A 72,089-nucleotide genomic window follows, 5' to 3' on the forward strand; every position below is an offset into this window, starting at 1 on the left:
AGAGGTCTTGGATGTGATTGCTGCATGCCTGTGTGACTATTTGATGGAACCTAATGAGGGAGTGCTGCAAAAACAATAATAGAAAGGAAAGAACTGTCCCCGCTTCACTAGGGCACGGCCCTCGCTGTAGCTGGGAAAGCGCACGTGCCACATTCTGCCCTTCTCAGCATGGTGGGCATTGAAATGAAACTGTGGGGATTATCCAATCAGGTGTCAAGGGTGTGCTTCACTGGAAGGGGCGGTACTATTTTTTTCCCAATACTCTGTGTAGTGAGGTTGGCAGAGATGGAGAGACGCAGAGTGCTGATCGTGGGTATACCCTTGTGCAAGATCTGCACAGGTAGGCTGTGCAAAGAGGCATTGCTGTTAATTTTGAGTTGTAAGGAGTGGAGGCTTTCTGGGGCACTCTTGAGTGCAGTTTCGGCGGTATGGTTGACCTTTGCAGAAATGGTTGGCCTCTGTCGGTACTGTTGATGTTGTTGTGGTGCATTATGGAGGTCAACATTTGGAGTACATGTCGTGTGGACGTTTGCTCCATCACCTAAAGAAGTTGATGAAAGCATTGATGCAGATTTTTCCCACTGCCAATGTGGTTTTCTCAAGCATACCACCAAGAGGAGCATGGGACCATGCTGGTGTAATTTGTCCCCAGCCAGAGGTCAGAAGGTGTCTTATAAATAGAAGCATGTGTCTGTTTATGTGCAGTGCTGGGATGTTCTCCACTGACTATGACATCATTAATGTGCGACATTTGCACTGGTTCCATGCAAATGGAATTTCTTTGACCGCCATTGGCAATGCTGTGTTGTTTTACACTGTGCAAGAAGCGTTGAAGAGAATCCTGTCAAATGTAAGGAGGAAAAGGAAACAGAAACTGAGATAAAGAGAAAAAACAAACATGGTTCTGTGCAAGCACGTAAATAAAAGGCTCTTTTCAGAGCCACCACTACAGACGAAATCCCCTACCCTGGTTGAAATGTATTCCCCCACTCCCGGCGATGTGGATGAATCTGGATGCAGAAGTGTTGGATAGTTTTACTGAACTTTGTACTGGAGGTGCTTTCGATTCACATGACACTTGCAGTCTGAATGTGTAACGGTACATATAAAGTGTTGTACAGAACTGACAGTGTTAAATGCTGACATCTTGCCTGTGATTGGTGGACTATTTAACCGTACCCAGTGAGGTAGTGCTGGACAAAAAATAGTGTAAAGGGAAGGAGGACTGCTCCTGCTTTACAGGGGCACAGCCCTCGCGGGACTTGGAGAAGCACACGTGCCACATTCTGCACTTCTGAGCATGCTGGAGAATGGGAACTGTTTTGATTATCCAATCAGGTGCTGAGGGTGCTTAGTGGAGGCATTGTGGTGCGATCTCAATGTCCACAGTTTCAGCGCTATCCTTGCACTTTGCAGAGAAGTGGGCAGTTTTGCTTCTGTTCATGTTATCGTTGCGCATTATGGCGGCATGCATTTGGGTTACATGGCTTGTTCATGTTTTTTTCCATCAACTGAAGAGGTTGATGAATGCATTGAAGAGGCGTTTTTCCACTGCCCAGGTGGTTTTCTCAGCCATACCACCAAGAATAGTATGGGACTATCCTAATGTATGTTGTTCCCAGTCAAGGGCTGGAAAAGGGTCTCATCAACAGAATCATGGTTTTTTTTTTTTTTTTTTTTTTTTTTGGTCCGCTCATGGATTTTCTTCTGCAACAATGACATAATTAATTCTCGAAATGCTGAGTTTTTCCAGGCAAATGGCATTTATTTGTCCAGCATTGATGATGTTGTTTTGTTTGCCCATCTACAGGAGGCGTTGAAGGGTTTGCTGTAAGAATGTGAGGAGAAGAAAACGGAAAACTCTACAAAAACTGAAAATAAAGGTGTTTCTCTGGAAGCAACAAAAAAAAGGCTCTTTTCAGAGCCACCACTAAATACAAAATCCCCTACCCTCTTTAAATGTATTCCCCCATGCCTGCACACAGCACGAAAGTCACATCCAGATGTCTGGGTGTGTTTCTACGCAGAGGAATCTTGTACAGACCTGATAGTGTTACATTGAGAGCTCTTTAATGTGATTGGTGGATGCGTGTTTGACTATTTAACAGTACCCAATGAGGGCATGCTGGAAAGAAGATAGTGGAAAGGGAAGGACTGTTCCTACTTTACTGGGTCGTGGCCCTCGCGGTACTTAGGGAAGTGCATGTGCCACATACTACCGGTTTCAGCATGCTGCCCATCGGAATGGGATAGTGGGGATTATCGGTACTGAGGGGGTGGTTCACAGGAAGGGGAATTAATACTTTTCTCCATTACTGTGCGTAGTGAGCCGGCCTGACATGGTTGCCATTACTTGCAAAGGCAATGTAGCATAGCAGAAGTGGTCCGAAATCAATTACAGCTCAAAGTTATATGGCCCGCTACTCTGTTCTGAAAAATTACAAACGGAATGCAGTGCAGCTCTGTGGTATGGCCTTTTTCAGGGCTGCTGTGGAGTCCTTGCAACCGGGAAAGAGACCTACATCGTTAAACCAAATGCATACATGTGCATTGGCACATTGTGGGGTGTTTATAAGCATGTACTTTCCCATGAACACTCCGTACATTGCAGAACATTACACTTTTCTGCTGTCGGAGGGTCCGAAATAAGGGCCCACACGCACTCTGCGTGTGGTCGCATGGTGACGTCGCAAATGTTCTCGATTGGGGTGGCTGTCTGCAGGATGTGTTTTGGGCGGAATAGTTGGTGCGAATGTGCATAGGTGTCCTATGCACACCGTTGGGATCTCTGGACTGATTAATAGTGCAGCACGTGTGCACCGACCATATTGGGACAAGCTGGGTGTTTGTAGAGTATAGCAGGTGGGATGTTTGTGTAGAGCTACCTCTAGGACGTGGGTGGGCGCCTCGAGCTACTTAAAGTCTGTCACAAGTTTCTTTGCATATGCTGGACAAGGGCATTGTTACCAGGTGACAGAGGAAGAGATTTGCACGCACTTACTTCTGCAACGGACAAACATCCGCTCCCACAACTAATTAAAGATGGTTCACAAAATGCGGACATGCTGTTCGTACTGGCGTCGTACGCATGCCTCCATTGTGATGGCGAATAGGCCGGGCAGGTGTGGTGTCCATAGGACACCGCCCTTTTGCTTAATTGCGGTCATTCCCACCAGTACTGTGCGCCGCTGAGACATAACAGGATTTTAAAAACAAAGGAAAAGCCACATATACACTCAGCCACAATTTACATATCAACCTTTATTTCCACACATTCATAGATACTATTAGGAAAGGCAAGGAGTAGCTGAAGTGGATAAATATTGTGGGGAATTGGGGATTTGCACAAGTTGGTCGTGAGGGGAGGAAGGGATTGGAGTATCATCGTAACCTCTTACACAGATTTTGAGGGGATGGCGGGCTGTGAAATGGGGAAGGGGTACACGTGCAGGTCGGGCAGTGGTATTTTATTTTGTCCATAATATGTCCTTGTACGTAATCTTTTAAGACAGCAACATTCTTCACTAATTGCTCCATTTTGGCTTCCAGACTGTCCACTTTGCCATTTACAGAGGTTTTTTTCCTTTCCTGTGCGTGTATGCTGTTGTGGAAGGGGTGCCGCTTGTGCTGCATTCATTTCCTTTCCAATATGTTCTCTTAAAGAAAAATATCTGTTGGGTGTACATGAAGCAATATATATTAAATATTTTACGTTTTAGACTGCAGTGCGTACCAATGGGGTTACTATCGTTGGTCATTTCGTCATGAGGGAAATTCTCTTCCAGGCACTCTAATGGTTATCTACCATTGTATACTGCACCACCTGTGCAATTATCAGACAAACTTCAGTGTCCTTACTACGTTGTAGTGACGTTCTGGTGTTGGTTCTTTACAGTCCTTACTGTAGCCGTTAGTTCTTTGTTCCTATGTAAAGCAGCAGTGCGGTAAGATTGTTGAAGGCAGACGTCACTTCTCTTGTTGGTGCAGTCCGTTATGCTGTACTCCCTATGCCATTGTTGCGATTCTTTCCTAAGTACACTGTTTGTAGACCTACTCTAGTTTCCCTCGCAATTCACGTATATGGTGCTGTTTGTAAATGTTCTTTGCGTTTGCTGAATGGTACCACTATGTATGTGAACCTCTGCCTTTCTGAGCAAGTTCGATGCCATCAATGACATTTGTGATGTCATCTTTGATATCCTGTGTGTTACTCTCAGCAGTGCACAGTGGTGGCGTGAGTTATGGTTGCTTAGCTTACCATAACTGGCGAACTTTTGAGATTTTCTGGTTTTACCTGTAACCACGTTTTTCCATTGAATTTCATAGGTTTTTGCTAGTGCAACTTAACAATAACGTCCCTTTTAACAATGATTTTTCAGTGAATGTTTCTTGTATATACACCAGAATCACTTTAAATACTGTAGACGTTTACACTAGAATGGAATATTTGAGAATACACTTCCAAGGGCACTTTCACTTTTGTGTTTGTTCACGGTTACATTTGTAGCAACGTAGGAAAGGGAAAGTTATGCTGTTATCAGTTCATACGTGCACCTGCAGATTCTAGCAGTTCATACGGTAATAATTTACTCTGCAAACATATTGTAAAGTCTCATAAAGGGAGGAAAATGGTTAGTGTAACATTGGGCTGGTTCAAGGTTCTAGAGAGGGTTTCTTCACCCAGTAAGTCATTTAAATTAGAGTTCCTGTGGATTTCTTCCAGTCTCTAGTGTTCTAGAAGTAGCAAGTTAACAGCTAACAAGGGAGACCTGTTAAGGACTCGATGTAGGGACACAAGCAGCGACTTCTTTGAATTAGGTATGCAATACCTTTTCCCCATAGTACCCCTCACAGTACGTTAGGTTAGAAGAAAATATTTGTGCTGGATGCTGCACAATTTTTCAGCTCTGGACCCGACTTCTGGATTCCTTCATCTGATGACTGAAGACAGGACAATGAACAGGGTCTCTCAGCAGCAGTCTCCAGAGAGGACCTGTGGTACGACTTTCAACAACTTCTTGGTTCAGGTATTGGCACCTTTTTTGCAGCCCCAACAAATCGACACGGATCACCCAGTCAATCTTCTTCGCTTCTTGCAGTTCCACACTCTGATTAGGGGGTCTGGGCGAGTTGGATTTGATCTCCGGAGTGTCCTTGCGGGTTCAGCAAAGATTTGGACGGATTCGGCCTTTCCACAATGAGGCACTTGAAATGGGCAGCAGGTCTCCTGGTATTGGGGTTCCGCAGCTCTGGAAATTCCTAGGACCTGGGGAGATGGCTAAAGTTAATCTTGGGAGTTGTTCCCACAATCCAAAGGGAAGGAGTCATCCTCTTCGGCGCTCCTCTGTCACACAGAAAACGGGGTCAGGACAGTAGGCGACCCTTTAGTGTTGCAAAGCGGCTTACAAGCGTCTGTGGTCATAGTCTTCTTCTGTTGCTTCAGCTTCCAGTAGTCGACTTAATTTTCACTCCAGAAGCCTCACCTTTTATACATTTCCAGCCCATACTCCTCTGAAATCTCTCAGCATTTTACAGAAAGGGGCGTTTGGCTAACCAATCAGGACAGCCAGACCCCCTGCGGGAGCTGGTCCTATTCAGGCACTCGAGCAGACAAAAGGACAAGGGGATGGAGGACTGCTCCCCCACTTCCTGCCTACCCAGACACTCTGGAGACTAGGCAGGGATATACAAGGGTTCCCGCCAAAAGGCAAAACACACACACTGACCTCCCCCTCCCAGAATGATAGAAGGGCTAACAAAGAACAACCACTGTAGTAATGGCGAAAAAAAGAAAGGAGGCCCCAAGTTGGAACTTTGGTGCCCCGATTGTGCACTACCGAGGCTATGGACATAGCCTGCAGTATAAAAACTACACAATAGTTGGTCGAACACATCCACTGCCACCAGCCATAACTAGGAGATTGTCTGTGACTAAAAAGTCACAGGAGCAGAGAGAAGGGGGGATAGTAGATATCCTTTTGGCACTCCACTGAAGGTGGTGTGTGCCAATCTCTCAGACTATAGAGTTTTGGGAGAGTTGCTAAGCATCTCTCTGCCCTGGAGAACTGTAGTTTCGAAGGAATTGGTTCCTCCGACGTATTCCACATCTATGACCGGTAATCACCACAGCTGTGCTGCTTCGGAAAATTTTTGGCATCTACGTCCTGCGTCGATGACGTCGATAGGCTGTCCTTGAGGGCCTCCGTCGAGCGGACGTCACCGGATGTTATAAGTAGGACGCACGACGCCCGTAGCCTCAGTTCCGTTTTTTCCGCGAATGTGTTCGCTTCGTAGATCTCGGCGTGTTTGTTTTATTATTTATAATGCGCGAGCGTTCCCGAGGGTATCAGGGCGCAGCTTTTACAAGAATTTGCGAAGCTTGCTTACAAGTCATAGGGTATACAAAGAGACAGTAAGGTACACCGATATTATATACATATCAACAATGAGGTACTATTATAGGATATTATATACCTATAAACAAGAGGGCACATGTGGTTACATTGTGTGCGGGTAGCATGAGAGGGTTCTTCGGTTCTTGCATGCCTCGGTTCTTCTGTTACTCCTATCGGTTCTTCGAACTTGGTGTTTTGTGAAGATATCATGTCTTCGTCTTCTACCCCACGGTCGGTATTCAAGGAGTGTCGGGACTGCGGTTCCAAGATGTCATTTACGGACCCACACGACGTCTGCCTCTGGTGCGAGGACCACGCCACCGATGACTGTGACGATTACCAGTCGTTAACGTCAAAGGCCTTGCCGGACCGTTAGAAGCTTACTGTAGGTAGGGTTTCCAAACCCCGAAAGTCGAAATCCGCTGGGCTTTTGACCGACGATTCGAGGGGCGACTCTCCGCATCGGCGTAAGTCCAGGGGGTCTCGGAATGGTTCCCACCATACCTCTGCCTCCTCGAGGCACTCGTGGAAGTGGCGCCACCCGTCGCCTTCCTCATCCGAGGACTCTGCCAGATGGCAGGTTGCTTGTCCCAACAAGCATTCCACTCCTGCGGAATGGGATGCATTTCGTATATAGATGATGGTGATTTTCCAATCGCAGGGCTCCGTTCCGTCCGCGCCTTCGAAAGAAGCCGGCAGGGAACATGCTACGGCCACCGCTCGCACGCCTTTGGGCTCGGGCAGTCGGCGCGATCATCGGGAGCCTTCAAGGTCCCGATCGGACAAGGTGGATCGCTTTAGCCATGCCCGCTTCAGGTCCCGGTTCTCGACACACTGGAGACCGGCTGAACCTGTGAGGTCTTCTAAGAAGACGTCGACGTAATCGGCGCCATGTCTGTCAAGGGACTCTATCAAGGCTCCGCTTCCGAGGAAGTCATCGATGCCATCGGCGCCGTGGCCGTCCAAGGACCCGCTCGGGGCACCGCCCTCGAGGCCTGTGTCAATGCCATCGGTGCCACCGGCGATGCAGATTCCGTCAAAGCCCTGAACGCCTTTTGTGGAGGCTTTACTGGAGGTACCCCGTGCACCGGTGGAAACTCTGAGGAAGGCCCTGAAGAAGTCAGCGAGGCCTGTATTTGAACCTTTTTCTGTGCCCTCATCCACGGATTTATTCCAGCCTCTGTATTATATCTCTGAGGTGGATGAAGGGTCTGAGGAAGGTTTGGTACCTGGTGAGGTTCCTGAGGACCTGTTATCTGGTCCTAGCCAGTTGGAAGACCTGTGTGAGTCTTTGCACGATGCCAGTGGTCTTGATTTCTCCCCGGAGGTCGAGTTTGGCAGGCCTGAGCCTGGTATGCATGCTGAATCTTCGTACAGGCGCCTCATGTCGAGGGTGACTGAGTACTTGGGGTGGTCTGCGCCACCAGTGGATTTTCTGTAGGATGACCTGACAGATATCCTTGACCAAGGTCCACCCACTGACCCGGTGTTGCCATTTCATATGGCTTTACAGAGCAGGGTGGTTCGGCTTGGACTGCTCTGGAGAGTCTCCTGGCAGTGAGCAAGTCGTTGCCAAAAAAATACTGTCTAGCCAGTAGCGGACCCTGCTACTTGACGACGCACCCCACTCCGGAGACTTTGGTGGTGCAGGCGGCTACGGCCCCGGCAAAGCAGGCGTCGTACCCTACCATCCCTCCTGATAGGGACGACAAACGTTTTGATGGCTGGGCGAAGAAAGTGTTTTCTTTAGGGGGTATGGCTTTACAGGCAGCCATCTCTGTGTGTGCGCCTTAGTACGTTTCACTCACACTCTGTGGAATTGTGTCTCTTTGGCGGCTGAACATATTCCCGAAGGGGAGGAATGGGATAGTTTTCTTGCCCTCATTCAGGATAGCAAAGATGCCATGTGTGAATCTGTTCAGTCTGGTCTGGACAGGGCAGACTGTGTCAGCCGGTCCATGGCGGCGAGCATCGTGATGCGCAGATTGCATGGTTGCGGAAGCCAGGGTTTGCTCCTGACGTACAAGCCCGGCTTCTCAACGTGCCCTTTGATGGTGTACATATTTTTGGCAGCAAGGCTGACGAGAGCATTGAGAGGTTGCAGACCTCAAAGGCTGCAGCGAAGTCGTTGAGCACTGCAGTCCGCCAACCTCCGCCTTTTCGTCCTAGGGGACGGCAATGGAGGGGAGGTTCGTTTCGATACTACTAGTCTTTTGGTAGCTCGAGGGGAGCGGCCAGTCAAAGGGACCAACGTAGGAGTACCAGAGGTGGAAAACAGGGTACTCAAGGTCCCAAGGCCGCTCGTGCAGTTGCCTCTTTGCCCTCAGGCACTGCCGCAGCCGCTTCAGATCAGTCAAGAGGCCATGTCCCATGGTTCGCCAGTTGGGGGAAGGCTGGCGCAGCATCTTGTAGAATGGTGTGCCATTACTTCAGATGTGTGGGTTCTGGAGATCATAGCCCACGGCTACTGTCTTCCTTTCCGGCAGAGGCCTCACGACAATCCACCAGGGAATATCTCTTTGAAGTGTCCGGATCCACTCCTTGCACAGGAAATCAAATCCCTTCTGGAGAAAGTCACCATAGAACTGGTGCCTGTAGCGGAGAGGAACAAACAATGGTATTCCCCATATTTTTTGATCCCGAAAAAAGACTGGGGATTGAGACCCATCATGGACTTGCGCGGTTTGAACAAACTCCTCAGGCAGGACAAGTTCAAGATGGTTTCTCTCTCTCAAGTCCTCCAGGCCCTTCAACTTCAGGACTGGTTGGTGTCTCTCGACCTCAAGGACGCTTACTTTCATGTGCCGATTCATCCCAAGCACAAGAAGTACCTGAGGTTCACGGTTGGCGACTCGCACTATCAGTTTCGGGTCCTGCCGTTCGGATTGACCTCCGCCCCGAAGGTCTTCATCAAGCTCATGGTGGTGGTGGCAGCGTATCTCAGAAAAGTGGGGGATTCATGTATACCCCTACCTGGACGATTGGTTGATCAGGGCGCGCTCTCCCGAGCAAGTCCTGGATCATCTGTCCGTCACCTGCCACTCCCTTCACAAGATGGGCTTCTCCCTCAACTTGAAGTCCCACTTGACACCTACCCAGCGGCTCCAGTACATTGGAGCAGTGCTTGACACATCCCCGGGGCTGTGCTTTCCTCCCCAGGTAAGGGCTCATCACATTCTGCAGATGGTGAACAAGTTTCAACATGCCCAGAGTCTCCCGGCGTTCGAGTTCTTGGGGTTGCCTGCCCTCATGGCATCCTGCATTCTCCTGGTGCCAGAGGCCAGGCTGCGGATAAGATCTCTGCAGTGGGCTCTCAAGATGCAGTGGTCACAGTCCTCTAGCAGGATGTCGGATCCCGTTCAGGTGCCACCCTCGGTCGCCCAGAATCTTCTGTGGTGGGCCGTCAAAGGCAATCTGATGAAGGGGGCTCCATTTTGGCTACCCTGGCCGTAGGTGACGATCGTGACGGACGCATCCCTCACGGGATGGGTCATGCCAACGAGTTGACAGTCCACGGTCGTTGGTTTCCTTCAGAGTCCAGACTCCATATCAATCTGTTGGAGCTGAGGGCCGTCAGACTAGCCCTGAAGGCTTTTCTGAAGTCTGTGCAGGGGAAGAATGTCCTGATTCTGACAGACAATAGTGGCCATGCACTACCTCAACAAAAAAGAGGGGGCAGGGTCTCTCCCTCTGTGCAGAGAGGCGATGCAGCTCTGGTTCTGGGCCATGCAGCAGGAAATTTCGATCTCGGCAGTTCATCTGGCCGGAGACAAAAACGTGGCGGCGGACGCTCTGAGCAGGCAGAGCACAGTCTCTCACGAGTGGGAGCTGGCTCAGGAGATTCTCCTGGAGATCTTCGCCCTTTGGGGGACCCCACAATTGGATCTCTTTGCCACCAGTGTCAACCGGAAGTGCAAAAGATTCTGCTTGCGGGAAATTTCCTCCAAGAGGAGCCTTAGGGGATGCTTTCGTAGTGGAGTGGTCCTTCCCACTGCTGTACCCATTTCCTCCAGTCTCCGTCATTCCGCAGGTGCTGCAGAGTTTACGGAGGTTTGGTTCCCGAATGATCCTCATTGCTCCGGCATGGGCCAGGAGAACGTGGTACCCAGACCTTCTCGACATGTCCATCTGCCCTCCGCGCCGTCTTCCCTACCGAGACGACCTGCTCTCACGGGAGGGGCTGTCAGGTTCTCCATCCAGAGGTCAAGTCCCTCAACCTTCAAGCGTGGCTTCTGAAAGGTTGAGGTATAAGGATTGGGACCTCCCTGAAGACGTGATGGAGGTGTTGCTTTCGGCCAGAAGGCCTGCAAGGGTATCCCTGTACCGTTGCCGTTGGATAAAGTTCTGCGACTGGTGCAGGGTTAAGAATGTGGATCCTTTTTGGTGTCCCATTCCTGTGGTTCTGTCTTTTTTTGCTTTCGTTGTCCCACAAGGGCCTGCAAGTGGTACCATTAAAGGTTACCTGGAGGCGCTGTCCATACTTAAGCGCTCATCTGAGGAGTGTTCTTATTTTAAAATTCCTTTGATTTCTCAGTTTCTGAAAGGGCTCACTAATGTGTTCCCACTGTTACCTTTCCAGGTGCCCGGTTGGGATTTGAACCTGGTTCTAAAATTCCTAATGGGAGCTCCGTTTGAGCCTTTACATTCTTGTCCTTTGAGACTGTGGACCTTGAAAACTGCATTTTTAGTTGCGGTCACTTCTGCTCGCAGAGTGAGTGAGTTGCAGTCACTTTCCGTTAAGCCACCCTTCAGTGTTCCATAAGGACAGGGTTGTCCTTAGGGTTCGTCCTCCTTTTCTTCCGAAAGTTGTCGGAATTTCATTTAAGCCGGAAGGTCATTCTTCCGGCGTTTCATCCTTCTCCGCATCCTGGTAAGGAAGAGGATAGGCTCCATAGGTTGGATCCTAGGAGAGCTTTAAGTTTCTACAGCTCACTCATTTCCCGGGTCAGAGTGGATGATCAGCTCTTTGTAGGATACGCTCGAAGGTGTTTGGGATAAGCTGTTACTAAACAGACTTTGTCTAAATGGATTATCTCGACAATTTCTGAATGTTACCGCTTGGTGGGTAAGGACCCTCCGGTAGGCTTACCGGCCCATTCTACTAGGGGGTGTGGCTGCATCTACTGTCTGCAGAAGGGTGTTCCCATTCATAACATTTGTGAAGCAGCCACATGGGCCTCTGTCCATACTTTTGTCAAACACTACTCCTTGGATTCTATCCATGGGCAAGATTTGGCCTTTGGCAAGGCGGTCATCTATTCTGCAATTTAATTGGGCATTCTAAAATTCTAAACTCTTTTCCCACCTCCTTAGGTTGGTACTACTTTTGGAGTCTGTCATAGATGTGGAATACGTCAGAGGAACCAATCCCTTCGAGGAACAAGTTACTTTCTTACCTGGTAAAGTTCTTTCATGGGGATGTTCCGACAACGTATTCCACATTGTACCCTCCCAGCCTACCCCTCTCTAGAATTTCTTATGCGATTGCAGCTTCCGTTTCCGCAAGGCTTTCTGTAGTCATACTGGCAGAATATTGGTGCCACAGGTTCTGGGAAATAACTACAACTGAGGCTGCGGGCGTCATACGTCCTACTTATAACATCTGGTGACGTCGGCTCGACGGAGGAGGCAGACGCCGAAAATGTACCGAAGCAACACAGCTGTGGTGATTACCTGTCATAGATGTGGAATACGTCGTCGGAACATCCCATCTAAAGAAAGTTACCAGGTAAGAAAGTAACTTGTTCTACTTGAGGATATAGAAAAATAATCTTAAAGTAGGACCTTAAGGGTCCCCAGTGACGCTGACCATAAGGAGCTGTGTGCTGCAGTAGTAAAAACACAGATTCCTTTAAGAGCTATGGAGTAGATAGACTCCATAGTACAGTTAGAGTGCACAAAATAGAGTTCCTAAAAACTAAGCCCACAAGAATGAATGAGTGGAAAAATGCTCCACTCGTTCAGGATTGAAAGAAAAAGGTCCATAAATCCAGCAAAAAGTGCCGGGGGTCTCACTAGGAGAGGGGATGAAGCATAAACAAGATGCATCTCCGTAACAAGCCTTACGCCTGGGCACCCAGACCAAGCCCCTAGAGGCTTATGAATTAACAGACATCCTAGATAAAGGGCCAAAGACTGAGAGGGCATTACCATTTCCAGGAGGATAGCTCAGGGGCAACGTGCTCACCTTGGAAGCAAGCCGACACAAAGCACCACAGGTTCGATCCCCAGGTATGCGCTTAGAAACCTCTGGGTATTAAGTGCATTATAAATAACCTATGATATAATTCAATGTTGCTATTTTAGATCCCATTGTCACACTGTGGCAGAGACCATGTTCTACACCAGCTGTGGATGCCGACCTCACCAAAAAGTACAAGGGGAGATTTCCCTTTCCTATCATCTCACTCTACGCCAGAAAGTACAGTGGTACAAGCTGCTACAGTAATCTCTAGGCTGGCCACATCTACCTCCCTTCTACCCACAGACAGGGAATCTTAAAAAAAACAGACGCCCTGGCCAAGAAGATTTTGTTACCGTGAGCTTGGCCCTGAAGGTTGGAGAGGTGAGATATGGATTTTTGTGTGTCTTTGACGATGTCAAGGAGGTGACATGTGAAGCACTGCAGCCAGGCATTGACTCTGCAGATTGTGTGGGCATGCCGTGTGCATGTCCACAGTACTGTGAATGTGGGCTTACCTCCACAGTTCAGGGTTCTCACATAATGTCCAAGACAAACATCTGGACATAGCATTTGATGGTGAGCACTTATTCAGCCCGAAAGCCGACAAGTCTTAGGAAAAATTCAGGGATTTCAAATGAGCTGCCAAGTCACTAGGTCTAGCTGTGCGACAACCTGCCAAGCAACCATTGAACTTTTCCTCTGGAGGTAGAGGTTACAAACGTTATGTCCCATTTGGTAGAAAGGCACAGCTCTCGCAGGCAAGGGAAGAAGCATTTCTTGCGTCCCGAAAATGTCAGAGGGGCCTCTAGGTGTCAGCAGACTGCAGTGGTAGGAGCGGCGCCACACGCAAAGCTTCTTTCAGTTCTCCCCATATGTTTCTCCAGTTGGAAGAAGAATCTCTGAGCACTTGGACAGGTGGAAGGAGATGACTTCCGACGCCTGGGCCTTGCAGCTTGTCAGATTGGAGTACTGTCTACTGTCGGGGAGAAGCTGGATCCCCCCCCCAGGGCAGTGGGGGGCCAGCAGCCATACCCTCACCAGCTATGGGAGGCCCCAACACCTCCCATATGGCCCCCAGAAATGCAACAGAGTCCCAAGCAGGCAGCAGCATGTTTCAAATTGCATTTATTTCTAGGCAAAAGCAAAGAGAAAAAAAAGCCAAAGAAAAGCACAGAGCTTCGTGCATCGCGAGTTCAGGCGCAGTCTCCCCCGGGGCTGTCTTGCAAGTAAGTTTTATAATCACACTGCAGGCTGACCTCACAGAATTGGATCAGCTCCCAGAAACCTATCTCCTCCTGTTATTGGCTGCAAAGTGGTGGGTTACATATGTAGCCCTTATAGAGAGCCTGATAATTGGATATTAACCTCCTGCGTCAGTGGGTTGATTTAGCTGTGCCAGCCCCCATTACCTAATTCTAATCTTGTTGCAATGTGACTTTGTTCCCATAACTTTTAGCTGAACAAGCAGTTCGCACCTGGGCTCTGGCTTGTTACAAGTTATGTTTCAATGTTGTGCGTGTCCTTGAGAAAATGTCTTTCTTTCCCAGAAAGAAAAAAAACACACTGGGTTGCCGTGATTTATTCGCATTTGTGGATAATTAAAAAATGTCTGTCTGCAGAAAGCAATTTTATCTTGAATTTGCGGCCTTGGCAGTTCGAATGTTTTGCGAGGAATGTTGATAAGGCTCCCGCAGCCAGTGTTCAGTGAGTGAAATGAACTTAGCTGTAATTTTCCTGAAACATAGCTTTACACTGTGCATTTAGACCATGTTAATTCATATAGGCATTTGCAAGCCTTTAAACAGGGATTTTTGTGTTTGTAGATTCTGATATTGCAGCATTGATTCTAATGTAGCATAGAAGTTACACTGTTGGTGAAGTGGGTGTGTTTCAGCATATTTGTCATCCATGGGTGCGCTGGGGCCTGGTTCAAATGATAAGTGCGCTCCTTGTTCTTCCTGGTGTTCTTCTATGTATGCGCTTGGGGTGCGGGGGCATGGATTTGGTCTCGATTTTCCCTCTTCACTACCATTCCTTGGGCAACCACCAGACAGACAAACATCCCCTCCACAACCAGAACAGGAGCTCCAGGAGGGCCGTGTTATTGAAGGATGCCATGAAAGATGTGCCACCTGAGCAGAGAGGATTGCTACTTTCTGGTACCCAAGAAAGGAGGAGGACTCTCTCATCCTGGACCTCAGTGCCATGAACAAGTTCCTGAGGAGGGATAAATTCTGGATGTTAACGTTGAAAGAAATTCTGCAGGCTCTACAACCCAAGGACTGGCTGTTGTTGCTGGACCTTCAGGACCCTTATTTTCATGTGCTGATTCATCGGAAGCTCAGACTTATCCTGAGATTTGTCATTGAGGATGCTCACTATCAGTTGAATGTGCTCCCCTTTGTCTTAACTCTGTGCCCAGGGTTTTCACCTTTCTGATGGCAGTCGTGGCGACGCACATCAGGAGATCTGGTTTTCACATATTTCCATACATGGATGACTGGTTGATCTGTGGAAGGTTTCCGGAGAAGGTAGTCACTCAGCTCGAGAAAACCTGCTCTCTGCTGCATGGTTTGGGCTTCTCCCTGAATTTCCAGAAGTCCCTCATAACACCAAAGCTTCAATTAATTTGAGCAGTCCTGGACACACAGGTGGGAAGGCTTTTCCCCCCATGAAGAAAGAGTCTCCAGGCAAATGGTTGAGCTTTTCCAGAGCTATGACGGTCTATCCATGACTACCTCCCTCGCCTCTTAGGTCTCATGGTTCCTGCATTTTCTGGTGCCAGAGGCCAGACTGCAGATGTGACCTCTGCAGTCATTGCTGAGCGGCCAGTGGTCCCAGTACTTCGATCCCATGAAGGACTCTCTCAAGGTGACTAGGTCAGTGGCCAATGACCTTTCTTGATGGACCAGCAGGGAGACCATGATGGCGGGCGAACCGTTTTGGCCTCAGGCCCTCGTGGTCATGGATGCATCCCTGAAGCGTTGCAGCACTCACTTTGGGGGATCTATAGGTGAGTGGCCTTTGGTCAGCAATGGAATGCCGGTAGCATATCAACAGACTGGAGTTGCAGCGATGATGTTGGCCCTGATCACCTTTGAGCCTTCCCTCAAGGGGAAACCCGTCCTCGTGCTGACGGAACACATGGTGGCCATGCACTACCTCAACAAGCAAGAGGGTGTGCGGTCCCGGCCGCTGTGCAGGGAGGCACTACAGCTATGAATCTGGTTGCTGGGGAACCGGATCTCTGCTTGGCTACCCATCTGGCAGGAGCCAAGTATGGGCTGGCGGATGCTCTGAGCAGGCAGAGCATGGTCTCACGTGGACTGGATGGCTTTCACAGGGGAAAACCTAGCACTTGGGCCTGATGCATGTAGGACATTGCCCCCGTCTAGGTGCGAGATGGCCAGGGCTTGGACAACGGTTCTGAAAGTCAAGACAGGGATGAAAGGCTTGCCTTTGTGAAGGAGTGCAAGCTGATACCTTGCTGTTTGTTATTCTTGGTGGGGTGCATTTTGAATGAAAGGTCACAGTTGATGCAAAGGCCAAGAGACTTTGTACTGTGTGAGAGTTGAAGTCTAAATCTATCATGCTTCATATCCCTCGGCCAATTCTGGACTTGGACATGGTTGGTGGGTTTTCTTGAAGAATTAATGGAGTCTTTTTTTCAGATTGAGTTTCAGGTAGTTGCTAGATATCCAGATTTGTATGCAGGACAGACAGTGCTTGAGCCATTGGATGTTAGGGATGCAATTGATTTTGAGATAAAGCAGTTTTTCATCTGCACAGTGCTAATTAGATAACACACTGCTAACTTCTTTCTTTGTGTTTATTTTGAAATGTATATCTCAAAAATAATGACATACAAGTGGTAACAATAATTTATGCCCAAATACAACCATGATCATGACACAAATAATCTTTATCTCTGGTTATTGGACGAGTGGTGCAGGGCAGGTTTCCTATGTTTTTTCTTTTACATTTTTATTAGCATTTATATCAAACAAAGTCCCCCATAAAAAAAATGAATAACGTCCCCAACCCCCCCGTGACTAACCCCCCTACTAGGTCTTAGGTCTTGAGTGTTCTTTGGGCCCCAGCCTGTGTACCAGGCCCAACCCCCTTATTCCCTCGCCTCCTGAACATCCCACTCCTTTCTTTTCACTGTTCTTGCCCTGTTTCCTGTCTTTCTTTGCCTTGATGTTTCCTTTCCTATTCCCCCTACTTTCGTCTTGATAACGTCTCTGTGATCCCTGTGATGGAGGTATCCTAGATAAGTCCCAGAAGTTTCATCTTCCCTGGACACCATGCGCTCCTGGAGTCTCATCAGGAACTGCATCACTAGGTCTCAGTCCATGAGGAATTTTTGGTGTTCTCCCCTGATTGCAGCTATGGAAAGGGTAACATATACAAGGTTCCATATTTTCCCCACTCATTCGTGGTCCTGTGGCACTTCTTTTGATTTCCAATTGCGAGCTACTAGCAGGGCCCTGGCCATCAACAGGATTACATACCTTTTCTGTTGAGTTTTCGTGGGCAGCTTTTCTAGACTCTCGTCCAGGCACATTGTAAACAGTCCCATGCTTGCCTTTACTTCCAATCCCAGTATTTCCTTTATTGCTCCTTGGATCACCCCCCCAAAATTGATGGATTACTGGGCGTTACCACCATATGTGGTTCCAAGTCCCTTCCACCCGCACCCTCTGCAACATAACTTGGACAAGCCTCATTGAATTTGGACAACCTGCTCGGGGTAAGGTGCCATTGATACATCATTTTTGTCCAGATTTTCAGAATCTGCATTGAGTTTCCCAATTTAGGGATGTTCGCCCAGAGACATTGCCACTGATCGGTGCCGATCTCTTGATCTACTTCCCTGTCCCAGTTGGACATGAACTGTCTCTCCCCAGAGTCTTCCCCTCCTTTAATCAAGCCATATAGCGTGCCCACTAGGTGCTTGTCTCCTGAGTTAGTGGTTACATACTATTTGAATTGGGCTAGATCCCTTGTTGCCACTTACTTTACCTTTACCTTGGGGTCCTGGACCAGTGTCTCAATTGTGCATAATGAAATATTTCCCCTTCATGCACTCCGAAGTTGCTTTTACAATGGGGGAAGGTTTTTATCTCCTCCTCTTCAAACATGTCCGGTAAGCTTCTTACATTCCCCGTCTTGCCATTTGAAAAATCCTGTCCCGCTCCAGCCTGGTGCAATTGTGGGTTCCTAAATATCAGGGTGATGGGTACAATGTGATCTTGGATCGCTTCACCGCCGCGTTCCATGCGTTCCCCACCAAGGATTCAATTTCACTGCAGTACATATGGGGTCTGGCTTCCCTAGGTAGCCATAGGATTTTCTCTAACTGTGGTCCTACTAACGCCCTATCAATGTCCCTCCGCTTTTTCCCTTGGTCGTCCCACGTCCAGTGCCTTATGATTCTAATCTGAGCTGCGCAGTAGTACACTATGGGGTCGGGCACCCCCGTACCTCCCTGTTCTTGGGCATCATCATCATCAACTTGTACAACACTCTTGGTTTCTTCTGTTCCCAGATAAAGGCTTGCGTATGTTTAAGTAATGCTCGGAAGAATGACATGGGGACCTTTGCAGGGATTGCCATGAGCTATAGCACTTTCTAATGGATTGTGTCCTCCAACGTATTCCTCATATTTGACGTGTAATGTCCAGCCCCGGAAAACATTTTCGGCAGAGGGAGCCCTGCCTCAATGGCGTTGAGTCAATGTACCTTGAATGCCTCTGTTGAGGGTGACCTCCTCAGGGGTTATATATAGCAAGCATGGCGCCCGTTAGGCCTCAGTTCCATTTTTCTGTAAACACATTTGCTTCATGAGAAACTCTGCGCACCTCGTACTTGTAAAAGTATATTTCTGTGTTTTCTGGAAAACTTGAGATGTCATCGTCATCTACATCGTTGACTCCTCGGTCCGGTTTAAAAAAATGTAAAGATTACGGATTGAAGATGTCCATAACCGACCTGCATTGAATCTGCCTGTGGTGCCTCGGAGAGGGCCACGATACGATTTTGTGTTGCAAGTGTCAGACCATGATGGGAAAGGCCTTGAGGGAATGAAAGGGGAAGCTTCAGGTAGGCAAAGTTTCCAAACCCCCAAGTCCCGACCTGCTAGGTCTTCGACCAATGAGTCGCAAGACGACTGGCCTCAGAGGAACAAGGCCAAACGTTCTAGGTCTAGGAGTGGTTCCCGCCACTCATTGTCTTCTTCGAGAAGGTCGCGGCGAAGGCGCCGCCGGTTGCCTTCACAGACGTCTTCATTGGACGGTTCCCTCGAGAGGGTGGCATGCCCGTCCAAAAAGTCGACACCTGCACAATGGGAGGCTTTCCGTTTGGCAATGCTGAAAATATTTGAGAAACAGGGTCATGCTCCGACCGAGCCTTCTATGGAAGTCGGGAAGAAGAGGTCTTGGCCGAAAACCTGCACGCCTTTGCACCCAGGTGAATGTCGTGATCCCCATCGAGAGTCCTCGAGGCCTCGATCAGAAAAGAAATTGAAGGATCACTCGAGACGTGGGAAGAGATGGAGGTCGTCCGAGCCCTCGACGCTGTTGGCGCATATGACGCCCATTGGGTCCTCAACCCCTATTAGGCGTCGATGCCATCAACGCCATTGTCGACATTGACACCAAAATTGCTGACCCCAGCGGTGCTGCTTTTGCCAGCTCAGCCACTGGTGCCTTTTGTTCCTCCGAAAAAGGCACTTGCTAAGACCAAGTCGACGTCTTCGACACCGTCGAAGCCTCTGGGCTCTAAACCAGATAAGATGTATACTCCTCTCCTGAAAAAGGATTTTTTCAAGTCTCTGACTTCCATCTTTGAGGAGGAAGAACATTTAGATGAGGAGGATGCCCCTTTTGGACTTCAGTACGGTACACCAAATGTGCCCGAGTGCTTTATTTCAGAGGAGAGTAGGATGCAAGATCTGTGTGACAATTTGCACAATACTAGTGGCATTGACACCTCTCCTGAGTTGAAGTTCGAAAGGCCAGAACCAGTGGAGCATGCAGACTCCTCATGTAGACAACTCATGTCTAAGGTTGTCAAATACTTGGGTTGGTATAGACGTCCAGTTCCCTATGATCAAGATGATCTAACTGACATTCTGGACAAGGCTCTGCCTACTGATCCAGTCTTACTTTTCCACGTGGCACTCAAAAAAGGGTGGTCAGGAATTGGGAGACTCCAGAAACTAATCTGGCAGTTATCAAAAATCTCGCTAAGAAATTACTGCCCCTCCAGTAGAGACCCCAGCTACCAGTCAAAACACCCCACTCTCGAGAGTCTGGTGGTCCAGGCAGCTACGGCTACCTCAAAACAGGCAGCATGCCCTACCATCCCTCCTGATAGGGACGATAAGCACGTAGATGGATGGGCGAGAAAGAGATTTTCTGCAGAGAGCATGGCATTGAAATCTGCTAACTCCAAAATCCCTTGCAAAATTTTCATGCACTCTGTGGGAGTGCATTTCTATGACGGCAGAGCATATTCTCGAAGGGGAGGAAAGGGACGGCTTCCTGGCTATTAAGGACGGCAAGGAAGCCATGTGCGAGTCCCTTCAATCTGGATTGGATTCTGCAGATAGCATCAGCAGGTCCATGGCTCCCATCACCGTGATGCGCAGATTTGCGTGGTTGCGAAAGTCAGGCTTTGCACCTGATGTGCCGGCTAGACTTCTCAACATGCCTTTTGACGGGTCTCATGTTTTTGGGAACAAGGCTGACGAGAGCCTTGAGAAGTTGCAGACCTCGAAGGCGGCAGCCAATTCTTTAGGTGCCGCTGTTATGCTAACCTCAGCCTTTTCGTCCTACCGGACAACCTTGGAGGGGTGGAGCTTTTCGCTACTACTCCTCATTTGAAAGGGTGCGAGGAATGGTCAGTCAAAGAGGCCAAAGAAAATGTCCTCGTGGTGGACAAGGTAAAGGTGCCAAGTCAGCTCAAGCTGCAGCCTCTTTACCATCGGCCTCTGCAACAGCCGCTTCAAAACCACTCTGAGGGCTTGAATCACAACTCACCAGTGGCGGGGCAGGCTGTCTCAGCATCTAGAAGAATTGCGAGACATTACTTCCGATGCTTGGGCTCTGGAAACAAAAGCCCAAGGTTACTGCCTTCCTTTTTTAAACAAGGCCCAGAACAATCCCTCGGGGAAACACTCTTTGAAGATTCTGAATCCGCTCCTTGTGCAGGAAATTTTAACCTTGCTAGTGAAAAAAGGACGGAGGACTGAGACATATCTTGTACTTGCAATATTTGAACAAGTTCCTCAGGAAAGACAAATTCAAGATGGTCACTCTTTCTCAGATCCTTCAGGCCCCCCAACTCCAGGAATGGTTGGTGTCATTGGACCTTCATGATGGTTATTTTCATTTGCCAATCCATCTCAAGCACAGAAAATACCTGAGGTTTGCAGTTGGCGGCTCGCACTTTCAGTTTGGAATCCTGCCATTCGGGTTGACCTCCACACCAAGGGTTTTCACCAAATGGATGGCGGTGGTGGCAGCGAGTCTCAGAGGGGGGGGGGATTCATGTCTACCCCTACCTAGACGATTGACTGATCAGTGCGCTTTCTCTCGAACAAGTCCTGGATCATCTCAGTGCTACCTACCGCTTTCTTCACAGACTGGGCTTCTCCCTCAATTACAAGAAGTCCCATATGACACCTCCCCAAAAGCTCCAGTACATCGTAGCTGTGCTAGATACATCCTTGGGAAAGAATTTGTCACCCGAAGTGAGGGCTTGAGACATTCTTCAGATGGTAACAAAATTTCAGAGTGCCCAGAGTCTTCCAGCCTTCGAATTTTCGAGGTTGCTCGGCCTCATGACATCCTGCATTTTTTTGGTGCCAGAGGCTCGCCTGAGAATGAGACCCCTTCAATGGGCTCTAAGAACACAAGGGTTCCAATTCTCAGGAAAGATGTTGGACCGACTTAAGATTTCGACCATAGTCTCACAGGATTTTCTGTGGTGGGCCTGCGAGGAGAATATTATAAAGGGAGAACCCTTTTGGCAGCCATGGCCAGAGATTACGGTAGTTCCGGACGCCTCACTCACGGGTTGGGGAGCTCACGCCAACAATCTGACCATCAGTGGTCATTGGTATCCATCGGAGTCCAAACTACACATCTTTTGGAGCTGAGGCAATCAGACTAACGCTGAACGCTTTCCTGCCCTCAGTACAGGAGAAGAATGTCCTGATAATGACAGACAACACAGTGGCCATGCACTCCCTCAACAAGAGAAGAGGTGTACAGTCTCTACCTCTATGCAAAGAGGCAATGCAGCTCTGGTACTGGGCTATTCAAGAAGGAATCTCTCTTTCGGCGGTTCACCTGGCCGGACAGGAGAACACCGACAGACACTGAGTAGGCAGAGCACAGTCTCCCACAAGTGGGAACTAGCTCAGGAAGTCTTTCAGGAGATCTTCGCCCTTTGGGGAACCCATCCAGTGGATCTGTTTGCGACCGGTCCCAACTGGAAGTGCGAGCAGTACTGCTCAAGAAAACTTCCTCCAAGAGAAGCTCTAGGAGACGCGTACGTGTTGGATTGGGCGTTCCCAGTGCTGTATGCGCTTCTTCCAGTCCTCGTCCTTCCTCATGTTCTCATGAGATTGCAAAGGTTCAGGAAACGCATGATCCTCCACATGAGGAAAGGCTCCATAGGCCAGACCCTAGGAGAGCGTTATGTTTTTACATCTCCAGAATGTCAAAATTGAGAGCGGACGACCAGCTCTATGTAGGGTACACAGGTCATAAACTAGGACAGGCTGTTACCAAACAGGCCTTGTCTAGATGGATCATTCTAGACATATCTGAATGCTGCAGACTGGCAGGCAATGACCCTTCTGAGGGTTCACATGCTCATTCCATCAGGGGCATGGCTACATAGAAAGCCCCTCAAAGGGGTGTCCCTATTAAGAATATTTCTGATGCTTGTGTAATCTGTTTAGATCACATGCTATGCAGAGGCTGACATCTAGTGGAAGCTGCAGAGTATTACAGTTGCTGTTTTTGAAACTCGAAAATGGACGTCGAAATAGGGCGTGCCAGTAATACTATCCCGAGTGTGACGTCCCCCGTACCCATGATCCCTCACGCATGTAGATCCCTCAGATTTTTTTTTCTGCCATCGTGAGTGGTCACCTATTAGCGGAGTGAATATTTTCGGCTTACACCATTGAAATTACAAAGTATTAAGATTAGTATTTCTTTCTTTCCTTTACCAACGCCCTGCCTCGACGCGATGAAGACCAAGAAAGACTGACCATCGACCAGAGACCTCAACGGCACCACCCAGACGCGGAAGGCCCATCGGCTCTAGGCCTTACAGTAGGGAGAGTGGGGGGTGGTCACAACATAATGTATTTTCCCACTCCTTGAGTCACCTGGCTGCCTGCCCCCGTTATGGAGCGTACTCCCTTTAAATTCTGTCCATCCTGCAATAAAAAATACACGTGGGTGGACAAGCACAAGATGTGTAACCTTTGCTTGCATCGAGACCACAACGAGGTTCATTGTCGGGCCTGTAAATTGCTCCGACCCAAGACCCTCAAGGATAGACGGACAAAACATTGGGCCCATCACACCATGCAGGCTGAGTCTCCATGGACGTAGAAGCGGCATCCAGCGATGGGAGCGACGCCGTCTTCTCGGACGGCAACGGTGACGGGGAACCTCAACGTTCCTCAGTGCCAGTCCCCGACCCTAACACAGGCAGGCGGTCCTGTTATGGGGAAGACAACCAGCGACAAACGCTCATGACAAGCCTGCGAAAACAAAGGACGCCGGACTCAAAACTGCATCGCCCGGCATCGCGACGTCGAAAAACGTTGCGCAAGCTGTTCCTGTAGTCGAGACTCGACCTAATGTCCACCAAACCCCTAATACAGTCCCTAGCTCTAGAACATCTTCTCACAAGAGCAAAGATCATAGGGACAAAAACAGACCCAGTTCCCCTCATAAGGACAGGAACCCAGGGGATAAAAGGGAAAAAAACTAGGGAATAGCCTACTACCCCACAGGAACCTATTCCTGTACAAGACAGTATAGATGAGCCTGATGCTACACATCAGCTTGATCCTATCTATTTGGAGGAAGATGAGTTATATAGTGAGATACCTGCCTTACCCCTGCAACTACCTATCTGGGGATTATCCCCAGTTCAGCTACTTGGTCTGCCCAAGATATAGATAGTTATGCAGCGCCCCAAGGCTCTCCAAAGTCAGGCAAACACGCTTCCCACTACCCAGGCGTCCGGCTCAAAGACAACACCTGTGCTCACTCAGCCAAGCCTGTCTGCCCAGCCAAGTTTGTCTACTCAGCCGTCAGGGAAAAGGTCACACCCCCCAGGCGCTCTGTATGACAAGCCAGTCCACAAGACACCTTGCATATCCTCTGACATTTACGATCTGGATGCAGGAGAGGATGAATACACAGACAAGGATAATCCTTATTATGAGGACATCGGCCTCAACAACGTCAATGCAGAGGATGATCAAGATGACACTGAGTCGTTAGTTTTTTGCCATGGATTCTCCACCCCCGCAAGACCCTACCTTACCCGATTTCCCCAGTGGACAACCAGCCCCTAGTGTTAGGGAGAATTCTCTGTTGAGGCTAATTTCCCAAACCTAGTGAGTCCCCCAGCGGCTTTGCTGGAATTTTGGTGTTTATTTTTTTCTCCTGCTAAGACTGAGACTCTTTTTCTCCCACTCTTAGACATGATTTGAGATATCCTTTGACTTTGTGATGTGTTTTATGGGCTATAGGGTCTTTTACTCCATAGGGCTTCATGTGGTTTTTGGTAAGTGTGTTACACAGCACCATCAGTGCAGTAACACAGGGGTGTCATAGTGACCCCCAAACATAGACCCCATACCCTGTGACTGACTACTGTCTCCCAGGGCATGTAAAGTCACCATTGACTTTACTAGTCTTAAATTGGGAACAAAACCAGTATAAACCATCATATTGTGGAAGTACTGGTAGGGGTAATTAGATCGCCGCTGGGTCTGTTTTTCGAGGGGGCACTGTGCAGTCCCCCCTCGTCGAGTTTCTGGCTGGTGGCAGTGGTTACCACGCAAAATATTCCTTAAGAATATTTACTATGGGATTATCCCATTCATTTTAAACGCACCACTTTTTGGTGCAATGTTAAAGATACTGCCGGGTTATTTATTTAATATTTATTCCCCGGTTGGGTCTTTTCGCCAGGACTCGGTTTTAAAATGGCGTTTGTGTTCTCCTCTGTAACCCCAACCCAAGTCGAGCCCTTTGTTCCACTTTTTGGCGAGCTTCTCCACAGAAGCCTCCAAAAGTGGTACCACTCTGTCTGGGTCTACAGGATGTGTGGGAGGGGGGGTTTAGGCACCCTGGACTGAGTTGCCTCGGCAACTCAAGTCGCACTCTTGTGTGATTGGCCCAGTGGTGAGCCACCCGGCTCACCACTTAGCATGTTTGAGTGACAGCTAGGACTGATGAATGGGGGTTTTCTGCATAAAAGCAGGGCTTTGGGGACTGGGATTTCAGATGTCGCCACAGGACCAAAGAATCCGAAGAGGGAGAAGCTAAGCCGACCTGCAACGACGACACCACCGGTGGAGCCCTGCTAAACCGACTCACCACTTCTTCCAACGACAGAGGAGATCTTCATCCCGAAGAGTCTTCTTCCTTTGACTGGTGGGGATAACCAGTTTGCCCGCCTTTTCACCTTCCCGGATCATCTCGTGGCAGCCTTGCCTGTGCCAAGCACCCCGGCAACCGGGATACCGCGTTTTACCACTACCGCGAATAAAAGGGTAGTACCTTTTAACCAGAGAACTCCGCGGCTGTTTTTTTCCCTGGCAGTGCAACAACCTTCAGCTTTCCTCCACGTCGAGATCTTCTCTTCCTCTGGACGCCGCCGCAACTTGCATCCACTGCCAGGAACAACTGCCCCCGCTGGAGGATTCTCTCCACTTTCAAGGTACTGTGTCCGCCTGGCCTCCCTCGCAACGGTCTGTGTGGGGTGTCTCGTAAACCCTCATTTTACCACTTGGGTTGGCCCTAGGCTGGCTAACTGAACTTTTCTGAGCTGAGCTGATTCCTTTTTAAACTCTCTGCAAGACTTTCCATGCCTTTTAAACTGTGTGATCTTGGGCGCATTGGTGTTCTACTCTCTCCAAGAGGGAGCCTGGCCTCTGAACTTCTTGCTCACAAGTAGACTTTGACTTTCCTGCCTTGCTGAGTGCTTCTAAAGTATTGTGTGCTGTTCCTAATTTCTGCCTTTTCCCCTCCCTTTTTCTTAACTTATTGGAGTGCCATCTTTAGTTAAGCGCTCACCTCTGTCTGGAAATAAGTGGTGTTAACTAAGACTTGTCTAATAAGCAATAAGGGATGTATATATATCAATAGTGACTGTGTTTTTGAACTTGCTTACAATAATAGTTCTAGAGTGTCTCTAAGTGTGCCTTTAAATAAATAATTATATACTTGATACCAAAGCTCTGGTCAGTGTTTGCTTGTGCTACTGTATTTTGGTACCTATCTTGTATACTCTATATACTGTCTAACTCTTCTTGAGAGAAGTCTGGCTGCTCAGCCACAGCTACCAGGTAAATCTGGGTGGTACAGACTGCTACCAATTGGGTTTACTGCCAACTCCTGTAGTCTTAAGCCTTTTGCAGTGGTCCCTAAGGGAACTGCACAGGTTTCTGCCTAACACCTAGTCAATGACATTCTTCTCAGGACTGCTGAACACTTTGGGATTGAAACACAGGAAACCCAACTAGATAAAGATTTCGCAGAAAACATCTTGGGGGGGATAAGAAGTCTACTTTTATACCCCTACTCAAGTCGGTACGAAGACGAATTCAACCATCTCTGGAGATGCCTAATCAGACCAGGGCAGTAAACCCCATAATCGAAAAAAAAATTTCAACCAGCGCCTTTCCGATCCTTTGTACATAAGGATCCACCTTAGACCAGACTCTCTGGTAGTTACTACTACCCGCAAGTAAGCCAGTTCCCCCTTGGCCTCATCCGAAGCTCCTCCGGACAAGGAAAGTAAGAAACTTTATAATATGGGAAGGAAGATGGCCTCTTCAGCAGCATACCAAGCACACATTGCTAATAATTCCACCTTACTAGCAAGGTACGACTGCACAAGGTGGGACAGCCCTTGCTGAATCAGCACCAGAACCACTTAAGGCCAAGCTCTCCTTTGTGGCGGCCAAAGGCAGAGCAACAGCTGGCACCCTACTAAAGAACAACCGACGCAGCAGACAATGCTGGGCACGTTATTGCTGAAGCCACTATCCTGAAACGTCACACCTGGCTTAGACAGTCGGGATTTAAACTAGAAACTCAGGCTACCCTACTAGAGGGGTGGCAATAATTTTTGCCGTTTGCTTGGCCAAAACGCACAAAGAGGCACTGGATAAAATCAGTGCCAGGGTTCCTCATGGAACAATAGTCAACAGGCGTCCCAGGGTTACCCCAGGGGTCAGTGCAGAGGTCATGGAAGAGGGAGAGGCTCCCCCACCAGGTGGAGGAACACCCTCCAAACAATGACGCCCTGCTACAGGTCTCCTCCCATGCTTCCCCAGTCGGGGGGACGAATATCACGTTTCACCCACGCATGGGAGGGGATAACATCAGACAAGTGGGTGTTGTCGACGGTGACAGGAGGTTACTGCATAGAACTCCAAGGAAGACCTTCAAACCTCCCCCCGTGCCAGAAAAGACCATCACCGGAAGAACAACTGATCCTGGTAGAGGAGGTCAAGTCTTTACTCCTCAAAGACTCCATCGAGATCGTGCCGTACAACGAGGTAAACAAGGGTATTTATTCAATGTACTTCCTTGTGCCGAAAAAAAGATCTAACCATGCGCCTGGTACTAGACCTGCGCCCTGCAAACAAGTTTGTCAAACGTCAAAAATTTCGCATGACAACGCTACAAGAAATAATCCCTCTGTTAAAACGGGGGATTACATGGCAACATTGTAAAAGATGCTTATTTTCATATTTCAATGTTCCCAGCACACAGAAGATTATTGCGATTCAAAGTAGCAGACCAGCACTACCAGTTCAAGATGCTGCCCTTCGGGATAGCCTCGGCTCCAAGGGTGTTCACCAAGGTACTGGCCGTGGTGGCAGCGCACCTATGCAGGGAGTCAATCCGAGTGTACCCTTACCTGGACGATTGGCTGATCACGGGAGAAACCTACCAACTTTGCAAGCTAAACGCGTAGAGAACAATAGACCTATTCCAATTGGGCTTCTCGATAAACGAAAAAAAGTCAAATCTGGTACCAAACAGATTCGAACAGTTCCTAGGAGCTGTATTAGATACAAAGACAGGCTTAGCCTTCCCATCCATGGAAAGAGTACAAAACATGCTTCGGCAAATACCCCAGTATCAAGCCAGTCTCCGGATAAGCGTACTCAAAGCAATGCGTCTGCTAGGTATGATGGCATCGTGCATCTACCTGCTCCCCAAAGTACGCCTGCGCATGCAACCAATGCAGGAGTGGTTGGCGAAACAATGGTCTCAGGCAAGTGGTCAGTGGGACGATTTAGTGATTGTTTCGCCTACACTGGTTCAGAACTTATGGTGGTGGTCATGGCGGGAGGCCCACTACCTTCACCACACAGCACACGGCCTGTGGTCACAAGTGACAGCACAAACACATGAATGCACTGGAACTATTGGCAATTTTCAAGGCACTTCAAGCCTTCGAGAACCACCTGACAAACCAGTCGGCGGTACAAGTCCTAACAGACACCTCCACCGCAATGTTCTATGGCAACAAGCAGGGAGGTGCACACTCTCCAAATCTGTCCAAACCGGCTCAGAAAATATGGAAGTGGGCACTCAGACAAGGGATGTCCATGTCCTCCCAACATGTTCCAGGGGTACTCAACACTCTAGCGGACTCTCTCAGCCGAGATCCCTTGCCAGAAGAACACAAGTGGCAGCTACACACGGACGTGGTAGACCACATCTTCTCTCTCTGGGGCTACCCTTCTCTAGACTTGTTCGCTACAGGAGAAAACAAAGTATGCCCAGAATTCGCATCCAGGTTCCCCCAACCAGACTCCACGGGGAACGCCCTATGGATGAACTGGTCAAGGAAATATGCTTACGCTCCCCCCTCCCCGACTCCATTAATCACCAGAATAGTGAACAAGCTACACAGGGATCAGATGACACTCATCCTAGTTGCTCCCATGTGGGCGAGACAAGCGTGGTATCCACATCTGTGCAAACTGGTGATGTGCGATCCCATCAAGCTCCCGTACAAGGTCAACCTGTTGACTCAGTCAGCACGGGGGGACAACCATACACCCACAACCTCACTCTTTGAGCCTAGCAGCATGGCTCCTGAAGTCAGAGTTGGGTCACCTTAATCTTCCACAACGGTTTATGGATATCCTGAAAGAAGCACATAAACCTAACACCAGACACTGCTATTCCCACAAGTGGAAAAGATTCATCATGTGGTGCCAATCTAAGCAAATCAACGCCATAGAATGTACTCCATCACACATTATAACCTACTTGCTCCATTTTCTAGTTTCAGGTTTAGTCTTTAATTCTCTAAAAGTCCACCTAGCAGCTTTATCAGCCTGTACCACCTCTCAAAGTAAAGTCTCATGGTGGAAAGTGCCAGTCATTAAGGCATTCATGGAGGGAGTGAAGAGACTACATCCTCCAATCCCCCACCTGGGTGGGACCTAAATGTGGTACTAGCAAAACTCATGGGACCCCCCTTCGAGCCTTTGCATCAAGCTACCCTTAGACGCATTACCTACAAGACTGTCTTCTTGGTGGCTATTACTTCCATAAGAAGAGTCAAGTGAACTCCAAGCCTTGTCAGTGCAGGACCCTTTCTTTGTCATCCATAAAGACAAATTGGTTTTACAGACTCACCCTAGGTTCTCCCATCAAATTCGTTTCCAAATTTCACGTAACCCAATCAGTTGAGCTTCTGGCTTTTTTTCAGAAACCAACTAGCTCAGCTGAGGTCAAACTCCACACACTAGATGTTAGGAGAGTGGTTCTCTACTATGTAGACAAGACCAAACCGCTTAGGAAGACTGATCAACTGTTTGTCTCCATGGCTACAGGCAGACAAGGAGAACGTGTTTCCAAAAGAGCAATCTCCAAATGGATAGTCAAATGTATACAATTACGCTATTCATTATCAGACAAAACACTGCCTTTTACACCAAGAACCCACTCCACACAGGGTACTGGGGCTACTCTAGCCTTTATTGCAAATATCCCCTTAGACAGCATTTGCAAAGCAGCTACATGGAGCTCAGTTCACACCTTCACTCAGCACTAATGCATTGACACACTCCAAGACAGATACACAGGTGGGACAAGTGGTTCTAAAACATCTATTTGCTGCTACTCCTTCTCACAACCCACCACCTTCTCATAACACTGCTTGCTAATCTATGCATAGCATGTGATCTAAGCAGATTACACAAGCATCAGAAGGAATACATTACTCACCGTAATCATATTTCTGGTGCTTGTATCTGCTTAGATTCACAGGCGCCCACCCATCCTCCCCTGAGAGAAGGTGCATAGATGTTATGAGCTTTATCTGCTTGGGAACTCTGTACTCGCCCTCTCCTCATGCTACCTCCTGTCAAAAATACAATCTGAGGGACCTACACGCGTGAGGGATCATGGGTAGAGGGGACGTCACACTAGAGATAGTATTAATGGCACGCCCTATTTCAACGTCCATTTTCGAGTTTCGAAAATAACAACTGTAATACTCTGCAGCTTCCTCTAGATGTCCGCCTATGCATAGCATGTGAATCTAAGCAGATACAAGTACCAGAAATACGATTACGGTGAGTAATGTATTCCATGTGTATTCCATGTGATGTTGTTCTCAGAACACACGTTTTAGAGTATTATTCTCTGGATGCTTCCCATGCTCCGGATGTCGCTTTTGGTAAGGCAGTACTCTATTCTGCCCTTTAAAATTCTGATTACATAAATTCTACACCCTCCTCCAATCATGGATACTAATTTGGGATTCTGTCAAAGATGAGGAATGCATTGGAGGACACAATGCATTCGAAGAACAAGTTACCCTTGGTAATGTTCTTTCGACTGGATGTTCCTCCAACCTATTCCTCATCGCCGTCCCAACCTACCCCTCTGTAGAATTTCCTATGTTATTACAGCATTCGTTCCAACAAGGCTGAGTACTGTTGTGCCCGTATTTATGGGCACTAGTGCTGCACGAGGAGGGGAAAAACAGAACTGAGGCCAATGTGTGCCGTGCGTGCTATATATAACCTCCAATGAAGTCACCCTCGACAGAGACCTTCGAGGGACATTGACTTGACACCATCGACGCAGGGCGCCCTCTGCCGAAATCTTTTTCCAAAGCAGCCAAAGCTGGACATTACATGTCAAAGATGAGGACTACGTTGAAGGAACATCCAGTCGAAAGAACGTTACCAGGGGTAAGTAACTTTCTTTGGTAGGATGACTATTTTCAGGGCATTGAATCTACCCATCCAGGATGTGGCCAGGGGGCTCCATTTGTGACGCATGCTCTTGATGGATTTCAATAGCGGGGGTAATTAGCAGAGAAAAGTTGTTCTATGGTCCCGATATTGTAAATTCCCAGGTATTTTATCTTGTCGGGGGCCCAGGAGTACGGAAATTTGGTTCTCATCTCCCCCTCCGGTGGTGTATGTAGGCTCATTATCTCGGATTTGCTCCCATGTATTTTTTAAACCGGCGACCTCCCCGAACTGGGCCAGTACCTTATCCACCGCCTGTAGGGATCCCTCTGGGTTGGTTATCCTTAGTAACATGTAGTCAGCGAAAGCTGCCACCGTGTGTTCACTCCCCACAAAGGGAACCCTTTCTATGTCTTTTGTGGATCTTATCGTGTTCAGGAGGGTTTCTGAATATCGTATAATAACAGGGATACGGGGCACTGCTGCTTTGTCCCCCTTGATACTGCTACAGGGTCAGAAAGGTCCCCATTCATGAGTAGACGTAGGAAGGGTTTTTGGTAGTTGGTGGCTATTTTAGACATAAAGGCCTCTCTGAACCCCATTTTGTGCATGGTGGAAAGAGACCTCACCACTCGACTCTGTCAAAGGCTTTCTCCATGTTCACTGCGACCACCAGGGCAGCTATACGTGATTTATTGACTTGTTCTATTATGTGGTTGATTCTCCTAGTGTTGTCATGAGTCGGTCTGCCACGTATAAAGCCTGATTGGTCTGGATCGATTAATCTGGGGAGAAGAGGTTCTAGACGATTTGCCAAGATTTCAGTATATATTTTGGCGTCTGTTAAGGAGCGCAATTGGCCTGTATGAGCCACATGCCATCGGGTCCTTTCCTGGCTTGGGCAGGAGCACCACTTTTGCTTCTTCCATTGAGGGTGTTATCCCTTCTCCCTCGTCGAATTTGTTGAACAGGGAGGCCAGGCGGGGAGTGAGGACCTCCTTGTATGACTTGTAAAAGTCTGACGTGACTCCATCAGGAACAGGAACTTTATTGCTGGGGAGTGATGCAATAGCTTTGTAAACTTCTTCCCTGGTTATCTCACTCTATAAATCTGCCCTTTCTTGGGACGTTATCCTCGGCAAGCTGAATTTTTCCAAGTATTCTATTTGGCCTTGCTCCTTTGGGTTGTCTGTTTTATATACCGCCCCATAAAATATCATGAATTAACCCTTGATGGATGTCTGGTCTGTTAGATCTTCCTCCCTTGTGTCCTAATCTTCAGGATAGTCCTTTCCTTTTCCTCTTTCCTAAGCAACCTTTCTAGGAGTCTGTCTGCTTTATTTGCATTTATGTAATATTTTTGTTTGAGATGCCTGAGGGACCGCTCTGCTCTACTTGTTTGTCAGGTTTCGAGTTGTCCTTTGAGTCTCATGTATTCCCTCCTTATCTCCTGTGTCCCTCGCCGCTATCTTGAGCATGATTGTCTTCAGCTTAGCTTCTAGATCCTCGTCCAAGTCCCTACGTTCTCCCTCTCTATGTGACTTTATTGCTATTATTTTCCCTCGTATAGTGCTGTGATGCTGGAAATGTATTGGATGGACAGGGCCTCCGTATTCTTGTCCTTTATTTCTTTATCATGTATGTTCTGTTTTGTTTTCCGTGCAGGAGTTCATGTGGAACTCCTGGCGGTGCAGCTCTTCCTCTTTTTGGTTCGGTGAACAGACGCTTGGGATATCCTTATGGCACCCATGGGTGGGAGCACGACCCTGTACTCCTAGAGTAGGTTTTTGGGCATCTGTGTGTGGCCCACGGAGCAGGGTATGGGATGGTGGCAGCTCCATGCAGAATTTGACAGATCCTCAGAGTATCCTCCATTTTGGGATACCCAGGCCCTGCCATTGGAATCAGTTGAATCCTGATGGGAGACAAGATGGCCCCTGTGGCCTCTTGCTTTCTATTGCCTGTTACCTTGTATTCCCGAAGTCCCTGGAAGCCCTGACTCTGTCCCTTCCTCCTGATGGCTGTTGGGTGGAAGTTCCATATATGGTATTGTGGGGGAAGTCCATGCAAGAATGGCTGGAGCCTTCCCAGTGACTGTATGCTGTGGGCACGCCCGAGTGGTGGGACCTGGGTGAATGGAGTGTGTGACGAATACGCATTTCATGTTGTGGGTGTCTAGTATCTGGTGTATCACATAATGACTGAGACAGCCCTGCCTGAAACTGGTATGAATGCAGAGTGGGGTGCTGAATGGCAGAGTGCTTGTCCAAATCCATTATCCGTGTTGTGAGTGTCTGGATGGAGAGGAATGGCCTGATTGGCTGCCTGACTGCCTGAATGCCCTTCTGAATGATTGGTTGCCTGAGTGTGACCCAGCAGAGTGAAAAGGAGATAAACAGTATATCTGGGGGGCCTCTCATTGATGGAAATTGTTCAGAAGCTGAAGTTATTAGATGCTTAACCTTGAAGCCTGCTGGAAGTAGAAGAATTGCTGCTGCTGTCCTTCGCTAATCTGAAAGCTGCGTGACCGTCAAGGAACTGATCCAAGAGAGGACCTGCCTAGAAGATCTCTTCCCGAGCTACGAGGCACCATCGTGCACCAGCTGATCTTTGCTAAAGCTCCCTGGGCGTCTGACCCTCGAAAGGCTGCCGACCGGAGACGGGGACTGCCGCGGAATCACAGAGAAGCCTCCGGATATTGAAGCCAACAACCGAGAAGAATCCGCTGGTGGGTTCCCGCCACCCGAACACTGCAGAGACGCTAACGACTCAACACCCTTGCTGGGACAAAGTTCTTTATTGACTCTTTATGGCAATGAACACTCATCATCGAGGTGCACCGCACGCCTCAGCTTGCAGGACGTCTTCGACCAATTGTCAACGAGCACCGTAAGAAGCGAAGCTGCTGCCGCAACGACAGTGTTCACCGGCTCTCGACGACCCGTGGCTCCTGCCTGAAGGGGAGTGCACTCATGAAGGGACTGTCGACGACTCATCGAAGAACTCTACAAAACCAGGTGCTTTGAGGTCGTGCAACCTTTTTAGAAGGACTCAAGACTATATTATATATATATTGGGCTTGTCAAATAACCTTTATTTAGAGGTTACCCAGGTGGAGGCATCCTCACACCGAACTGTCACTAGGTAGACTGGAGACTGTTCTTCCATTGCTTGATTTAACTTGCATTCTTTCTGTGGCCTATCGTTGATTCACTTTACAATCTTATTCGTATGTTATTGAGGCTGTTTGCTGTCGCACATTTTAAAGGAATTGATAAGTGGTACTACGTAAACCTGTATGTATTTGCCATTATATTATTGTCAGAGTACAAAGTGTGTGATTGTGTATATAACCTTGAACCTTATTAATATAAAGACTGTGTTCATTCCTTTGTGGGTGCTCGGGGACTACACTGTACTTAACAACCAGCCCACATCACCTCCTGAGAGCTTAAGCCTTGATTGCTCACCCATAGCTACAGCATACTGATACTCCCCTCTGGTGCTTTACAAGAGGTTACATGGGAAATTTATTTAAAATGTGCTTAAATGTGAAATAGAGGAACTAATCTAGACAAGAGAAAGAAATTGTAATACAGAGGATCACGTGTTACTGTGATGCTTGAAATGCATTGGAGGAGCAGGGCCTCCTTGTCATATACCTCTTTATTATTCTGTGTGTTCTGCTTATATTCTGCAAATGAGTCCAGTTGGGACCACCTGGCAGTTCAGCTCTTCATTTTGTTCTAAGTGTACAGTACCCATGGGATACCCTTAGGGCACCCATGGGTAGGGGTACAACTCTGTTCCTCCTAGTGTATGTTTTTGAGCACGTGTGTTGCCCACAGAGTAGGGTATCGACTAGTGTTAGCTACATGCTGATGTGGCAGTGGCTGTAGGTATCCTCCATTTTTGGGATACCCAGGTCCTGCCATAGGCATCAATGAATTCCTACACAAAGGCAAGATGGCCATTGGTGGTCTCTTGGTTTCATTTGCCTTTCCCCCTTGTTTCTCAAAGTCCTAAGAAGCCCTGGCTATGTTCTCTTCCCTGAATGGTTGTTGGGTGGAAGGACCATGTATGGCTCTGGGGCTGCCTCCTGCTAGACTGGCTCGAGCCCTCGCAGGGGGTGCTTGTTGTGGGTACATCCTTGGGTTGGAGCCTACCTGAATGGATTGAGGAGTCAATATGCATTCTGCATTGTGTGTCGGGGTTTTGGTTGTGTGACACAATGCCTGTGCCAGCCTTGACTGAAACTGGAATTAATGCAGTGTGGTGCCCTGCAAGGCTGGGGAGTGGCCCCAATCCACATTCTGTTATGTTGGTGTCTAATTTATGGTGAATAGCTTGAATGCCTGTGAACCTGATTGGGTGCTGCCTGCATGAACACACTTGTGTGAGAGCTGCCAGCCCCATGTGGTGGATGATGGAGGTGGGGAGTGTGGCAGCAAAGGCCAGAAAGCAAAAAGAAAGTGAGCGGGGAAGCTGCATATGAGGCTATTGCAGTGCAAGTAGCAAGGGAATCATACCTGCAGTGGCCGGCAGGCTGGGCAGCCATAGGACTCGGCTACCCGTGGTCTCGCACCTGCTTGCAGTGGGTTGGAAGATTGGAGTGGCTGGTCCCCGTAACAGAGAAGCGCAGCACCTTCACCTGAGCACCTAAACTTCTGCAGTGACTTGCCTTTAAAACCTCCCCCCCAAAGACCAGTAGCCATGCTTACACTAAGCCATCTTTGCCGTATGCTACAGGCAACAGGGATGGCACTATGAGGCCTGCTGAGAGGACAGCTACGGTCTCCTGTTGAGGGCTGTGGTGGTTGGCAGGGGCCACCCACAAGCTGGTTGGTAGGAGAGTCTCTAAGGCAGGGATCCCCAACGTGTAGCTCGGGAGCAACATGTTGCTCACGGCACCCTAAATTGTTGCTCGCCAGTGTCCCTGGGCCATGGTGTGAAGGCCTAGAAGGGGGTGCTGAATGGATGAGACCTCAGTAGCACTGTAGTCGGGACAGAGTCCTGGACTGTGCATGAATGTTGGCCAATGAGCCGCTGTGTTTCCAGCTGGATTATTTTTATACATGCAAGATTTGTTTGGTGCCACCATGCACATACTTCTTCAGTAAATGTCCTTACTTGTTATGGTAGTGTCATTGCTAAACCCTGTCATCTCCAGTTACTTTGCCCAGCTGACAAATACATTAATGAGTACAATATTTGAACCATGTTTGTGTCATGGAGAAAATTGGCATATTCTGTTCTTTGAAACTAGTATGAGCATAATGGACAAGGAGGTGGTATGCATACCCAACTTTCCTTTATTAAATAATGTGCATGCACACTTTCTGTACAAGTGATGTTTGTGTTTGATCCCACCATGTATATTTATCGACAATATTCATTTTGGTGTCTCCTGTATTTATTATTACATAGTGTCCTAGAGGAAAATGGTCTTCGTTTGATAACCTGCCCATCTAGCACATGGTTAATGGGCAGATACGGTAAATGCATGCCACATTTTTCATAATTAATTTGCCCTGTATTCCAATCCAATTAATTGATTGTTAATAGGTTTAAACTAACAAGTCAATTCATTGATTCAAATACTCGGTTAACAGCACCACACCCCTCTATGAAGTGGTCATCAAATGCTCAAAGGTTTGACCAATGTTTGCCACCAAGTCTTGTGTAAAATCCCTTTTGGGCAGAGTAAATAGGCTCCAAATAATTGAGAAAGGTATTATTTATATTCCTAACCACTTTTTCACTTCACCAATCCAACAGCCTTCTGGAGATTTAATACACACCATTTGCCATAATATTCCCAAATAATTCTCAGGAGGTAACCTCCAAAGGCCCAATGAAGTGATCTTTAAAGGCTACCATGGAATGACCTGAAGTACTAATTCATATTTATATTTCTCCATTAAGTCAGCAACATTTAAAAACATGTTTCATATTTTTCATACAATTCACACAGAACAAGCCCAAAATAAAAAAGCAACTTTAATACAGTCAAACTTGCTATGTATACAAGTCTGAACATTACAATTAATTATATATAGCATAGCTCCCATGCATTCCACGCTTATGCAAAACAGAGAAGCAACAGCAAATGAACAGAAAATGAACCAAATCTTTGACTCCTATTTTGCAAGCGCACTTTGTGCTTCCTCCTGCACACTTTCTTAATTTATTGAGGAGTGGGTACATTTAAACGTATCATTACCACCAGCCTCCTGCATTCTGGGAATCTTATTTGACAGATTTCTCCTTGCCATTTTATGTGTATGTAAGTCTGTATATAAGGCTAAAGTGGTCAGCCTGTGTATATTTTGGACATCTGACTTTTTTCCCATCGGAAACGCTCTTGCTTTTGGAGCTATTTTGAGGTGGCTTAATGCACCAAATGTAGTTATATCGCATCCCTATTCAAATGGATAGTGACTTACAACCGCCCATAACCACAAGTATTTCTCTTCACCAGGGGAGGCTACAATCTCACTTGCACTGAAATTCACTTTATGATTAGCAGAAAATCCCAGATGTGCTTTTAAAAACTAAGGAACATTCTTAACTGGCCTGACACTCAAATTGAACACCCCCAATTCGGATCACAAGGGGCTAGCAGGTGTATCTGCAGGGAGACCTGCTATTTGGCACAGGAATTTATTTTGCAACCCCTCCAAGAAATGACAGTTCTAACCACCCTAGATTTTGCGGCCTTAAAATCATGGAGTCTTATATACCTCCAACTTCTCCAATCAGAATGCCGCAAACCTGAAATAACGTAAAAAGCCATTTAATCATTAATGATGCCTTTTCAGCTATCTTATTAAAATTACTTACACAAGCACTGCTCTTTCAGAAGAGTACACTCAGATAAAAATGAGACTGCCCCCTCATCTCTACATTCATTTAAAAACTATCTACAAGGTTTCACCCTTTGCCTGAACACCATTTTTATTTTCATTATATTTAATTTCAAACTGTAATTCCCAAAATAGTAACTTGTGTTTAGCAGGCCCTGTTGGAGACCTGCTGGGGGCAAGGCCAAATTAGTTGTGTCTTCTGCATAAGGGTGCATGCTATAAAATGAACCCTTCAGGTGGAGGGTGGATTAACTTTCCTAAGAGAAGTACTAGAATCAACATCCAAAAGGAATACATTGGGACCAACTGACATCCCTGCTTGTCACCTTTATTTGTGTTGGAAAACAATGTATAATTCCACAATCTTGTATTTTGGACAGATGTTGAGATGTCTGCGTATCACGTTGGATTAGACTTAAAAAACCATTAGTGACCTGTAAGAATCTAGAAGTAGGACTCGGACACAGTGGGCTCATGTTGATTGACATACTTTTATTGAAAGGAAAAGGGTGGGGGGCTGGGGAAACTCCTGCCTTTCCCTAAAGCTAAGAGGGGTTTCCCATCCTTAACCAAAACTAAGGAAACTGCCAGTATGTCTTGTCTAAAGTAAATAGTCAACTGTCTGTCACAAGTCCGAAGCCTATTTCCATCCCTCACACTATTTACTAACCTATAAAAAACAAAATGTCTTCTTAATTCAGAAGAATAGGTTGTAGATTCAATGAAAGAGTTCCAAATAACACAGGTTCCAAACCCAAAGTTCAAAATGTAAAACAAAGTTGCATAAAGTTCTTACACATTTCTCTGTTGCACAAACTTCGTAGCAACCTGGGCAACAACTCCCTTGTCCTGGTTCCTTCTCTTGGCAACTCTCTATTTATTGGACCACAGCCAGGGGCAATGACTCCTTTGCCCGTTCATTCTCTTGTAGGTCCTAGATCTCTGCCTTTCTCTCTTTTTGCTTGGGCCAATTTGGTTCACTTCCCTGCCAAGTGTGGTCCTTAGTAAATTACTCTGTGGTTTCCCTTCTTCTCATGGGATTGTGCCCCAGACCTCTCTTTATGTTTGGGAACTGGGAGCCCTCTTCTCCCAAGTACCACCACGAGGAAGAGGACGTGTGTGTTTCTACTGTAGTGGGTCCCAAACCCCCCCTTCTTTGCGTGAGGGTACTTGGAGCTCTCTTCTCCCATGTACCACCACGAGGAAGATGACTTGTGTGGTTCTCGTGTAGTGGGTCCCAGACACCTTCTTTGTGTGTGAGTACTTGGAGCCCTTTTCTCCTAAGTACCGCCGCAAGGAAGAGCACTCATGTTGCTTTCGTTTGGTGGGTCCCAGACCCTTAAGTTTCTCTTGTTGGGGGACAGATATGGTTCACATGCCTGCCAGGTACCGTGACTATTAAGATGCTGACTGCACCGTCTTAGTTTCCCGCCAGCCAGCCTGAGTGCTTCCCTTTGTAGTGGGCTCTGGTCTGCCCAGGAACACTGCAGTGTCAATCTTTCCCAGGACAGCTTGGTCCTCCTTTCACGCACTTCCCTATCTGCAGGAACACCGGGAGCTTCTCTCTGCCAGCTCGCCTTTCGGTCCTTCCACTGTGGACTGGCCCTTGTCCTTCCAGCTCCTCTCTTGGCATCCTGGTGTGCTTCCTTGCACTTTCCTGCACCATGCTGGCTCCTGCAGCTCCTTCATGAAGGACTAGACAACTTCTTCCTGAGTCCCTCATCCTTTTCTGCTATGCATTGACCAATGAGCAGCCAGCAACAACTAGACTGCTCATTGTGGTTCTTAGGAGAACTCTTCATGCCTCCGCTCTTCCTCTTCATCCCAGTACTTATTCCAAGTTGTCTAGAATGCTCATGTTGGTTATGCAGAACACTCTTCATTCCTCCATGCAGCTTATTTGTCTCAATGGTGGTCAATAACATATCTTTCAACTCTTCCCCATTCTTCCTCGTCTCAGTATTTCTAACCTTGATCTCCCTTGGGTCAGTTGTGCTCTTCATAGTCCCAGTACGTATCTAGGGAAGGGGTTGTTCTTTGGGTTATAGGAATGGGGGGGATGGTCCTAGGGTCTGGTGATTGGCGAGTATATTGCATTCTCAGGGTAGGGTTGTTCCTAGTCCCAGAAGGGGTTTCCTCTCCCATGTGATTCTCTCCCTGTGCACCACCCTCGGGGGAACTATTGTACCGAGGACGTACCGCCCTGGCCACATGGGAATGGTCTCCCCCATAGGGGCGAAGGGACAGCATCCACAGATTTGTCACAGACTCCAATAAAATGTAAATTCCGAGACATTATGTTTCTATCAATCAAATACCGACGAAATCCATCCTGGAGTGCTACTGACTCCATAATTGGGGACTAACACCGCCAAACCACCACTTGGAATCTGGCAGTGATACCACTGGACCGATTAGCAGTAACGGTACTGTTGAGATGCCACCAAACTCGTACTAAGCCCCAATGTCCAGGAAGGGAATTGGCCTATAACCTTGAGGGGCTAGTGTTCCAAGAAATACTTGTCTAAGGGGATGGCATAATGCCTGTCTTGACAACAACAATAAACATAAAACGATTTGGTATCCTTCAAAAAAGCTTCCATTTTTTTCTCATTCTTTTTTTGTCTTACCCCAATTTTTGATGCCATTTTAAAACTATAAATCTGACCAGCAGTGTACACACCCCTCATTAAATCATGGTTCAGTTTTCTTTTCGAGATTCTAGATTCTGCATCGAACCATGGTGTATCCCTTTCTATAACCTGGAACTCCTGAACTTGGGGGCACGGTTTGTCAATAGCTGTCCTGGATAGTTTCTCCTAAAGACTCAGACAAACTGACGCTTTCCTTTGTGGCCTCTGAACTGTTCAACAGTTTTAAGAGAATGTTAATTTCTTGTGAATTAGTAATTCTTTCCAATGCCTCCTTTTCAAGCGTAGGCATCGCCAACCAGCCTCTCTGGTTGTCAGATATCTTCTTTGTGGTGCCTACCCTGGCCATTGGAAAATGAACTCAAGAGGATCAATGTAACATTTCATAACATTCCTGACGAAAAAAAACATCCACAATACAGTCATCAATGACTGTGGAACAGTATTGCCGCTCTTGCATGCTTAGGAATGCACCATTTTCCATTAGAGATCCCATAAAATCCTAGGCAGAATCTCATGCTCAGTTTGGGGCCATTTTTACTGTCCATACATTTGCACTTATATTTTGCTCGGGAACCTGAAACCCCTGGTAATGTTTATTTACTCCTACTCTATTTTTGAACAGCTGGACTGGTCCTATATGTCTATAAATGTACTACTGACTACTCAATTTCCTCAACATTCCTTGTAAACAACCACTTAACGTCAAATGAAGTTAAAGGCCTTGCACTTTTCCTTGACTAGAATAACACGTAGTCTAGATAATTATTAAGTACTGCAAATTAAATGTTCTATATGCAGTTTTAATTTTGTTACATTTCTAATTTGTGTTGCAAACAATTTGTCCGCCAACTGTGCGCCGATATATTCCGTCGAAAAATGGATGTTGCTCACCATTTCATTTGATATGCCAATGTTGCTCATTGCGCACAAAAGGTTGGGGACCCCTGCTCTAAGGTGCATGGTGGAGGCTGTTTGAAGAAGAGTCAACACCATGGTGGATAACGGTGGGGCCTGGGCGGTGTAGAGAGCAGAGTATGGCCCCCAGGAATGGCAGCGCAGGGGTAGTGCAGAGGGGGTCGCTTTGGAGGGAGCCCAGGGAGATGGACTGAAAGAGATCTTCTTGGCCCTGTGCCCCCCATTGGTACACAGAGACATTGGGACCAGAAAGGGCAAGGAAGGGAGACCCTTGGTCTAAGTATGTCCCAACACTTTGAGATGAGAAGGGAAGACCGAGTGGATGAGCTGGAGAGGCGCCATTGTGAGGTATCGCTACCTGGACGACGAGGAGATGACGAAGGGCAAGGGAGATGGGGAGAAAGTACAATTAAAAGTGATATCCAGGCCATCCTGGAAGAGAAGAGAGGAATGCAGACAGATATAGGGGCAAACGAAGGTGGCAGATCCCTTGTCGAAGATGGTTCCCCTGGAGGAGAGAGTGGAAGGGGTGGAGTCCAACCAGGATTCAATGGGGATCCTAGAAGCGCAGACGGAGGCACGCTTCCTGGAGCTGGAAAGACAGGAGGAGGAACTGCGTCTGAAGATGTTCAACATCGAGAACCAGTAGAGGCGAAACAACATCCGGTTGTTCGGCCTGTGGGTGACGGAAGGGGAGTCCCCCGCCGGCCTGGAGCAGAATATCAAGGAAATAATAGAAATGGTTCTGGGCTCCAAGGCGGGTGTGCCGGTAACCCTGGACAGAGTGCATCGTGCTGGGGGAGGAAGCAGAGGATCGCGCTCTGTCGTGGCACGGCTGCACTATTATGGCGACAAGATGAAAATCCTTAAGAAGTCGTGACACATGGGTGATATTGAGCACAGGGACTCCAGAGTGGCCATTTTTCAAGAAAGTTGGCTTTCTAATGTAATGTAATGTTTGGGGAGGGGTGGGGGTAAAATGGGGGCTGAATGGGGAATTGGGGGGGTAAGGTGTTGTTGGTCTTGTTGGAATTTAGCTCGGGGGGGGTAGTATGGGTGGCACTGTGGGAGATGTGGGGGGGTGGCGACAGTATTGCAGCCAAGGCAGGGGTCGCATCCCAGGTGGTTCAGCTGGTGTGACCAGGTTGATCGGGACACAGTTGAACGCCTCAAATAGGAGAAGGTTAGGGGGTTAGTGTGGGGGTTTCCGAAGGGGAAGGGGAGGTGGATGGGGGACCTCATGCAGTGGTTAACACAAAAGGGGAGGGTAGGGTACCTACTGGAGGATCGGAAGGACAAACGGCAAAAGTTAAAGGAGGACTACGGCTGACTTGAGGGTGGCCACATTAAATGTAAAGGGGCTTAATACTCAAATAAAAAGATCGCTAACAGGCAATATGTTTCATAATCGGCACATGGCGGTCTTCTTTCTGCAGGAGACACATTATAAGCAGGGGGCGGAATCCGCAATAAAGGGTAAAGATATCAGTAAGGCCAATTGGGCTTCTCACAGGGATCGCAGGAAGGAGGGGGGGTGGGCATCTTATTTGAAAAAACATTTACAATGAGAGGTCCATATCAGGAGGGGGTTTAGGGGGTCAGTTCCTGGGGATAAAAGGTCTATACGAGGGAGTATGGATTACACTGGCCACATTATACACACCCAACGCAGGGCAGGTGAGATTCTTGTGCCAGATCTTTGTGATTTTGGAAGTCTGGGCAGAAGGGGCCACGATACTGGAGGTAATTTTAATCTAGTGGCCGACCCAGTGTTGGATTGGTGGTTGGCAAAGCGGGGAGGCCCGAGGACGGCAGGTAAGGAAAACATTGACTTTTGGAACCTCCTGCAGGATTACTACTGGGTGGATTTCTGCTGGGGTCACTTTCCAGCGGTTGGGGGGGGGTTATACATTCTTCTTTCCTCCGCACCAATCTTACAATAGGATAGACCTACTGTTGGTCCCGCAGGAACAGATGGGAGAGGTAAAGGGACCTAAAGTTGAGAGGATAGATTGGTCAGATCACAAGCTGGTGGCGGCAGATTGGAGGGTGGTAAAACCACCCTGGTGGCAGCCACGTTGGAGGTGCAATGACACGCTGGTGAGAGATTGGGTGCTCCGGGACTTCCTGGGGAAGGAGATAGGGGCGTATTTTTAAACCAACAAAAACGGGAAGGTGCACATGGCTACGGTATTGGAGGCAGCTGAGGCTACGTTCAGGGGATTACTCATAACGGAAGAGTTGCAGAAGAAAAGGGAGAGGAGGTTGGTCGAGCGCAGACTTCGAGGGGAAGTGAAAGCTTTAAAAACCCAAATGGTCCAAAAGGACGCCCATAGGATAAGGCTCCTGGGAGCAATGAGTGACAAGAGGCAGGAGCTCCACTCTGTGTCAATGGGTAAAGTGTTGAAGAGGATGAGGTTTAAGTGGCAGAAATGCTACAAAAAATTCTATGCCGTTGGTACATTTTTGGCAAATGGGGTGAGGGGATGCAAGGCGGAGCAGAGAGTAGACAAAGTACGCTGGAGCTGACGGGGGTATGATGGATAGAGGGCTGGACCTACAAGCTCAATTTGCTGCTTATTATCTGAAGCTCTACGCCAGACCAGTAGAGGCAACTAGAGAGGCGATGCACGGCTACCTCGACAGCTTAAAGCTCCCCAGACTCAGTCTCGAGGAGGAGGTAACACAGAATAAGGTATAGCATGCGATCCAAAAGCTAAAGGCAGGCAAAGCCCCCGTGGAGGATGGGCTCACTGCAGACATTTACAAACAGTACCAGTCCCTATTGGCAGTACCCCAGGACAAGTTTAACTCTATCATTGGGGGAATTCACCATACCGCTGATGCCATAATATTAATAATCCCGAAACCAGGGAAGGACGGTACCAACTGCGCCTCATACAAGCCCATCTCTCTACTAAATGTGGATGCAAAAATCTTTGCCAGACCGCTTGCGTCTCGCCTGGCGTCCTGCCTCCCCCAGTTGATTCACGCAGACCAGACAGACTTCATTATGCACAGGCATGGTGCTCATAACTTGCTTAAGATGCTTCACATTCTCAACGTGGCAGAGGTGGTAAGAGAGGGGACCCTACTGCTGGCGAGAAGGCTTTCAATCGGGGGGGTTGGGCTTTCATGGGTAGGTCCTCTCGGCCATAGGGATGGGCATGAGTTGGAGGGTGTGGATCACAGCTCTATACTCAAAACCGACAGCAAGGGTGGTGGTGAATGGGAGCACGTTGCAGGCCCTCTGTCTACAACGAGGTACAGGACAGGGGTGTTTGCTCTCCCCCTTGCTTTATGCACTGGTTATGGAGCTGTAGGTCATTGGGGTGAGGAAAGACGAGGGGATAGAGAGGGGGGTCCCCATAGTGGGTCTAACATGCAAAATCAGTCTCTTCGCAAGACAAGGCCCTGCTGTACATTACTAAGCCGGCGCAGTCAGTGCCACGTTTGCTGGAGAGTTTAGTGCGATACAGGGAACTATCCGGCTTTAAAGTTAACCTGGAGAAATCAATGTTGTTCTATGTTGTTGGGGGCTGGGTTTGGGGGTAGAGAGGGAGTACCTCAAGGGTTGCTGTTTCAGAAGCAAGAGGATTCTTTTTGATATCTGGGGATACAGGTGTTGCGTCACTATGGGGACCTCTTTACCAAGAACTACCCGCTATGCAGAAGAATATGGAGAGGTGGGTGAGGTTGAAGCTCTCATGGATGGTGCGCCTAAATTGTATCAAAATGATGGTGCTGCCCAAATTCCTGTTCTTATTCGAAATGCTCCCAGTAGATGTCGTGCTGTCTTTTTTTGATGATGTTAAGGCAGCGCTGGGGAAATTCCTTTGGGCAGGGGCCAAGCATAGGATCACCTACAAGACAATGATTCTACTGAAGGAAGAGGGGGGGGAAGTGGGGTTCCTGGATCTCTCGCCCTATTATAGGGCAGCCCAGCTCTGTGTCTTGGTGGACCACCTGGACCCGCTATCCGACAAGCAGCGGGTACCAATTGATAATGCGATCCTGGCCCCTGTCCCTCTGGGGAAATGGTTGTGGGTGCCCAGGTTCCAAATCCTGAGGAGAGGGGTGCTCCACCTGGTTCTCGAGGTCCTGTTGTCCCTTTGGAAGGACAGGGTGGAGACTAGATGGCTGTCCACATGGCCGTCACCTTTGAGTTGTATAATGGCCCGCCCTTGCAAGACAGGTTTGAGGAGCCACTGCCATTCCTGCTTTGGCATGAGTCAGGGCTGAACAGGGCCGGTCAAATGGGGGAAGGAGGAGCTTTCCTTTCATTAAGTAGGTTGGAGGTGTGTCCGGGAGTTGGAAATCTATCAGCGTAACGCTTGCTTCAGTTAATGGGAGTGCTGATGGATGGCCAATGGACTGAGAACCCCTTAGGAGGGGGTTGACAGATTTTGAGCAGCTCTTGCTCACGAAGGCGGGCTCTCTCTGGCTTATTGCTCAGTTATGTAGGCAGATACTGTTGGCGGAGCCCAAGGACCCACTCCCAGCCAGCATCTGATGGGGACTAGACCTCGGGGAAAGACATTGACTACGCCTTATGGGCGCTGATGTGAACTAGACTGCTTCCACAAATAGGCTCTTCCTGCTGCCACTTATGGCTCAGAGCTTTGGGGCCATTGTGATATTTCTAAAATTAGTATTTCTGAGCACAAGTTCCTAAAGAAGCTTTTAATGTTGGATCCTAGTGCTCCCTTGGTTCTGGTCTATTTAGAACTTGATATTGTCCCGGCTGTCCTTTCGATTTGTGCTAGATCAGCTTTTTTATGAGCCAGGTTATTGGAACAACGTGGTTTAGAATCATAGCAGGCTGCATTGTTGCATTTCCTCGCGTTGGAGGGAGGACAAATTGTAAAATGGGTTTCAAATGTGAAGACGGTTCTTCAAGATCTGGATGCCACTGCTTTATGGTTAACCTCAATCAAGTTTCAATCGCTAAAAAATAAAGTGGGGGGGACTCCTCAACAACCGCAATGGGATGTGATGTTGCCAGAAATTGGCATATCAAGATGAAATATGCACATTTCATTAAAATTGTCTTTGCATAACCACCCAAATTGCACAGGACGAATGGCATTTGCCTTTCATAAAATCAACACACACAACCAAGAGAGGCTATTTTCTTCTAATAGTGTTTTTGAAAATGTTAAAAGGTGTGCATGCTTTAAACTCCAAGAACCAATACAAATGTTTTCCTTGGAACTTGGAGTACCGAAATGAGACATTTCACCTTTAGTTGTTTATTTTTCATCAGGTTATATAGTGCAGTGGTGAAGTGTCAGGCCTGCAAACCTGACGACTGTGGTTCGATCCCAGCGGTGGACTTTATAAATTCAAATAGGACATTCATTGTTTCTCATTTTAGCTAGGGGGGGACTGAGTTCACCCTCTGAAAAAAGTGGGTGTACTCCGTCCACCCGCATGTACCATCAACTTGAGCCCAGACCCCGATAGTCTATACGACCTTTCTTTTATTCAACATGAAGCACACGTTAAAGTCGAGGAGTAGTGATATTATTGTGCTCGATGCTACCAGCCTAAAGACTGGCCTGGATTACCTTGAGCACAGGATGTCTCATGGCTCTGAACCCTATCATGATGTTATCTCCCCTCTGTTTGAAAAATGTCTATATCAAAGATTTAGATTGGGCACTTTACCTGTCACCTCTTTTACCTAAAACTGGCAGGTATCTTATAGTAGTGTATGCCCCCTTTGCTGGGCTCTTAATGAGACAACCACGCATTTCTTGCTGACTTGCATTGGATCTATTAAGTTGAGAAAGAAATGTATAAAGCCAATTTTGAGCTAGGTGGAGATTCGCCAGACAGCAATGGCCGAAAGATGTGCCAACTTGTTTGTAATCTTTGTAACTGTACAGTTTATACACAGGGCCTGACTATTAAGAAGGAAGAGTTTGGGGTTGATTGGAGGTGTTTTTGAAACTAGTTGATGTGGGCGTGGCTGCAAGATTTACTCTCCTCGTCCCACATTGCTATATGTCATTACCTGAGAGAAGTACCTCCAAAGGTTTTCAAGGTTCATGTTTTATCTAATGTAATAGTGAATTTTATTCGTTTTATTCATTTTTAAATCAGTTTGGATGTTATCCCGATTATTCTTATTTTTTTTTTTTTCTTTCTCTTCTTTATCCTCTCTCTTATTTTATTGTATGTGTCGGGGGGGATATCTTACTATATCTTGCTTTTACATGTATTTGTATGGCTTTTTCTTCAAACTGAAGTTTTATGAACTGAACTTAAATTGATGTGAGGCCTTTTAAGCAGGAGTTTAAGCCTTTCTTTTATGAGTGGTTAGATGCAATATGTGACAAATCCTCGGTTGTCGTCTTTTCCCCTTTAGGGGGGAGCCCCTTCCCATGAGGACAGGGAGGTGAGGCTGCTTCCCGAAATTCCATCTTGGAGTGGTATTCAGCGGGTGGCTCTCATGTAGAGTGAAGCCACCTATGGGATTAGTGACAACCTGGGGAGAACGTTATGCAGTTATTATAACTAAATACAAATAACGAAAAACTTTCATAAAGAAAAATAAATAACGAAAACATTTTGAATGTTGGTTAAATGTATATATGGGGGCTGGGGTAAGGGATAAACATTGGTGAGGGTGGATTGGGGTGGGGTAATAAAGCTATGGAAACAGGGAGCTAAGGGGGAAATGGAAGCGCGGAGAACATGGAATCCCCATAGCCTACCTTCCATAACCCACACCAGTAGCATTCCTTTTGTTCATGCATGTTTTTATTATACCGCCAGTATAGGAAGTATTGACAAGAGGAAGGAATACCCAAGTAGAGTCCCCTTCACAATACCAAGACCAGGAAGAGCTCAGTTGACTCATGGGAAATTGGTCCGTTCAATATTGGATTGGAAAAGATGTGCTAAGTAAGGAAGAGTGCTCACACGAACCCAAACGACCGGTCCAGTCTTTTGAGACCTAGTAAGAGTATATAAACTATTGTAGGACAACAGAAGGTGATGGAGAAGGAGCAGCAGACGATCTGCGTGAGAAGCGGAGAAACCTGGGAAGTCCAAAGGGACACTGGGAAAGCCGAGGGAGAACGGAAAGCAGTCTGTTACCAGTGTTGTCCGAACACGGCAATCCCTTTACCAGGGGGCACTACCAAAGTCTGTCAGTCAAGGTAAAGCTACCCGGCACTTGTATAATTGACAGAAGGTATACTAACACCATCCAAACCACAACAGAGTGGGAGAGCCGACCGAAGCAAGGAGCAGGCAACAAAGATGCTGCACTTCACCCGGAGAGCAAACCACGACCCAACCTCAACTGGCTGAGCACCCGACAGACACTGAAGGTAACGGTAGCGGCTCAAGGTTCGAAAAGGGTGAACTAACAAGGAAACTGGGAACACGGCACAGGTATAAGGAAGGGAAATACCCTCTCCTTCGTCACAGTATCCCAAGTACTGTAACGATAGAAGCTGGGGTATGGGATCCCGAAGTGAGAAGTCTGAGGGAAGAGAAGAGTGCAAAACAGGAACTTAAATATTGGACTTGGCAGGAAAGTATACCAAGTCTGTACCAAAGGGAAATTAGGATCTGTGACTCACAAGTGAGAAACCGATACAAAAGGGGTCTGGGACCTGTAAGGAAGGCATAGTATCAACAGTAAGACAGACACAAATGACCACAGTTCAAGGGTGTTTATTGAACTTCAGAGAGGATTTGAAAAACACCCATCTAATCCTAAATCTAAATATGGAAGCAAGCAATGACCATTGAATAATAACGCAGTCCTGGTGGTGGCTTGTCAAAATAAAAGGTCCTATACGAAAAAACATATTCCATCTTTGCCTCTAAATACAAATAGTGTGGGGAAACAATGTTACGTAAAATAAAGAAGTGTTCAACAAATGATATGTTGGTATATTCAGGCCGGGACAAGGTGGCGCACAAGCTTAGCACAGTCTCTGGCTTCTCTAACACGAGGGGGCAGCTCAAAGAATAGCATTGGTCTTTTTGCCTTTCAAAGTCTCTTCTTTCAGAGGGCCTGATGCGACAAACAAACAATACGTTATTTTCCTATCAGGATTTCACACATACTCAATTTCCTATGTGTTTCACTATTAACCTTGGATCCCACTCAGCCGGACTGAGATCCGTTTTAACACAATGTACAAGTCTCCTTCTGCTGGGCTCGGACCAATTAAATTCATTTTAGAACAAAGCTTCCAATTGATCTCCCTCGTTTGGGATGGGACCAACTTTGTCATCAACCTTCTTGGCAGTATCAACTTCAAAGACTTTTGATTGTGCACAGGATTTTGCTTGACCCGTTGCAGGACCATTTTGATGCTCAGTTCTTTGCCACTCTTTCACCTTTGTCAACTCTCAGTTGGATACATTACAGAGACCTTCGAATAAGCACGCACACAGTGCTGGACCACTCTGTCAAAGGTATTGTATCTTGGTTTCAAAGTTCAATCACTCATCTGTTCAATTTTACTTGTGTTTGTTATCACGTGCGTTTCACACACTGTTCGCTTCAGCGCTCGCCACACAATGTTGCCGCTGGAAACCTTGGCTTCAGCACAGACCGGTCTGTTATCCGTATCCACCTTGTGTTGATTTCACTGGTGCTGCTTTGTTGTAGGAGCCAAGGACAGAACCACGGCAGCACACGATTCTCCCCACCTTGATTATCGACACGAGAGGGTCCCTGGTACCCCGGACACACAATGCAGTACTCTATTCTCGAGGTTTCGTGAAAGTAACGGTTCCTTGTCGAAAAGGTCAAGGGCGCTTCCCTCCTTGCGATCCCCTTCTGATTCGTCATCTTTCTCCTTGTATTAAACTGCCATCTTGGAACTGCTGTTTCCTCGTGTGCTTTGCCTCGCTCAGAGTGTGCTCTCATGCTCCGCCTTTTATCTGTGTGGGGAAGTGTAATGGAAGTCAGGTGTGCGTGATGGTTAGTAATTCCCTGACCATTGCATGTTAGGTATAAGGCTTGGGTGTTTGCTTTCTCTCATAGTGAGCTGTCAGTGAGAAAGTGTTTTTGTGAAAGGGGTTGAGGGGTTTGAGTTCCTAAGTATCCTACATGGTAGGATTGGGTAAAGGCGTTACAGGGAAGGGGATACCGCGTCTCGCCACCCGGTGTCCCATTCTCCATCCCCGAAGACCCCTCACCCAGGTGATCCTCTCGCACTGGTCTACCCTATGAGAAACCGGAGGGCATTCTCCGAGGTATACCTCAGGAGTCCCTTATTCAGGTGGCCAGGCACTCTCAGATCCCAACCCTGGGGGTGGACGAGCGAGGGAGGATTACCTGGGTACGGGAACCCGGGGGTATGTTTGGGAAAATACCCCAGGAGAGGCGTGGTATTATATCGGGGAAGAAGGTAAGGAGGATGAAGTCCCTATAGCTTTCATAGGCTGTTCTACATCTACCTCTCTTCCGCCCAATAGATTTCCCCTACTACAATCCAATATCCCCTCTGCATCTGATAGAACCATCAGAAACCACAACTCCCAGAATGCCTCCTATCCTGTCTTCTATCCGGATATTCCCAATCATTATTCTCCCCATTTCCTGCGTTTTCACCCTGCTCAGATAAAATACTACCATTCCCACAAACCCCCTTGTTTATTTAGTGATAATAATTCCGGTCAGTCCCGTATGTTTCACACACCCTAATCATCTCATCCTTCCGAGTTAGCCAACCAACCCCCGTCTTATGGTACCTTGTCCCCCTCCTACTACATAGGATATCCCACAACACTACCTGCCCCCCCTTTCTCCACATGAACACCTTCACACAACACGAAAGACAACGGACTAACACCGGAGCCGTTTACCTGACATGTCCCATTACCAGGGTAAGGCAATTGAACAGAATCACAAACTCCTGACTGCTCTTTCCCTTCCCCACAGGGATAAATGGTGGAGCACAAGAGCACAGGACGAGCAAGGCAGACAGCACAACATAAGAGCTAGCTCAACAAAGCAGTTAAAGAGGAGGAGAAAGATGACGCAGACCGAGAGGGAGACAAGGAGAGAGTCGACCTTCCCCTTTCCGAACAAAGCCTGTGGAACCTCTGCCGAGGGAACAAGAAGTCCACGAACAATAGCCAACAGATGAGACCCTCCTCCGCTGACTGACAAGCCAGAGAGACACGCTGGTCTCATTGGTACAAACCTTGACTTCAAGACATCAAAGTCAAGCAGGCGAGTATTGATAAGAAACCGAACTGTGTTGAATGACAAGTAGTCAAAGACTAAATTTAACTTTGAAAAGAAAAAGGATACTATTAAAAGAAGAGAGGGATTTCCTAGATGGCCACCGACACAAGGTAGACGTGTCGATGGGGACCCGAGCCTGAAGCAATCACAAGGAGGTTCCACCACCCCCAGAGCAGGCAATAGGGGCAAAAACGGAGCAAAAAGCAGAGTGGCACTGTAGGGGAAGAACAAGGAGATGGGAGAACCCAGGAGGCAATTGAGGCGCCAGGCAGGGCAACGCCGGGAGAGGCGCTGCAAGCTACGGCAAGGCGGGGAAACAGAGTTCACATCCTGACTGCAGGAGGAGGTCTTCAGTGGGAGAAGCAAAGCACGCCTGAGTCGCAACACACCCTTCAGGAGGCCGCAGAGCCAGTCCAAAGACCAGCGAAGCTGAGGAGGAAGCATGCGACTGACCTACCAGACGCCCACACTGGAGTAGACAGCCTTGGAGGAGCGGAGGACCTGGCCCGGAGGCATGGTGGCAAGGGATGAGAACGCACCCTAGAAGGAAGCGCTGAGTGGCACGCTTTCACCCAGTGTCCAGGACTCAGGGGGTGGGGGGTCTAATCGCGGAGAACCAGGGAAAGCACTGCATAGCGCAGCACTCCGAAAAAGGGCAGAATTAACAGCAAAGCCCTCAGCCCTGCCCCCAGATAGTGAAGTGCATTGCTAGAAGCAGGAGAGGAGAGCAGAGGACTGATACAGACCTGGGGCTTGCCGGGGGGAACTCTAAGAGCCTGGCGAAGCAAACGGACCCTCACGGTGGGACCACCCGGGCTGGCAAGCGCAGCGAGCCCCAGGACAGTGCTGCGGCCCAGGGGAGAGGAGTGGAAGGGGCAGAAACCCCCTCCCACCCCCACCCAGCATGGGGAAATCCCAGTAGTGAAACTGGGTATGAATAGACACACCCAATATGGCATGGAAGTAGAAAAGGCAATAGGCAAGGTCCTAAAGGCCCTCCAAGAAGAATAATCAAATTAGAACAAGTGCCCCGGCCCAAATCACATAGTGCAAAAAGAAAGGGTTAGGGCCCAGAGCTGCTATTGACTTCCAAAGTGTAAAAGGGAGAACCACTAAAGCGGCGCTAGCCACGGGGGATACACCAGGCACTCTCCCTACTATGTGGCCCCCACTGGAAGCAAGGGACACAAATAAAAGCAATATGGACCGCTTGACCAATATGAACCAATTCTAACTTTGTCTGGCGAAGCTCAGATTGGGCAATTAGGAAATGTGCTAAAAATGGTTGGGGTGGCTTCACCAGACTGGGTGGCAAAGAGTAACAAGAGTGTCTGTTAGGGAGAATTCTCTGTTTAGGCTGAATTTCCTAACCTAGTGAGTCCCCCAGCAGCTTTGCTGGATTTCTGGAGTTTGTTTTTTTTCTCCTGCCAAGAGTGAGTCTCTTTTCCTCACACTCTTGGACATGATTTGAGGGGTTCCTTTGACTGTTAATGTGTTTTATGGGCTGGGGGGGTCTTTAACTCCATAGGGTCTCATGTGTTTTTACTATGTGTGTTACACAGCACCCTCATAGTGACACCCCACCATAGACTCCATACCCAGGGACTGACTAATGTCTCCCAGGGCATGTAAAGTCACCATTGGCTTTACTAGTCCCAAATTATGAACAGAAACCAGTACAAACCATCACATTGTGGACGTACTGGTCGGGGCAATTCGAATGGCCCGGGGTCTGTTATTCGAGGGGGCATGTCTCCGTCCCCCCTGATCGAGTTTTGGCTGGTGGCAGTGGATACTACTTTTTGTATTCGGCCGCGAATATATCTCTATGGGATTTTCCCATTGTTCGAGGCTACCAACTTTAATTATTTAATTCCTATCGCCTCGAACATACCGCCGGGTTATTTATTTAATATTAATTCACTGGTTGGTATTTTTTGCCAGAACTCGATTCTAAAATGCAGTTTGTGTTCTCTTCTGTAACTCCAACCCAAGTCGAGCCCTTTGTTCCACTTTTTGGCGGGCTTCTCCACGGAAGCCTCCAAAAGTGGTGCCACTCTGTCTGGGTACCACAGGGGGTGTGGGAGGGGGTTTAGGCACCCTGGACTGAGTTGCCTTGGCAACTCAAGTCGCACTCTTGTGTGATTGGCCCAAGTGGTGAGCCGGCCGGCTCACCACTTAGCATATTTGATTGACAGCTAGGCTGAATGAATGGGGGTTTCTTGCATAAAAGCAGGGCTTTTGGGACTGGAACTTCAGAAGTCGCCACAGGACCTGAGAATCTGATGAGGGAGAAGCTGAGCCAACCTGCTACGACGACACCACCGATGGAGCCCTGCGGAACCGACTCACCACTTCCCGACGACAGAGAAGATCTCCCGGCTGGAGAGTCTTCTTCCCCTGACTGGTGGGCACAACCAGTTTACCTTCTTTTTCTTGCATCCCAGGACGTCTTGTGGTCGAATTGCCCGTGCCAAGCACCCCGGCAGCCGGATAGCCACTTACCACTGGACCACGAATAAACGGACCGCTCCTTTTAACCTAGAACTCTGCGGCTGGTTTCTTCCCTGGCAGTGCAACGGACTCCTGTCTTCCTCCCCGACGAGATCCTCTCTTCCCTCGGACGAAGCACCGACTTGCATCCGCTGCCAGGAACCACTGCCCCCGCTGGAGTATTCTCACCACTTTAAGGTACCGTGTCCGCCAGGCCTCCCTTTCTAACCATTGCTACAAGGTACTAATAATCCCTTAACCTTCTGGACTTGGCTGGCCGCCTTGACCATCTAACTGTTCCCTTTCTTTTGGTCCAACTCTTTCTGAACCTTTTGAAGACTTTTGTGCACTTTTCAACCGTGTGACCTTGGACACATTTCGTTCTGATCCTCTTAAAGTGGATCTGGCTTTCTGAACTCTAACTTCACGGTTTAACTCTGCCTTCCTCTCTTGCTGTGTTCTTTTGAAAGTGTTGGGATCTGTTTCAATTTATGCTCTGCCTTTCTCTCCCTTTTAAACCGAATTATTAGAGTGTCATCTGCATTAAGCGCTCACCGCTGTCTGAAAATAAGTGGGGCTTTACTTAAGACTTGTTTAATATCCTTTTAAGGGAGTGTATATCTTTTAGTGACCGTGTTTTTGAATTGCTTAATATTAGTCCCTGTGTGTTTTATTAGATGTGGTTTTAAATAAATAATTATATCTCTCTTACACCAAGCTCTGGTCAGTGTTTGCTTGTTCTATTGTGTTCTTTTGACCTATTGTGAATACTCTGTATTCTGCCTAACTCTTCTTGAGGGAAGTCTGACTGCTCAGCCACAGCTACCAAGTGAATCATGGTACGGACTGCTACCAAGTGGGTTTACTGCCAAACACCTGTAGTCTTAAATCTTTTGCAGTGGTCCCAGAGGCAACTGCACAGGTTTCTGCCCAACAGTGTCAGCCCTTCTATTTCCTTGAGAAAGCACAGTAGAGTAAGTCTTGTATTGGCGTTAACCGCTTTGTCAACCAAAAAAAAGTGTAATAGCAATTTAGGTGTCCTTCTGTGTAATATCCTTGAAAAACAACGGGCCACTTTTGTGCATCGTGAAGCACGGGCGGGTGATTCATAGGATTGAAGACAGGACCTGAGGCGAATTCGCCAGTGTCCCGTGCAATTTATTTACTGGGGGGCCTCTTCTTTTGCATCTCAAGACGTTTATATCAATAAGTGTAAAGCTGCTTTTGTCCAACCTTAGCCACAATGCACAAAAGCCTTGGGAGCGGCAAACGTCTCCAAGACCCAACTTCAAAAACAGCGAGTCGCCCCCATTGCCCATGACCTGTCCTCTGACTTGCATATACCAAACGAGGTTTCGCTTCCAACCGCCATTGTTCACCATGATGGGATAGTTCAGACGACCACGAGTCTCCCAGTACCATCTATCCCTGATATTACATCAGCAAAAGTTCCTCCAGATGAAACGTGCACGCTCGCAGTTGAAAAGAATGTATGTTCGCCTAGAAATACAAATGACGCAATTGCACCTACTGTAAAAAACCTGTCAAATATACCTATTAACGATAACTCTATGTTGGGTACATCCCATGAAGAGTGTCCTATGCCTGTATCCGATATCTCGATGATTGCCCAGGGGTAATGGCGGAACTAGACACACATGTTCGCCTACCTCTGGGATCTATCGTCCTCCGTCATTAGCTCAACTGCTTTTCGTGAACAAGTGCATTTTTTCAAATGCCGTACTCAACAGCACAGCAGACCCTTACATACAAGAAACAATTTTCCATCAAGTTGCCCAAACATTTCACAGTTTGAAGGCTAGTTCGCCTACTGAGGAGGCATCGGCTCCCGGCCAAGAGCATGGTCATGCTCCATCTTTGGACCACCCACAATTCAATGACTGTGTCCCAGTGTGCAGGCATCCAATGCACATCCCCCACATTCTTCCATTCCGTTTTCCCCACTTGGAGAATCCCTTATTGATCTAAACGGTCAGGAATTACAAAACTTCCCTGTCTTAACTCAAATACTCAATTTATTAGATAAGGGTCACAAGCACACTCATTGTGCTATTAGGGAACTGAAAACATCTACATCTGACATCCTTGCCAAATAGAACAAACTGGAAAGTTTTATGCTGGCTCAAGACAGTTGTCACGCATTCTGGACCAGACACTCACCAAGAGCTTCCAATCCTTCCACAAATGTCCACAATGATGCAAATGTTGGTAGCTTCAGTCTCTCAGCACACACAGACTAATGACCTCATTGATTTATCCACTGGTCATGTGAAATCTTATGCCCAAGCAGTCCGCGGCCAATTTAATCCCAACTTGGGTTCTCGTGAAAATCCACAAATTGACCTAGTGGAAGTCACCAAATTGCAACACAACAAAATATTGCTCAAAGCAAACATGGTGCCACACGCCCCAGATGACACAGCTACCGACACTAATGCATAGAAGTCCTCGATGCCTGCAACCATGAATCCCCCGGACAGTCCCTCAAAAAATTACCAATTTATTGGATTTTCAGACGGACTTGGCCGATCAGATTTGTTATTTCGGGGGAAAGTTCCAGTCAAGCTGACTTCGCCCTGACAAAACATTATCTTTCACGTGAAGCCAGAAGATTGCACCTGAGGGCACAATAAAGAAGACATCAGCCCAAACAAGTCAACTCCAACAACAATGCCAATGATTCTCCCAGATCTAAATACAAAAATATGCCCCCCTTAAAACTTAAAGGGCACATCTCCAGCATTAAAAAATGATGCAACATCTCGCTCGACGTGGCAGCTTTGGATCTGCATTAGCTTACTGTTGGAAGCAAAGTTTTGCTTCAACTAAAGGATCAGGAACCAAATGCATCATCCGACACGTCAATAGAAGCATCGGCTCACACCATGCACATACCTTTTTGTGTTTCCCAGGTTGTTGTCTCTGAGCCTTTAAAAGCTCCTGATACACCTCCTAGAGATTCACAACCAAACGTCCCCCTTATTCAAAGCCAATTGTTATATTTTTTCCAAATGTCACAAGATAAAAAAGCCACAATTCGAAGGGATTGTGTCCTCCGACGTATTCCTTATCTTTGATAATTCATCTCCAGCTTGCTGGCCTCAGAACATTTTTCTCTGTAGAGGGCGCTGCGCGTCGACGTCCGCCGAGTCGATGTCCTTCAACAGCCACCGTATCGGCGCCGACGTCACCATGCCCATAAATAGCCACGCGTGGTGTCCGTTGCTCGGTTCCGTTTTTCCGCGCTTCGTGGAGCCTCGGAATATCGTTGCTCAGTTCAGTCAGATAAACCTCTTATATTTACCTCGATAAAACCAACTCGTTCTCGATGGCTTCTTCATCCGAACCGACGACTCCGCAGTCCGGCTTCAAAAAATGTCGAGACTGCGGAAAGAAAATGTCGATAACGGATCCTCACAGGATCTGTTTGTGGTGCTTGGGAGTCGAAGCACCATTATTTGGAGTGTGAGGACTGTATGCCCATGACGGCGAAAGCCTTGAAGGAGCGCAAGGGGAAGCTCGAGAGAGGTAAGTCAGTCAAAACCACCTCGAAAGTTTCTTCAGTCGAGGCATTCGTCTCCTCGCCGTCAAAAGCATTCCCATTCTAGGTCTCGAAGTAGCTCCCACCACTCGTCGAGATCTAGACACTCAAAGAAGAGACGTCGAAGATCCCCTTCCTCGTCATCTTCAGTGTCCCCAGAAAGGCTCTTCTGCCCCACAAAACACAGCTCTCAGGCTGAGTGGGAAAAATTCAGGAAGAAAATGCTAGGCGTCTTCGAGAAAGCGGCCTCGACCCCCTCGTAGACAGCTGAGGGTGATACCCTGGGTGAAAAACCCAAAAAATCGAAACGCCGCGAGTCGTTGCACCAGGCGAAAGAGTCCACCCGAGAGTGCCACGGGCCATCGGGTAGGAAGGCCCCGTCTTCGATGCCGTCGTCGAAGATCCCTTCGATGCATGGATCGGCGCCATCAACGCCGTTGTCGAAGGGTTCTTCGACGCATCGGTCGATCGAATTGACGCCATCGTCGACGCCAACACCGATAAAAGTGAAAACCACGGCTACTTCACAGCCAACGGTTATACCCAGAGCCTCCGGCACGACGTTGAGAACGTCATCGACATCCTCGAGTAGGATCCTGATCCTCTCGAATTCTTCGAGGCCTCTTCCAGTTTTCTCGACGCCTTTCTCAGCGCCTTCGAAGCCTTTCACATCGGCGTCGACAACATCGACGTTTTCTCGCCCAATAATGAGTTTGGCTCCTTCTGCTTTAGAAATGGGTTTTACACCATTTCCGAGGTCGGAGTACCCCAGATTATCTTCAATCTATGAAGAAGGGGAGGATTCTGACCAAGAAAGACCCTTTGAGCTGCAGAGGACCATACCACCTGTTTCAGAGGATTTTACCTCTGAGGAAAGAAGGTTGAAAGACCTACAGGAATCATTACATGAGGCAAGTGGGCTGGACACTTCCCCAGAAGTGGCATTTGTCAAACCAGACCCAGGGGAACATGCCGAAACCCCCTATAGAACCCTGATGGCAAGAATTATTGAATTCTTGGGTTGATCTGCGCCTTCACCTGTTTTTCAACAGGATGACCTTACAGACATACTAGACAAAGGTCCACAGGAGGATCCTGTGGTCCCTTTCCATACAGCTTTACAAAGGAAGATTTCATCAGATTGGGAAACTCCTGAGGTTATCCCTGCAGTCAATAAAAGATTGTCAGCCAAGTATAGGGTAGCTGCAGCTGACCCTGATTATTTATCAAAACAACCGACTCCAGAGAGCCTGGTGTTTCAAGCGGCAACTTCATCAAGCAGCAGATCTGCTTACCCTACTGTCCCACAGGATAGAGATGACAAAAGGTACGATTCTATGGCAAAAGTATTTTCTGCTTGTGATATGGCGTTGAAGTCCATCAACGCTGTACGCTCGCCAGGTTCAGTCACACACTGTGGCAGTGTGCTTTATCAGCGACTGACTGCATACCGGAAGGAGAGGAAAGGGAAGCCTTCCTTAACATCATTAAAGATGGCAAAGATGCCATGTGCGAATCTCTTCAAACTGGCATCGATTCCGCTGACAGTATCAGCAGGGCCATGGCGGCAAGTACTAAAATCCGCAGGCATGCATGGTTGCGAAAGTCTGGCTTTGCTCCAGATGTACAGGCCAGACTTTTGAATATGCCCTTTGACGGCTCTTCTTTATTCGGTAAAAAGTCTGATGACAGTCTGGAAAAGTTGCAAACATCTAAAGCAGCAGCAAAATCTTTAGGAGCAGCTATCCGCCAAACTCCTTTTCGCCCCTCAGGAACCTCTGCGAGAGGAAAGTCCTTTCGCTATTATTCCGCATTCGGGAAAGGCAGAGGACAGCCGGCTCAAAGAGGCCAAAGGAGATCCACCCAAGGTGGACGGGTCAAAAGTACTAAGGCTGCAGCAGCAGCAGGTGCCTCTTTACCCTCAGCATCTGCATCAGCCGCCCCCAAACCACTCGGAGGTCTTTCCACACAAAACACCTGTAGGGGGCAGGTTAACTCACCATCTGACAGAATGGCAGGCTATTACGTCAGATGCTTGGGCATTGGAGACAGTTGCCCAGGGTTACTGCCTACCCTTTCTACACATCCCTCAGATCGGGGCACAGCTCTCTAAAAGTTCCAGATCCGCTCCTCTTGCAGGAAATTGTAGACCTGCTATAGAAAAGTGCCATAGAACCGGTACCGGTACCTGTAGCGGAGAGGAACAAGGGCTGGTACCCCCCCTACTTTCTCATACCGAAGAAGGACGGGGGACTGAGACCCATCTTGGACTCACAAGAATTGAACAAGTTCCTCAGGAAGGGCAAGTTCAAGATAGTAACTCTCTCTCAGATCCTTCAGGCCCTCCAGCTCCAGGACTGGTATCTCTGGACCTTCAGGATGCTTATTTCCATGTGCCAATTCATCTCAAACACAGGAGATACCTGAGATTTGCAATTGGCAGCTCATATTATCAATTTCGAGTTCTGCCATTTGGGCTGACCTCCGCCCGAGGGTCTTCACCAAGCTAATGTCGGTCGATAGTAGCTGCGAGTCTGAGGGAAGGGATCCACGTCTACCCCTACCTGGACGATTGGCTGATCAGAGCTATATCTTCGGAACAGGCTCAGATCCAGCTAGATTATGTCTGCCACTTCCTTCACAAACTGGGCTTCTCCCTCAATTTAAAGAAGTCGCAGATGATACCATCACAGAGACTCCAGTTCATCAGAGCGGTCCTGGACACTTCCCTGGGAAAAGCCTCGCCACCAGAGGTGAGGGCTCAAGATATTCTGCAGATGGTCCTGCTGAGGAACCATCATATTTCAAGACTACCCTTAGTAATACAATTTCTCAAGGGATTAACTAAAGTTTATCCTCAAAGACCATTCCAAGTTCCCTTATGGGACTTAAATTTAGTCTTAAATTTCCTAATGGGTACTCCCTTCGAACCACTCCACTCTTGTTCGCTGAGATTTCTCACTCTTAAAACTGTCCTATTAGTAGCACTAACATCTGCTAGGAGGGTGAGCGAATTATAAGCTCTATCTTGTAAACCCCCCCCCCATACAATTTTCCATAAGGACAAAGTTGTCCTACAGGTGAAGCCTAATTTCCTACCAAAGGTGGTTTCTGAATTTCACATCACTCAGAAAATTACCTTACCTTCGTTCTACCCTCCTCCCCATCCGGGGAAAGAGGAATAAAGGCTACATAGGCTGAACCCAAGGCAAGCTCTAAGCTTTTACATCAGCAGACTGGCTAGGATTCGGCAAGCAGACCAACTGTTTGTAGGCTACTCAGGTCACAAGTTGGGACTACCCATAACAAAACAGACCATTTCCAGGTGGATTATTTTGGCAATTCTGGAATGTTACAAACTGGCAGGGAAAGAGCCACCCCAGAATCTTAGGGCTCATTCAACCAGGGGTATCGCAGCCTCTTCGGCCCTCCAAAGTGGGGTACCGGTCCGAGACACATGTGCGGCTGCCACATGGTCGTCCGCACATACATTCACAAGAGTTTACAACCTGGATTCCTCCACTAGTCAAGAGACCAGATTTGGCAAAGCCGTATTACATTCGGTTCATCCCTAAAGGGATACATGACATTATTACTCCCACCTCCAATTACATGCCACTGCTATGGGAGTCTATCAAAGATAAGGAATACGTCGGAGGACACAATCCCTTCGAAGAACAAGTTACTTCTTACATGGTAACGTTCTTTCGATTGGATGTTCCTCCGACGTATTCCTTATCGCCCCTCCCATCCATTCCCGCAGTAATACTTCCCTTGTGGTTGCAGCTTACGCTCCTTCAAGGTCAATAACCAATTCAGGCATGACTTATCTTATGCTACAAAACGGAACTGAGCAACGGACGCCGTGCGTGGCTATTTATGGGCATGGTGACGTCGGCGCCGATACGGTGGCTATCGAAGGACATCGACTCGGCGGACGTCGACGCGCAGCACCCTCTACAGAGAAAACATTTCCGAGGCCAGCAAGCTGGAGATGAATTATCAAAGATAAGGAATACGTCGGAGGAACATCCCATCGAAATAACGTTAGCAGGTAAGAAGTAACTTGTTCTTCTAGCACACAGTATTAACCCTGTAACTCTCAAATACCGTATGAAACTACTCCTGTGGCAACGACTGTTGGAGCCATTCACAAAGCTGCACCACCAATGAATGATCTGCCGCTACTTAACTCCTCTACAGCAGGTGTTGCCACAGCCGGACTTGGTTCAAGCCTTACCTCTGCCTCTGATATTTTAGGTACAAAGGACTTTGCAAATCCTACAAGATGTGATGACAGCCTCATGGGCCAACCCACAACACACACCAACCAAGCCCTTGTGACGCTGCTACATTTGCGGAAATCCCTTCTGACATGAAGCTCACTCTAGGATGGGTCAGTGATGCCTCTTTAAATGGACAAGCCAATCTAAATTGTTCGTGTCTCATAAGACTTTTCCATCAAATTGCTGCATTTCGTAATCTCATCTCGGATGATGTGGAATGGATCAAACTTCCAAGTTGCAAAAGAAATTGAATGCTATGCAAACTTTATTCGCAAATAATTGCCAAGCTGCTATGGGAGCATCAAGCAGACTTGGCTCTACTGGGATTTGAATTACAGGCATTTAGGTCCATGGAAGAGTCTAAAACATTCATTGAATTTACAGCGACTCCCAAGATAGAAGTGTCCCCGCCCTGTATAGACGAACAACAAGCTAACAACCTCAACAATGCAATGTTGGGGCAACTCAAATCTTTCTCCAACATCTTAAAGGGCCTAGCGTGGTTGGAACCTTTCATTAAATCATTATCAAATGATAAACCGGTAGAAAATCATAATCCTCCTTGTTTTCTATCCTATCTTGGAAGTGCTGTGGGTTTAAAAACTTGTATTCCTGGCATGAGTCACTGTCCCCACTGGAGTTGCCCTCTTTTATTCTTCTACAGGAGACTATGTACATGTCTGATATTCTATTAGATGGCTTTACCTCCTTCACACATAAAGCCAAACGAAGCATCACTGGTCGCCCGTTTAACAGTCTGGCCATCCTGATCCACAACAGCTTCAAATTCACATCCTAGTAAATGTATTCTTCGGATAACATATTAGTCATCGCAGTGATCCTTGATGCCCCTTTTCCTCTCAGTCTCTTGGTGGTTTCTATTTATTGGAATACCAATGCTACACAACTGGTCCCTCTACTAGAAAATGTAAACACTGTATTATCTGACGCTCTTATTAGTAATATCAACTACGAACTCACTATTGGAGGGGACTTCAATTCATCATTGATACCTCACAGAATCACAAAAAGTGTGGCATTCCAGGGAGTACACACTTCACAATCCTGGGATAGGGGAATGCAATGGGGTCACTTTTTGGAAGACTGGGATATGCATATCATCCTACCGGACTCTCAACATTATTATGCAACCTGGCAGCAAGGTAAAAGAAGCTCCTGCATAGATTATATTGCGACTTCTTGCATGCTGTCAGGTCATTGTAGCCCGTTAAGTCTGTTCTATCCCAATCTGGGTGACCACATGATTTTGAAATGTATTCTATCTTTCTCATTTAAGTTTTTTAACTCTTCTCCAAATCTAGCATTGGCTCAAATTGACAGATATGCCCTTTCCATTCGCTGGAACACAGGCTTGTGCAGGCTGCTTGCAGCGCGGGTCAGCCGTGATCTGTGGATTGTTAATGAGGATCATCCTTTGGGACACTTGTGACACAACGCAGATGAGTGGAATACTGACATGATACACAGGCATTTATTAAACCTAGTGTCTCAAGAAAAAAACAATTGTGCAACATCTCATCCCAATAGGTTCATCAAAGCAATTCAGCTCCTTAAATGCCAAAACAATTGTGACATTAGATGGCTATAGCACTCATCTGGCTTTTATATCTTCTAAAACATTTTATAGCCTCCTATAAAACGGAGTTGAAAAAGATTCAATTTGAACGCCATTTGAATGACAATCAAAAAATGATCGCTCATTTCTCCATTATGGGGTCTGGCATTGATTCACATGCTCGTGAATATTCCCTGTCGTCAGGCTGGGAATCCTCAGTAAAGAAAAAATCAGTGTCAGTTTAGTTTCTGAACTGTCTTTCTACTATTAACCAATCACTGGTCTCTGGGTCATACTGCCCCCAGCCAATGACTGCCCTCTACCTAAGCCCCTCTTCTGGTAGCCATCTTCAGATTTTTACTGCACGTTCAAGTGTTGGGAGTCCTCGTGCTATAGCTCTCGAGCTTTTACTCCGTATTGCGTTTTTTCAAAGAGTTTACTCTTATTTTTTCGGTCCATTCGAGCCTCAAGCTCCACCGATTCTTCTTCCGATCAACGGGGACCCATTTCGGAATTTTCTACGCTCCTCAAGGGTGGATTATCGTCGAATTATGCTTCTTGGAGGATTCCGGAAGACCTTTGAGGCCTACCCCGATTTTGACATGGCCCAGGACAAAGGAGATTCGACGCCTACCGGATCCAAACTGTTTAGGAACGGCCCAGGATGTGGACTGCAGAAGGTCTTTAAGGAGGACGAGCACTCCCGGTGCCTCTACTGCCTACACGCTGACAAGTCGCACGTGGAGGAGGACTGTGCGTTCTGCAAGAAGATGTCCGTCTGGACCATGAAGGACCGTCGTAAACGACTGACTGGCTGGAGGCTAAGAGCCCAGCAACAGATGAGAAGTAGTCCGAGCGGTCTTCTAAGAACTTTGAGGGCGCTCTGCCAACGGGGGCCAAACAAAAGGCAAAGCACCGCGTGTCCGCGGGCACGGGGAGCGCCGTTCTCCAGCATGGGGTCTGGCATGGATTCACATGCTCATGAATATTCCCCGTCGTCAGGCCGGAATCCTCAGTAAATCCCCAGCCAATGACTGCCCTCTCCCCAAGCCCCTCCTCTGGCAGCCATCCTCAGATTTTTATCGCACGCTCAAGTGTTGGGAGTCCTCGTGTTTAGCTATCAAGCTTTTTTGCTGCGTTTTCGCGCTTTTTCAAAGAGATTTTCTCATTTTTCGGTCAAATAGAGCCTCAAGCTCCGCCGTGTCTACATCCGATCAACAGGGACCTGTTTAGGATTTTCTACGCCCCTCAAGGGTGGAGTTATGCTTCTTGGAGGAGTCCAGAAGTTTCTGCGGCCTACCCGGACATGGCCCAGGAGAAAGGAAGCTCGACGCCCGGAAAGCTGTTCAGGGTTTGCCCTGGATACCAGGTGCAGAATGTGTTCAAGGAGGACGAGCACTCAAAATGTGTCTACTGCCTTCATGAGGACAAAACGCACGTGGAGAAGGACTGTGCGTTTTGCGGGAACATGTCGGAACGGACCATCAGGGACCGACACCTTCGTCTCTCCAACTGGCTGGAAGGAAAGAGCCCGTCAGGTGAGAAGAAGAAGATGTCCGAGCGGTCTTCTAAGTCCTGTGAGGGCGCCCTGGCGACGGGGGCCCAACAGAAGGCAAAGCACCGCGAGTCCGCGGGCACTGGGAGCGTCGAACGGTTGGGCTCCTCGGCTGCCAGGCAGGGCACATCCTCTCCAGCGCCATCAAGCACGAGCCAATGCTCTGGCTCAGGGAAGAGGAAGGCCGAGAACCTGGCAAAGCTTCTGGAGAGGCCCTGGTCGATCTCGAAGGATCCAGCCGAGGGGGACCGAGGCAGTGACCCTCCTCCCAAGGTGAAGGCCACAGTCCCTCAGAAGGTGGTGAAGGCCTTGATTCACTCGGCCAAAGCCTCTATCGAGGAAGTCGCGGCGGCCCTGGCGCAGCCTAAGGAGGCTACACCAGTGGAGACGACCTCGGGGCCCAGAGTTTCCCTGCCACCGCAGAGGGAAGCCTCTTTCAGGCCCATCGAGAAGACCCCCGTGAAGACCCTGGCGGAAAAAGAGGGGGGTAGCCGGTGGCCATTGTGGACACACAGCCTCCGAGGAGGAACTGGTTGAAGTCTTGGAGGGCCTCGACGAGGGCGTCGAAGAGGCCCGGTCCCACGGGAGGGAACCCGATGAAGGGGACGACGAGAGTGACGGCGGCGCCGGCGAGGTTCCTAGTCAACCGTCGCTTCCGGAGCCGCAGGACAACTCGGCGGCCATTTTGTTGGCAATACAATCCTTATGTTCGGAGATAAGGACGAGATTGCCCCCACCACCGACGGAGGAGCCGGACCCAGGCCCGACGGAGGAGCCAGTGCCAGGCCCGTCGGGAAGTCCCCCAAACAAGAGAAGACGGACCCATCCAGCACCGCCTTTTCAGCCCTCGCGGCCTGCTCAGCCTTTGCTCACGTCCCCCATACCTGGGGATGAAACGGGAACGGACACGGCCACGATGGGTACGGATGACGACGACGGCGGCGACGACGACGGGACGGAGCTCCCATCGCCTCCAGCCCGGGCCTCCCTGCCCGACGAGATTAGGTCTTTCCACGCTATGGTCGCCAGGGCATCATAACTTTTTCATCTCTGCCCCGAAGAGAAGGAAGGTTTCCTTTACCAACGGCGCGAGGCCAAGAGGAAGACAGTCCTCGCCGTGCCTCTGCTGGATGACATATGGGACGAGGGTCTCACCCCTCTCAAGAACCAGTCTACCATGCCTGCCAAGAGGAATCGGTACGAGAAGAAGTACCGGGTCCCCGACGTGGTACCTTTTGTGCCTTAGGGCGCAACCGACTCCTGACTCGGCCGTCTCAGCGGCGGCCAAGAAGAAAGCGGGGGGGGGGGGGCATCGGCCTCAACGTCAACTTCCCCGCCGGACGGCGAAGGAAAGAAGCTGGATGCAATGGGGCGAGTTATCTCGTCGGCAGCAACAACGATTAAGGCGGCCAACGCCCTCGTGATCGTGGCCCGCTACGACAGGGAGTTATGGTACAAGATCGCCCCTCTGTTGGACTTCCTACCGGACGACAAGAGGGCTGAGGCCCTGGAGATCTTGCAGGAAGGTGAGGTGGCGTCGGAACACGCCATAACGGTGGCAACGGACATTGCCGACACCGGTTTCTGCCAGCTAGGCAACAGCATTTGCCTCAAACGACGAGGGTAGCTCAAGGAGACAGATTTCCACCAGGACGTACAAGCCAAGGTTTTGGAAATGCCATTCGACGGGAACAACCTGTTTGGGAAAACAGTGGATGAGTCCCTCCAAGCCATCAAGGCGAACGCAGAGACTGCTAAGGCCCTAGGAGTTCTCCTGCAATGAAGGCCGTCCTTTCAGAGCTCCGAAGGCAATCAGGGTGCCTCCAAGGGATTCGGCGGTGGCTCCTCTATGTACCGCCAAGCGGCCCGCTCCTCGTCGCAGGAAGCCTATAGAGGACGAGGCAAGTCGGGTGGATCCCGCCGTCGTCGCCAGGGAGGCCAAGGCGACAAGGCGTCCTCCAAGCAAGATTGAACCGACCGTGGTGTCGGGGCCCCCACCGAAGCACCCCGGTGGGAGGCCGGCTGGCGAAGTTCGTCAGCGTGTGGGAGTCCATCTCCACCGACCGTTGGGTGCTGGATGCCCTGGCCCAGAGGCACGCCCTCCAATTTCTAAAAAAGTGCCCCCACATTCCTCCCGTGGCCAGGAAAGAGAACCAGGTCCCTCAACTGCTGTTGGAGGTAAGGGCGATGCTCAAGAAAGGTGCCATCAAACTCATCCCAAAGAGGCTCCGGAGCTCCGGAGTATACTCAAGGTACTTCCTCGTGAAAAAGAAGACAGGAGGGTGGCGACCCATCCTAGACCTGCGACGACTGAACAAGTACATCAAGGCACAGACGTTCCGGATGGTCACCCTGCAGCACGTGCTGGGACAGCTGGAGGAGGGCCATTTCCTGTTGTCGTTGGATTTGGAGGATGCTAACTTTCACATTCCCATTCTAAAAGGACACCCGAAGTTCCTCAGGTTCGTGGTCCAAGGGCGGCACTACCAGTTCAAGGCCCTCCCGTTCGGATTGAAGTCAGCACCCAGGGTTTCACCAAGTGCCTTGCTACAGTGGTGGCGTGGCTGCGCCTGCAGGGGATCCACGTCTATCCCTACCTGGACAATTGGCTCATCCGCGCAAGGACAAGGGAGCTTGCCGTAGAACACACAGCGAAGACCGTCCAGCTGCTCACGTACCTGGGGTTCTCCATCAAGTCCCACCTTGTCCCCTCTCAAGTAGCACTGTTTCTGGGAGCCAAGCTTGACACAGTGGCGCGTCTGGCCTCGCCGTCGGAGGAAAGGACAAAGGCCATCCTAGGCATGGTGCAGCGTCTGCTGGCCACGGGCGTGGCCAGAGTGAGGTCCATCAACTCCCTCCTTGCATTTATCTCGTGTGCCTGTGCAGACCTCGTATGCGCCCTCTAAAGGAGTTCCTCGACGCCCGCTGGATTCAAGCGACGGGCAGCTTCGAGGACAGGATCCCTCTCAACGAGTCCTTTCCGATGAGCGATCCGGTGGTGGGGCACCCATGCTCATCTAGCGGCGGGGACAGACTTTCAGACCCCGGCCCACCAGGAGACGGTGACGACGGATGCCTCCCTGGAGGGGTGGGGAGCCCACACCAGAGATCTTCACGCGAGAGGCCTTTGGCTCCCGGAGGAGAAACCGCTCCACATCAACATCCTGGAGCTCCGGGCAGTGTTCTGGGCCCTCAGGTCCTTCCTCCCGTCCTCAAGGGCAAGGTGGTGAGGATCTTCACCGACGACACCACCACGATGTTCTACATCCGGAAGCAGGGCGGAACCAGATCCCTGGCCCTATCCAAGGAAGCCCAGGACCTGTAGCATTGGGCCGTTGATCAAGGGATGTTTCTGGTGCCGCTTCATCTGGCAGGGATAAAAAACACCATTGCCAACTCACTCAGCAGAGAGCTGCGCTCGTGCCACGAGTGGGAACTACGCCAGGATCAAGTGGACCGACTTTCAGCGATGGGGCAAACCCCAGATCGACCTGTTCGCGACAGCGATGAACTCCAAGTGCCAGAGGTTCGCCAGCAGGTTTCCCCAACCGAGGAGCATGGGCGATGCTTTCTCGTTCCCCTGGGACGGCCTGTTCCTATATGCGTTTCCTCCGTTGCTGCTCCGACTCATCAACCAGCTCAAGAGGTCCCGGTGCAGAATGATCCTTGTCACACCGGCGTGGCCGAAACAGATCTAGTTCCCGGATCTTCTGGACTTGTCCACGTCCCCACCAGTCAAGCTGTCGACGGACGTGGATCTTCTCTCCAGAGAAAGAGGTGCAATTCTTCATCACGACCCAGAGTCGCTGAACTTGCAGGTCTGGCTCCTGCAGCACTAGAGTTTGGAGGATACGATATCCCGGCCGACTGCAGAGAGGCACTTGCGAAGGCCAGGGCGCCCTCAACTCTCAAGTGCTATGGACATAAGTGGAAGAGTTTCTCTATCTGGTGCCGTGCACAGAAGATTAACCCTCTGCAGATTACGGCCCCTCAAATATTGCCGTACCTTCTGTCGCTAGCCAAGGCTGGACTATCTCATGCTTCAATCAAGATACACCTGGCAGCGATTTCCCGATACACCAGGACTACAGGGCGGTCATCCCTGTGGTCTCATCGCCTGGTTAAGGAATTTATTAAGGGACTGTTTCGATCATTCCCGCCGGTGAAGGAGCCAGCCCTGGCATGGGAGCTCAACATGGTGCTGACCAGGCTCATGGGTCCGCCAATCGAGCTATTGCATTCGGCCTCGTTTAAGTTTCTGTCGTGGAAAACAGCGTTCCTGGTGGCCATCACCTCCGCACGACGCGTGGGAGGAGAGATCCAGGCACTATCCTGCAAGCCTCCATACCTGACCTTTCACGATACGAGGCTAGTGCTGAGGACGCACCCCTCCTTCATGCTCAAGGTGCCGTCGGACTTCCATCTCAACAAGCCCTTGGTGTTACCAGTCTTTTTCCCATCGCCTTCGTTGCCGGCCGAGAGGACTTTGCACTCGCTGGATGTAGCTAGAGCGCTGAAGTTCTACGTGGACCGAACGAAGAGTTTTCGGAGGACATCCCAGCTGTTTGTGAACTTTGGACCTGTAAACCAAGGGAAGGCTCTCTCGAAGGCTCCCATTTCCAGATGGCTCTCCGGCTGCATCATGCACTGTCATCGTTTGGCGAACCGACCGTTGCCCGGCCGTCCGAGAGCCCATTCGACCAGAGCGGTCGCTGCTACCACAGAGTTCTTGTCTGGTGTGCCCCTGCTGGACATCTGCAGGACTGCTACGTGGAGGTCGACGCACACCTTCACGAGATTCTAGTGCGTCGACTAGGATTCCAGGGAGGAGTCCAGGGTCAGCCAAGCAGTGCTGCGCGACCTGTTGCTTAAGGTGAGCCTGGTGAGGAGGTAAGAAAAGCTTAATGTTGAGTTTTGATGTAATGCTTAATATTGAGCCTTTGCCACCTCCCGTGGTTGTGCATGTGTATACTGCTATGTATTCTTATATTCATGAGCATGTGAATCAATGCCAGACCCCATGCTGGAGAAGGAACAAGTTACTTACCTGTAACTGTTGTTCTCCAGCATGGGTCTGGCATGGATTCACATGCGAACCCTCCCTCCTCCTTCCTCCCTCCTGCCCGTCTGCGGCTCTTCACTTGGTCATACTGCCACTTTACGTGCTACCAAATCTGAGGATGGCTGCCAGAGGCGGGGCTTAGGGAGAGGGCAGTCATTGGCTGGGGGCGGTATGACCCAGAGACCAGTGATTGGTTACTACTAAGAAAGACAGACCAGAAACAAAACTGATACTGATTTTTCTTTACCGAGGATTCCCGGCCTGACGACGGGGAATATTCATGAGCATGTGAATCCATGCCAGACCCATGCTGGAGAACAACGGTTACAGGTAAGTAACTTGTTCCTTGGTTCGGGCTCCTCGCTCACCAACGCCATCATCCATGAGCCAACGCTCTGAATCGGTGAAAAGGAAGCTGGAGAGCACGGGTAAACTTCGGGAGAAGCCCCGGTCGATCCCGACGGAGAAAGCCAAGGGGGGTCGAGGCGGTGACCCTCCCCTTAAGGTGGAGGCCTCAGACGCGGAGGCCTCAGACGCGCCCAAGGTCGTGAAGGCCCTGATTCACCCAGCGAAGGCCTCGATTGAAGGAGTCGTTGCAGCCCTGGCGCAGCCTGCGGGGGCTACCCCAGTGGAGATGACTTCCGGGCCTAGAGCTTCCCTGCCACCCCAGAGGGAAACATCTTTACAGCCTATCGAGAAGACCCCTGTGAAACCCTGGGACGAGAAAGAGGGGTGGGGGGGCACGGTAGCCCTAACAGACACAGATACCACCTCTGAGGATGAGCTGGCTGGCGTCAAAGCTATCCTGGACAAGAAGTTCGAGGTCCGGATCTACGGGAAGGATCCTGACGAGGCGGACATAGACAGCAACAGTGGAGCCGACGAGGAGCCGTGGGCCGTGGAGGAAACCGAGGACCCCAGACCATCGTTCCCGTCGCAACAGATGCCTACGCCACCGAGCAATTCAGGAGCCATCTTGATGGCTTTGCAGACCCTGTGTATGGAGATAAGGACAAGGTTGCCCTTACCCCCAGCGGACGATCCAGCAGCACCTGGACCGTCAGGGAGCCCACCGAGCAAGCGGGGGCGAGTCCATCCCCCCTCCCATCCAGCCTTCACCCCATCCCCTCCTCCAAGGGACGAGACGGAGACAGGGACAGAACATGGACAGAGACGACGGGGACTGACGACGGTGGCAATGACAGAATGGATCTCTCGTCGCCTCCCGCCCATGCCCCCCCCCCAACGAAATTGGCACCTTTCACGCCATGATCGCCAGGGCATCGGAGCTTTTCCAGCTGTGCCCTGAGGATCAAAAGAAAGAGGGATTTATTTACCAACAACGGGATGCCAAAAGGAAAACCATACTCTCGGTCCCGCTGTTGGACAACATAGGAGACAAAGAACTGTCACTTCTGAAGAACCCTTCCATGGCCCCTGCGAAGAGAGACCAGTACGAGAAGAAGTATCGGGTCCCGGATTCTGCTCCTATGTGCCTCAGGGCGCAACCGACCCTGGATTCTGTAGTCTCTGCGGCAGCCAAGAAGAAAGTGGCAGGGGCGACGGCATCATCCTCCACTTCCCTGCCGACAGCAAGGGAAAGAAGCTAAACGCCATGCGACGTCAAGTCATCTCGTCGGCAGCGATGACCATTAAGGCGGCCAACGCCCTTGCGATCGTGGCCCGCTATGATAGGGAGCTGTGGTTCAAGATCGCCCCTATCCTGGACTTCCTCCTGGACAAGAGGGCGGAGGCCCTGGAAATCCTGCAAGAAGGCTGGGTGGCGCCGGATCACGCCATCATTG

Source organism: Ambystoma mexicanum, chromosome 10 (assembly GCF_040938575.1).
Source record: "Ambystoma mexicanum isolate Mex_15411 chromosome 10, UKY_AmexF1_1, whole genome shotgun sequence".
NCBI lineage: Eukaryota > Metazoa > Chordata > Amphibia > Caudata > Ambystomatidae > Ambystoma > Ambystoma mexicanum.